At 42.1% G+C, this 60948-nt stretch overlaps 1 protein-coding gene across 1 annotated transcript; it reads left to right on the top strand.

Annotated features, from left to right (window-relative positions):
- The first annotated feature begins 1392 nt into the window (after positions 1 to 1392).
- PTAR1 (protein prenyltransferase alpha subunit repeat containing 1) lies at positions 1393 to 38024 on the top strand. The gene is made up of 7 exons (XM_056848676.1): positions 1393 to 1482; positions 10857 to 11026; positions 15824 to 15890; positions 22914 to 23018; positions 25121 to 25334; positions 35528 to 35844; positions 37669 to 38024. The coding sequence occupies exons 1-7, from the start codon at positions 1397 to 1399 to the stop codon at positions 38012 to 38014; spliced, it is 1305 nt and encodes a 434-aa protein (XP_056704654.1). The 5' UTR covers positions 1393 to 1396; the 3' UTR covers positions 38015 to 38024.
- Positions 38025 to 60948: the final 22924 nt, after the last annotated feature.

Genomic DNA, 60948 nt, shown 5'->3' with positions numbered 1-60948 from the left:
GGGGCTGGAATGACAGCCAGAGGGGTGGACCGACGGCTGTTGGGAGTAGTCAGTGCTCTTCCTCTTGAATCATAAACTGTAGAGTAGCATGAAATACTTTACATTTTAATACTTCAGGAAATTTTGTCGTTTTCACCAAAATGGCTCCACGATAATTAACTTGTCTATCAGATCCTCTGTTTTCTTGCACATTCATGAGGTTGATGTGAGCCACCTCTTCTGTCGTCAAGTATAAATCTTGTCCTTGTTCCCTTTCCAGTTCCCATTTTCCTATATTTCCTACAAATATAGGGGCTTTTCAGAGCAGCCTTTTTCTCTGTGTGTTTCTTTGTATTATTTCCCCTTGGTCTCCTGTGTGTCTGTTTCACCCAGTGGTCATAGTTGTTTTCTTTGCTGTGTGTTGTCCCCCTCGGGCTTCTTCTGTGTGTATATGTGTTTATATTCCACATCCCTATCCTCTTGGTGCGTATATGTACTTGGCTCCACCTCCTGTGGCAGCCATTTTGCAGTAGTGCCTGCCATCTTGCTTCAAAATTCCTAAGGTGCCTGCAGGCTCAAAAAATTTGGGAGCCCCTACATCAGACTATTCTGCTTGACACTCAGTGTCGCATTTCTACCCAAGCAACTAAGGCACTGGCAGCAGTACCGGGGCCAGCAACAAGCACGGTTTATGCCCACCATCTTGTCTTCTTCAAGACCTGCACAAGCACCAGCCAAGTCCAAAACATATCCCTCTCATGCCAGCAATGCCACTGGTGCCTGCTTCTTCCAAGCATGTCTGGACAAATACAGTCCTCCCTGCCCCCAACAGGGCAAATAACACTATTTCATGTCAGGAAAATGGCAGGGGGTGAGGTCTAAGCCCCCTCCTCTTGAATGCCATGGACCAGATCGAAATCGGCATGAGTAGGACACGTCTCTCACCTTGACCCAGGGACATCCCAGTTAAAACCGCAGTTAAGCCCTACCAGTTATGTCCCACTGAAGAATTCAGCCTGTTATGTGTGTGTGTGTGAAGTGCCGTCAAGTTGCTTCCGACTCATGGCGACCCTATGAATGAAAGTCCTCCAAAATGTCCTATCTTTGACAGCCCTGCTCAGATCTTGCAAATTGAAGGCTGTGGCTTCTTTTATTGAGTCAACCCATCAATCCATCAGCCAGCACGGCCAACCCTTCACGGCTGTTTCTCCCACCCCGCTCCGGCAGGGCCGCGCCAGATGAAACGAGGAGGCGGCGCCTTATTGGTAGACGAGCCGGTTTCCCCAAGACCCGCCCTACAGGGCCGCTGACCCGGATGCGCTTCGCTTTCCCCGGCCTCCTTCGGCGAGGTGACGGTGCCGCCGGCAGGAATCGCTGAGGCGGCGCCCGGCAGCAACGGAGGCGGTGGGGGCAGAAGATGGCCGAGTCCCCGGAGGAGGTGGCGGTGCTGGTGCAGCGGGTGGTGAAGGACATCAACAACGCCTTCAAGCGCAACCCCCACATGTGAGCGAAGCAGCGCGCGGCCAAGAGCGAGAGAAGCGGGTCTGGAGCGCCCGGCTCGGTCTTCGCCCGTCCTTGCGGGCCGGGGCCACCGAGGGCGGCCGGGAGGCGGGGTCTGGACCTTTTCCGGTCTGGCCGCCGCAGAGTTTCTGGGGCTGACAGCACCAGCCACCCTCTTTCCACAATCTCAACATGAGAGTAACTTTTTATGGGCGGGGGGGGGGATTGGGCAATGCTACTGAGTTGCAAAAGGAAAGTAAACCTGTAAATAAAGTTAATTCACAGTGGGTAGCCGTGTTAGTCTGTCTGCAGTAGTCTGTCTGCAGAAAAGGGCCAGAGTCCAGTAGCACCTTAAAGACTAACAAGAATATTTTCTGGCGGGGTAGGAGCTTTCGTGAGCCACAGCCGTGTTAGTCTGTCTGCAGTAGTAGAAAAGGACAAGAGTCCAGTAGCACCTGAAAGACCAACAAAAATATTTTCTGGTAGAAAAGGGCAAGAGTCCAGTAACACCTTAAAGACCAACAAAAATATTTTCTGGTAGAAAAGGGCAAGAGTCCAGTAACACCTTAAAGACTAACAAAAATATTTTCTGGTAGGGTATGAGCTTTCAAGAGCCACAGCGTGAGCTGTGGCTCACGAAAGCTCATACCCTACCAGAAAATATTTTTGCATTTAGAGAGCTGTGGCTCACGAAAGCTCACACCTTACCAGAAAATATTTTTGCATTTAGAGAGCTGTGGCTCATGAAAGCTCACACCCTACCAGAAAATATTTTTGCATTTAGAGAGCTGTGGCTCACGAAAGCTCATACCCTACCAGAAAATATTTTTGTTAGTCTTTAAGGTGCTACTGGACTCTTGCCCTTTTCTACTACTGTAAGTAAAGTGTAAGCATATTGATGTTTATTGAGAAGGGCAGCTTACTGTTCAGGGGAGGATTGCAGCCTTCATTTGTAACGATTTGATAAGATCACATACGACTTGCATCAACGTGCTGAAGAAGCCCAGACAGAATATACCACATTAGCTTATTGGATGTGCCCTTCAGACCCGCAAAGGCTTTTTTGAAACTGTGTCGGAAGGTTTTCCTTTCAAGCTTCAGTTTCCTATTGTTAGAGACAGAATAATTTTCCTATGTCGAATTGCTATATAGAAAGCCTTTCTTTGAGAGGGTTGCTTTTGCCAGGACAAGGAGTACAATAATGGGTATCTTAAAATTCTCCATGGAAGTTTCATGGAAATCTGTGAACAGCTCCTACAGCACCAGGGTCAACCATTAACTGCTGAATAATTACTTATCTGGATGTGATAGTAGGTTTTGGCCCAGTGCAAAATTGGAGAAGATAAACCTTAGAAGAAATTCTAGGTGGTTCATCTTGTTGTGGGCTGGGAATGATTTGCCTGGGGCTACACTGCAAATCATTAATAGAGCTGTGAATAGGTTTTCAACAGCAAACTTCTTGTTGTGGTGGAAAGTGCTGTGAAATCACAGCTGACTTATGGCGACCCCATAGGGTTTTCAAGGCAAGAGACTTTCAAAGGTGGTTTGCCATTGCCTACGTCCATGTGGGCTAAGAGTTCTTTTTCTTTCTTTCCCCCTGTTCTTAGACCGAGGTCTTAAACAATACAACCATAAAACTTAAATAAGACCTATCTCTAAAATAGATCGTCAGCCTCCAAAAAACAAACAACAAAAAAAGTACACTGAGGGTTAGAGGAGCTGAACCTTTTGCTCCAAAGTTGCTTGAGAAGATGTGGACCATTTGTTAAAACATGGTATAATCCATTTTAGCCTAAGTTGGTATAAGTAAGGACAATCCAAAAGGATATGTACCAATGAGTCTACTGACTGAAGAGGGCAGGGACACAGCCGGTTTGAAAAAGGGATCTTTAGCATATACCCCAGCAAAACCATTGAAAAAGGGCAATTAAATCTTGAATGCGTAATGATTCAACATAACTTCGGACTAACCAGAGAATACATATAGGAAAGAAGATTACCCTTAGATAACAGGCCCAGGGCAAGTGGAGAACATGTTCTCCGAGCATCAAAATGAGTGTAACTCTTATCTCCAGCATAGATCAATTTGGCCACATGTTTTTTATGTTTATCTACAGAAGAAGAGTAAAGGTCTTCCACCTTCAAATTTACAAGTGATAGCTTATGTTCAAAATGCTGGAGCCAGGGAGCCTTATAATAGTCCTTAACGGTTAAGCTTACCAACCTCTGAGGCCTAAAAAAATAGATGAAACCAATAATTAAAGGAGCATACCCAGGCCCAAGCTTCTATTGAGCTAAGACCAAACTCATAAGGAAGGGCTGCTGATGAAAAGCACCTGGAAAGCCCTCCAATTGCTTGAAGGAATGAGGACTGCACTCTATTTATGGAATTACCTACAGCAGAAATCCATATAGGGGCAGTTAAAGGCTCTAAAAACTAATGTGCCCCATTAGCGAGGGGGGGGGGAAATGCCTTCAGAGTAGCCATAGACTTCTGAGTTGCCAATTGTTTATGACATCTCCAGGACAAGGTAGAATGAAATAGGACACCCAAATACCTAAATGAGGAAATCTGGGAAATCTTCTGCCCATTAATTATCCATGTTTGCCTTTTGGTGGAAGAGCGAGGAGCAACCTTAATACCTTTAGTTTTAGTAAAATGTATAGATAATTCCTCATGCAAACAATAAGTATGGAACCTTTTCAGAGCCTGAAGAAGACCAACACGGGTTCGGGAGAATAAAGGCTAAGAGTTCTGAGAGAACTGTGACTGGCCCAAGGTCACCCAGCAGGCTTCATGTGGAGGAGTAGGGAATCAATCCCAGTTATCCAGATTAGAGTCTGTTGGCTCTTAACCACTACACCACACTATCGCTCAACAAACATCTTAGATGCTTACTTAAAAGAGTGAACAGTGGGTGGAGTAACTGCACAGGACTGCACTGTAAGTAGGGTGTTTTAAGGTAGAGTATATCCTTCAAAAATCAACTGTTTTACTTTCAGAGGTCAGAAAGGTTAATATTCAGTATGCCTTTATAATTAAAACAAAGGAAACAACCCTTTACTCTATTTGTGCTTTTATTTTGTTTTAATTTTAATTCTTTTTGTAGCTACCCAACTCCATTATATATATTACGGGTAATGTGAATTTGTTTCTTTCCTGGCTATTTTCATAGTGTTGGATATAATGTTTGTGGAATGGAGATGCATTTTTGAAAGTAGGAAGAGCAAACATATACTGTGACTCTTTAATTGATTGGCAGGCCGTTTAACAGACATCAACTGTTAATGGAGCTTGCTTGACTGCACAGAATATGGTAGACAAGCAGGAACTGTAATATGTGAATCAGTCCTGAGAGCTATGGTTTTGTTTTAATGTGCATGCTTCTCTTAGATATTAGGTAAAAGGTAAAGGTCTCCTGTGCAAGCACCGGGTCATTCCTGACCCATGGGGTGACATCACATCCCGACGTTTCCAAGGCAGACTTTGTTTTGCAGGGTGGTTTGCCAGTGCCTTCCCCAGTCATCTTCCTCCCTTTACCCCCAGCAAGCTGGGTACTCATTTCACCGACCTCGGAAGGATGGAAGGCTGAGTCAACCTTGAGCCGGCTACCTGAAACCGACTTCCATCGGGATCGAACTCAGGTCGTGAGTAGAGCGTTTGACTGCAGTACTGCAGCTTAACACTCTGCGCCACGGGGCTCTATTCTGTTAGATATTACCATAAGTTATAAGACTTTGATAACTTTTGCAGTTTGGCTTAACAGGAATTAATTTACCACATTGCTACCACGTGAGAACCAGGAAATTCCATTCTGAGTTTCTTGTAAATACATTGACATGATCACTTTCTGGAGTCTTCTTGAAGGTGGGGAATTCCTCTTGTGTGTTACTGGACTGGTGCTTGGGAAAGAATGTGGTAAGCATGGCAGAGAAGACCTTGACTACACTCTGATATTCTGCTACTATGCTTTTAATGACTTCTCAGGGAAGATTTTCATCAAACATGCTTGTGCATATCAAAAGCAATGATGAAGTAGTTCAAGCCTGAATAGCCTAGTTTGCCCTGAACTTGTCAGGGCTTGGGAGCTAAGAAGGTTTGACCATGCTCGGTACTTGGACAGGGGCCCACCAAGGAAGACTCGGATAGCTACACAGAGGAAGACAATGGCAAACCACCACTGTGCATTTCTTGCCTTGAACACCCCAGGGTTGTGGTGTCCATGAGTGTTGAGACTTGATGGCACATTCTTTTTATTCTTGCCATGCAATTATACAAGGAACACAGACTTAGATGAATTCTAGATTCTGTGCAAAAAAGTAAATACAATGAATATGCATCAAGTATTGCGTTTCCTTGACATAATATATAGTTATAATCTTCGGTGGGGTGTTTTAATATTATTGTATTGCAAGTACATTACTAGTAATTTGTGTTCTACAGTGTAATTTTTTATAAAACAGAAAAATACATCCCCCACTTTAATTCAAAGCATATATCTGTGATTGGTGAGAAAGTAATATAAATAGAATTAGTATCTGGTTGTGATGATGTGCAAATACTTTTAGAGGAAAAATTCCAGAAATATTCCCATTAGGAAGAGTGATAAAGGCTGTAGAAGTTATTTCCTGTGTTTACTCAGATGCAGAGTTTCCTGAACTCATGAGCTTTTCACTAATAGCAGAAACCAGTCTGAAAAAACACAGGGAAGTGATAGAAATTAGATTTACAGAGAAGTGTTTTGTGGATTTAGATCAAACATAGCCATGCTCTTTGTACATCATTGTCTTCTCGGTAACTGAGGGATGGCTTCACCATTACACAGAGACAGACACACATTTTATCACTGCATGTGTATGCCACAAGGATCCACAGCTAGTCTTAGGTTCCTGGCACATGTGATAAACAAAGTCAGCCACCTTAAGAAGGCAACATCTTTCAAGCAGTATTTTGACATTGAATGTCATTGTTTCTTTTACTGGATTTTCACCTTGCTTTCAAATACGAATTGAATCTCTTTAAGGGAAGATAACTTTTTTTATTCCTATTTCTGAAGCATTCATAAACATTAAGCTCATATTTATTACATGTTTTGCTCATTTGTGTTTTTCTGACTAAAGTAGGGCAAACTGCCTCAGCTCACTATGTTCTATTTTTGAATATCCACTTAATTTGTCGAATTCAATGTGCAAAATGTTCTAGCCCACCTTACCACAGATATGAGATTTTTTCCTAGTTACTTGTGTATGAATGTGGCTACTCATGTGTCTTTTTTATTAATGGGATGGTCACTCCAGAAGTCTTTCTAATCTGGAGGGGAATCAGTGACACCTGAGAACATGTATGCCCTTCCACAGTTTGATATATGCTCTCTAAGTTGCTCGGTGATGCTGCAGACCACTTTTGCAGCACAGTATTAGTTCTTGAATTAACAGATCTGAATAATCACCATTGGGGATGGAACTTTCTGTTGTCTTCCAACATTAGACCAGCTCTAAAGAAATATTCCTTCTGCTCCAACAGTGCAATCTTGGGGGGACGAATGGGCTTAAGAGGTGGCGTGGTGCCATGGCGCTGTTGAAATTTCCACTTGTGCCAGCACCAGGGAATGGCACAGCAGTGCATGGGTGCTGGCACAGTCGCTGCAGCAGTGCACCTCCAGTGCAGGGGCCCGCACCTGTGCCAAAGGGGTCGTTCCCATTAGTCAGCTCCCTGAGCCTTTTCACCCTGGAACGCCCCTGTGAAGAATTCAAGAATCCAGGAAGTTGTTCTGGCTTAGGAGCCAGTTGGTTGACAGTGGTCAATGAGTCAGTTCAGCACCGGAGTTCAGTATGGACAGAGCTCTAAGCAGCTAGTGAGTTCTGTGGGCTGTCTGAGGAGGATTTGTCCTTAGGAGTTAAAATCAAAGGAGCACTGTTTAAGTTGTTTGACCAAGACAGGGTCAGCAATTGGTTCTAGTATGTTAACTGAGTGTATAGAGTGTGTCTTGCTATTGAAATTGGGAGATAGCTCTGAGGGAAAGAGAGTTCTCAAAACCAGCGAGAGGGAAGTCAACTCAGGTGTATTGAGGGATCCTTAAAGGGTTGAGGAGAATTATTCTCTAGAATCCAGAGTGAACCCAGTCCAGTTTAAGGACTGGTGTTCTTAACTGTTGAAGTGATTCATGTAGTTCCTTACTCCAGAAAACTGAAGCAACCTTGTGTTTTAAGTAAACCTGAGTGAAATCTGAACAAATAACTGATAAACTAAAGCGAGCCTCTCAGTGAAAACAAGTATCCAGCATTTTGAAGTGCATTTAGTTTTACCATCTGAAAATAACCAGTCTTCTCTTGTACATATACTTAAGTGTGAAGTGCCTACTCTTTATTGATTTATGGCCTACCTATTACTGTTCTGAAACCAGGTTTGCCTGTTTAAATCCTCATCCTATGTGGTTATTATTAATAAAATCTGTTATTTTTAGCTTTTACCTCACCAAACCTTTCTGTGCCATTCTGACACATAATTTTGTTGAAAGATCGTTCTCCTCCTCGATCTGTGACAGCCCACTTTTGCCTTCTTGAACTTACACCAGCAAAAATGTTTGTGCAGCATGTGGAGCCGCATAGCGCAGTTTCCCGGGCATTTGGGGAATTTTCCTGTTCAGCTTGCTGACTGCTGTGCAGCAAACTGCTCAGGAAGCGGAGTGGTTGCAGTGTCCCTGGCCACACTGTAACTGCCCCCCTCCCCAGAATTGCTCTGTAAGTCTAGCAGAGAAAACTGCCCCTTGTCTCTGTTTGGGCAAGGATGTTTGGCAGAGGCACAGAGTAGACATCTTAATAATGTGACTGGTATAGGTTGTTACCTTTCCATGGAAAGATAATGAGTATGCCTCTGGCTGAGGCCATATTTTTGCTTTATGGTCCTAAACAAGACGTCGTCATCTTTAATTACTCAGCAGGTGCAGTTTCATTTTTCTCAACCTCTTTCACCCTGCAATCTGCTGTTCACAAAAGTCTTTTTTTACCATGAGTTTCAATCCCTATCCTTTAAGAATCAATGACTGTTTACTTTGTGGTACTCCAGAGCAACTGTTTCAGTAACAGTAAGTACTAGCATCTCTGCTTTGCAGTGTGGATTTAGATAAAAGAGCTCTCAATCTGTTCTGCTTTGGTTTTGTTCTCAAGTCATCCACTAGTTAAAAGCATGAAGAATGTTACATTCTTGGGTGCTAATTAAATTTAGAGCCTCCCAAGTGCTAGTACAAATGATCTGACTTCTACTTGGAGGCTGCTTGAAATAGCTATTCCCATGTGGTGAGCCATTTGTGCCTGTGTGGAGCTCCAAACTCTTCACAAATGTCACAAAACCATTTGTGGACAAGCACCACAACCGCATGTGGATAGAAGCGAGTCCTTTATTTTTAATGTATTTATACAGTGCCATCAGTTTGCAGAGTGCAATAAGACATCTAGAATTTGGCATAATGGAGATGGAGGAATAATAAACAGAAAAAGAATACACATTCATACTGGTTATACTTGTTTGGACTTAGTTGCAGCAGGAAGAAGACCCCTGAGGGGTTCACAGAAAACATCAGTGTTGAGGAAGGATTTGAAGGACAAGAGAAAGGTGGTTGAATTGCAGGGTCTTCTTGAAATGCTTTCCGTCTTTTATTCCAAATGGACTTGTTGGCTGTTTTATTGTTATGAGTTTTAGATTTGGTTCTGGATGGATGCTATGCCAAGGAGTCCTATGTTTATAAGAAAGCATTATGAAAATGTTCAAGTGATTTAGTGGCTAATAAAGCACTCTGAGGTTTAATATCCACCTGACATTATACCGTAATTGCAAAATGATTTTTTTACATTACTTTTAGCTACTGTTGCTACTCTGACATTTATTTATTGAAACCCCTTAACAGTTTCCCTTCAATTGCAGCCCAGTCTGGCCTAAGACTCTTGCCTTGTTCTTCTCCCTGGCAGCTCAAGCAAGAAGGGCGTTCCTTATCAGGTGGCTGCACCCTGCTGCTTTTTGGACACAATCACACACCCTTCTTATGCAGCAGCATCACTGTGTCATGCAACAAAAATATTGCTTGCAGTCTAAACTGAGTCTGCTTGCATCTGATTTTGCCATAGGCTTGGTCACAGTGCTGTTACAGTGTAATGTAGATCAGGCTAAATCAACATGGCCCAATTTCCAATACACCCTCCCCCCCAGCTCTACCCGTTTCTTTCCTGTCTGGCCAGTTGCGTGTTTTGGAGGGGATTGTTAGAATATTCTGCAGTAGAGAATTTTTGCATTCGCTAACAGTTTTGTGTGCTCAGGTCCTGGCATGTTTTGCCCTTTTTGAACAAGAGAGCAAATGAAATGTTTTCCTCTCTTTGATCTAACTAAATGACGAGTGTAAGATCTTTGTTGTATGTAAACTGGTATGTTTCTATAAACTAATGAAGCAGTGAGCTATAGCTGACAAGTATATATTGCACTTGGAGAAAATAAGATCCCTTAAACTGCAGTTCTAATTCTGAATAATTGACAGCCTAGCCCTACACACATTGCTTGCAATAAATCCTTTCAATTTACTGGGAAATATTTTTCGGGTAGTGAATCCCATTGAACTCAGAGTAATTTAACATCCAAGTAAATATAACGTGAGTTTGCAAAAGTGTCAAAAATATGCCACTGGTTCATTTCTAACACTTAAGTTAGACGCATTTTAAACAGAAACATTTTAAGGAACTTACTGGCAACATCAATTTACAGCCCAATCGTTTTGTGTTTAGTTTGTTTATTTCATTTGTAGTCGGCCTTTCCCACTGAGACTGAAGGTGGATTACACAGTTAAAGCCAGTGCAATCAGCAGTGTGTATATACAATTGACAATGCAATAAAATGGGACTACAAAATAAGAGTGGCATGTTAAAATCCTACATACAATAAAATAGTGTAATATATATAGTGAAACCAAACTGGTTTACAAAATAAGAACAATGCAACAGTATAGTGTACAGAATTAACAAAGCAATGAAAATGATCTAACATTTCAGACAGTATTTATTTATTTATTTATTACCCTGTTCCCTTTATAAACAGGCCCTCCTGAACAATCAGAGCAACAAAGTAAGTTGGAAGTAGGTCCCACTGCATTCAGTAGGGTTTACTCTCAAGTACCTATAGTGATGCAGCTTTAATTGCATAAGAGAAAGATACTCAGATTGGTTATTCCAACCCACAAAATCTATGAAGAACTAGATGAGGGAAAAGAATTAAGCAAATATAGAATGACAGGGTGGGTCAAGCGAGAAACAGTGGCACGTTTAACTGATGAGCAATATTGTGAACTCATGGAATAGTTTCTAGTTACATTGTTTGTTGCCTTTTTGTTTTAAAGTGATGAAATTGGATTAATTCCCTGCCCGGAAGCCAGATATAACCGAAGCCCTATAGTCCTGGTAGAAAACAAACTTGGGGTGGAAAGCTGGTGCGTCAAGTTTCTTTTGCCTTATGTTCATAACAAGCTTCTTCACTATAGACAACGAAAGCAATGGCTGAATAAAGAAGGTATGTTACCTCATGAAATGTTTTATACTTAGTTTTTAATTTTAATTGAAACGGTACAGTCTTTAAAACTGTTACTTTTATCACTAGAATTGCCTAGACAAGTGGAAACTATTGAACTAGTGTCATTCAAGTATGTGTCTGTATGTGTATGTGTGTATATTTAAAGATAGTGTTTGTGCTCTGTTGCTTTCAAGTGATGTAGAGATTGGTTGATTTTAGCTGACCATCATCAGGAAGGACATTAAGCCATGATCCAAAAATCCAAACCTTTCTCGATGACACCATCTACGCAGCCAGTCATTAATTTGTAGTAGTATTCTTTCCCTTCCTAAGCCATGACCTTCGACAGGAAGAACTGATGAAAATACATCCTGTGGCCCCATGTCCTTCACCTTCTTACCCAGAGCCGCATAGTCTCTTTTAATACATTCTGGGCTGTGTCGGGCGATATCATTTGTTTCCACATGAATGAGCAAGAAGGAGTAATAATCTGTGGGCCTGATGAGCCTTTCTACACTTTTTGTCACATCCTGAATGTGTGCACCTGGTAGACAGCATACCTCTCAAGATGACAAGTCTGGTCGGCACACTTTAGACTACCCCTCTTAGTAGGGAATTCCCAATTACCAAAACACGCCACTTCCTTAATTGGGGAGCAGAAACTCGAGTCCTCTCATGTGCAGAAGCCTGAGAAATTTCTTTCAAGCTTTGGGAGGGTAGCCCTGGTTCCAGTGGTCCAGAATCAATATCTATGGGGAGATCCTGGAACCGACTGCTGAGCAACAGAGGATCAGAATGACTCCTGATTTTCTGGCTCCTGTGGGTCACATTCTTCCATGCACCCTCCTCCTGTGTTGGTTGTACCTCCATTTGTTGAGAGACCTTTCTCTCCTCCTGACCATAGTGGTCTGGCAGGTTCATAATGATGTAGGTGATCCTTCAGGTATGTTTGTCCCAAAGCATATAGGGCTTTGAAGGTCAAGACCAGTACTTTAAGTTGTGCCTGGAAACAAATTGGGAGCCAATACAGATGAGCCTAGACTAGAGTGATATGATCCCTATAACCCACTCCAGTCAAAATCCTGCAGCATTCTGTACCAATTGAAGTTTCCAAATACTTTTCAAGGACAGCCCCTTGTAGAGTCCATTGCACTAATCTAGTCTAGATGTAACCAGGGCATGCACCCCAGTGGCCAGATCTTTTCTGTCCTGAAAAGGCTGCAGCTGGTTTACCAGTCTAAACTGGTAAAAGGCAATCCTGGCCACAGCTGCCACCTGCTTATCTAGAGTAGTCCTGGATCCAAGAGCATCCCTCAGACTATGGCCCTATGCCTTTAAAGGGCATGCAACCCTACCCTGAACGGGTGATAACCTTAAATCTCAGATCAGACCTCTGCTCACCATTAGCGCTTCCATCTTGTTGGGATTAAGTTTCAGTTTATTAGCCCACATCCACTCCAAAACTGTCCAGCTGTTCAGGGTTTCTACAGCCTCCCTGGGATCAGCTGGAAACATGAGATAAAGTTTAATGTCATCCGTATATTGATGACAGCCCAGCCCAAATCTCCAGGTAATCTCATCCAGAGTTTTATAGCTCTTCTGTTCATACTGATTGTAATTCTGGACCTATCCACCATGAGTAAGAACTACGACCTTGCTGTGTATACTTACCATGAAAATTTAGAATATCAAGTGAACAGCAGGATACCTAGAGGTACCCTTCTCTGAGAGGAATGACCATTTTTGTAGCAGAGAGACTCCTTCCAAGTATAGAAAAACAGGTTTGGATCTAATCTCTGGTCTCTGCAGTAGAGTTGGCAACAAAATTGCTGATTGTAATGCACTTTGTTGTATTGACTTGTGAAATTTAGAATGAAGGAGAAAAGAATGGATTCTTATAACAGGAAAAGTAGGAATTAAATAAACTTGAAACTTCGGGAAAGCATTGCATTTTCTATCTGGGTGCCATGAGGTTTAATTATAGAATGCCTTAGAATGCAGGAAGAACAGAGAGCACAATGGAATTGGCTTTGATCAGCCCACCACACAAATAAAATGTACATTATCATCATTAAAGGTATTCATAAATATACATTTGCAGAGGTGAGGAAGCAAACATACGTCTGAGTTCTTCAGTGTGTTGCATTGCATGGAAATGAATTATTTAGCAATTTGAGTCTATGGAAGAACAACTGCATGGCATAGTTTTCTCTTCTTGAGCTCTGGCTCATTCAGTAAATTAACTCAGCTTCCAAGCCATAATAATTTTGCTTTTTTCCCCAGGCTTTCACTCCAAGGGTCACTTGTGCATTTTTATTAACTGAAGAGGGCAGCATTGTTATAAACTGCTGCAAAGTGTTTTTGCAGTAAAATAAACTTTTTAATCATTTCTTGACTATTTCCTTCCACTGCTCCCACGCAACCCATAGCCTCTCTTTTCTCTCAGCACCACCACAGGATTCTCTTAAACTGTGCTTAGTGGACAGATTGGGATGTTAAAACAGCCCTGTAGCAAGATGACTACAAGGGGCCACTTGCCTTGGGTCCAGGCTGTGGTGATGACAACAAGGTGTGTAGGCTGGGTGACCCATTATTGCTGCAGTGGCCCCTTAGTGGCTTGGGTCTGAAGCAAATGGCTGCCGCCACCATAAGGGTCACTTGTCAGCTTGCTTCTGGATGCCAGTGGCCCCCCAGAGCAGAGAACCACGAGGAAAATGAATGGGGCTGCCCACCCCTGCTGTGCTCTGTATTAGCCATGCTTTTCTATTTCTACTTCATAGTATTTTCTCCCTCTCTCTCCATGCCTTCATCCCACTGTTGTTTCTTCATCCAAGGAGTTCTCTGCATCCCTATCTGTTAGCCCCCCCTTTGTCTTTCCCCACCCTATAAACCATTCTGTACCCATTTTCCAACCCTCTTTACTGCACTCGTCGTTCTTTCTGCCGCACCATATAAACCTCTTCATTACCTTTCTCTTTGTTTGCTAATCTTTCTCTCTGCACTACCAAACTCTCGGTTATTTCTGTTCCTTTTGGTGTTCTCTTAGTTTTGCTCTGTTGCTGTATTTCCTCCCCCACCCCCGCCTCGGTCTTCTTCTCTTCTCACTGAGTTTGACAGCTGTGCACATGGCTTTCACTCTCCTAGCAATTCAAATGGTGAAGAGTTCTTAGAAGCAGGTGGGGTATGCTGTGTGGCCAGCTGGCTGTCAAAGACTGGAAAACCAGCATGAATTCCCCACCCCTACCCCATGACTCTGATTCCAGGGAGCAAAGGAGCCAAGCAAACTTAGCAAGGTGACATTCTCCCACCTCCTATTTTTAATAGACTTTGGGCAGGTCTTCCAAGCAGCTTGAGAGCAGTGTCACTTATTCCAACATTGCAGGGGAAACACTGGAAAAACTTGAGCCTGGATGGGAAATGCGCATGCTGAGGTTTCTGACTGCTAGCATTCTTGTTCCAGGGAACAAGAGAACCCCTGGTGTGGTCAGTAACTGGAGCATGGTCTTCTCCCATGTGCTTTTGGGGCTTCTCATATTATCATGGCAGCTTCCACAGCACAATATAACAGTAGATGTTCCCACAAAGAGGTGATAGGCACAAACAATGGGAATATGGAATTTCCTGAGAGGACACAAGCACCTGGGTTTAAGGACATTGTTTGGGTTCAGGTCTGCAATAGAACTAAAAAATAATTGTCTGTTGCGATTTATTCTTATGACAATGTAGCCAAATTTTAATTGCTACCATCTGCTGGCCCATTCTAACAACCAAAGCCAGTTTTCAGTATTGCATTCCTCTCTTAAGAATATTGCAGTTGAGGCTTTTGGGAAGATGGAATGGATATAGGAGAGATCCTAGAATCCTGTGTACAACTCTTCTTTTTTTTAGGCTAGATATGTTATGTTTACATCTCATATCTGTTAAGCTCAGAATGGTGTGTTACTCTGGCAACAACCTCATGAGGTAGGTGATATTGACACACTTAGGCACCTTATATGCCTGAGACCCTGGAGAGCTGCTGCTGGTCTGAGTAGACAATACTGACTTTGATGGACCAAGGGTCTGATTCAGTATAAGGTAGCTTCATGTGATTAGCTGTTTATCTAATGTTGCCTGTACCAAAAAAGGAAAGGTCCCTTTTTAAAGAATAAATGTTCAATAAGCAGAAGTAAGACTTAAATGCAGATATTCTCCTGCCATTTGAAATAGTGAGCCATAAATAGTGACTTGCCTGGTGAGTTTAGTAGCTGAATGGATCCAGATTTCCTGTATCCAGACCCAACACCCTTGCTCCCCTAATTGCACTTCAGATCTGTGCTTCCTTTTTATGCTTTGGTATCAGTTCCATAGTACAATTGGTCTTCAGGACGCCATTTAGGAGGGAAGGACCTGTTGTCTAACAAGGCTGTTGAAGGATGTACTGCCATTTATTAATGTGGAAATGGTTGGTAGTTTTCTTTTCTATAACTCCCCAGGTTGCAAAATTAGCAGCAATAAGCTGAGACTGGATAGGACTCCCAAGCCACATTATATCCTAGGTGGATTTCTTAGAGGGATAATAAACAAATTAATACCTTTCTCCCACTCTTAGTGTTTTATTTACCTGTTGCAAGAGAAACTCCTAAGACCAAGAAGTTTGTGGCTGGAAAAGAGAATGTCATCAGTATCAGGAAAAATGTTCCTGGAGGGTTAGCTTGAAACAAAAAATGATAACAGCAAGTGTCCCAGGGAGAGGCATGAAGAGGTAAGAAATATTAACTTCTATAATGTTTGCATTTCTTTTTTTGTCCTTTTCAGAATTGATAGATATCACGTGTACACTGCTGCTGCTTAATCCAGACTTCACTACTGCTTGGAATGTCAGGTATGCTTGGTTCAGCAATGAGAAGTTACAGAGACTTCCAGGAACTGCCTTATGTCGGAATGAGCAATGTTTTAAGTGATATTTGACTCCATACTTGCTAACTTTTCAAATAAGGTTATTTGGAAAAAATTTAATGTGATTTCTCATTTTTTCATAGCATTATAATCCACCATGCTTCATGGTACTATTTTCAGAGGATGAGCTAAAGCTCAGTTTTCTGTGTGCCGAGATCACTGAAGAGCAGTCAGCATTGGCTTTTCATCCAGTGGTTTACAACTTCTTTATTACCAATGCTTATCCCGTGCGGCTCATGAATATGCAAAACATAGAATCGGTTAAGTTAACATGTTAAGTTGAAATCTAAAGGCATAGTGACAGGAACAGCAAAAGTGGGAGGATGAAAAAAATTGCATTACAATGGCTCATTAGTCAAAAGAGCCAAATATCAACAGTACAATGATTGAGATTTCTTTTGAGAGCCAAATTTCTTAAACTTATACTATATAGGTAGGTACACTGTTTATTAACTTAATAAACTTTAATTAAAGTTTTAAGTCTTAATTAAACTATAGGTACACTGAATAAAACTTGATATCATACTTAATAGTGATCTTATTTATTGATAAAAATTAAATTGTAAATTCCCCGTCCGGAGTCCTCGTCTGGAGGCCTGGTCTACTGCCATAAAAGCCTATTGGTAGACCTGGCCTCCGGCTGAGTCCCATTGGGAGGCCAGGTCTACCCATTGGCTTTCTTGGCAGTAGACCTGACCTCTGGAGGACCATAGATGCCAATTGGTGGACCTGGCCTCTGAAGGGGGACTTTTTCCCCTCCTCGGAGTCCAGGTCTACTGCTAAGAAAGCCAGTGGGTAGACATGGCCTCTGAGGAGGGGAAAAAGTAAGTAAGGTATCCATAAAATTAAATCATGACAATGACTGACAAACAGTGTGAACAATGTGAGCAAACTTCTAGATTCACAGACACAGTAAACACATGAGAACATAAGAAAGGCCGTGCTGGATCAGACCAAGGCCCTTCAAGTCCAGCAGTCTGTTCCCATAGTGGCCAACCAGGTGCCTCCAGGAAGCCCACCAGCAAGACCAGAGCAGCATCATTGTCCTGCCTGCGTTCCATAGCACCTGATATAATAGGCCTGGTCCTCTGATCCTGGAGAGAATAGGCATGCATCATGACTAGTATCCATTTTGATTAGTAGCCATGGATAGCCCTTTCCTCCATGAACAGGTCCACTCCCCTCTTAAAGTCCTCCAAGTTGGCAGCCATCACCACCTCCTGGGGCAGGGAATCCCACCATTTAACCACGCGTTGTGTGAAGAAATACTTCCTTTTATCAGTTTTGAATCTCCCAACCTCCAGCTTCAGCAGACCCCGAGTTGTAGCATTACATGTGTCCCGGGTCGGGGGGCCCACCCCGCGCCCCGGGGCTTTCCTGCCACCCTCCACTTACCAAACAAGCCCCTGCGCTGGCTCCAAAGTGTGCCTCTTCCCGGCTTACAGGGACCCGCAGGCCCAGAAGATGACAGGGGAACTGAGTCGGCGCTGCAGAAGACAGGGCGCCGCGGCCCAGCGCCGCTGCCGGGGACGCGCCGCCAAAGGAAGCCCGCCCTGCCCAACAGCTGATAGATGGGCGGGCCCAGGCCAGGAACCGCCCAGCCGCCCGCCCAGCAATCATGCGGCTAGAGGGAAGGGGAGGCTTTAGCCTCCCAACCATTGAGGGCAAGGGAAAGGGGGACCCGGCCATTCTCCACGGCAGGGGGGGGGGAGACAGCATGCCCGCTTGCCTGCTGTCTCGCGCTCGCTCGCTCTCTCCCTCTCAGGCGCGCCGGCTCTGCAGCCCGGCTGCAGGCGTGAGCAGGCGTGAGAGCAGGGGCTCCGAACCAAGTTCGGAGAGCCGCACTCAAGGGACCAAAGAGCTGCATGCGGCTCTCGAGCCGCAGTTTGCTGACCCCTGCTATAGATTGTAGTAGTAGTATTGTAATGTCTATATGTTAAACAAGCTCATTCAGTAGGCTGCCAGAGCTGGCACAAACATCCTTTAAATAATGATAGGCTGACTCTACATTGAGGTACCTTCAAGAGAAGCGGTAATATTTGAATATGTTCTTATTCTGCACTTCATCATGTTTGCAGTGGGGTAATTTGTTTGCCGTGACCAGTGAAGGAGATGATATAAAGGGGGGAAATACTGTTAGTGGTATCAAATCTGCTGACGCTGTGGTACCCCGAGACTTCCATAGCCTTGCCCTTATGATCTTGCTTACATATTGAGATAGCTGTTAGTGAGTCTTGCTCTTAGAAGTAAGGTAGACATAAAAGGGAAATAGGATCTTTTAGGTGGTATCTCAGTATCTTTGAACTGACCTTCCCAGGAATCAAATTCAAAGCCCCCTGTGATTGCTTTAAAGTAAGAAGAAAACATTGGAAGATCCAATTACAGATCTTCCATGTTGCTACAGCGGCACTTGAAACACAGCTTTTTTGCTTTGTTAGATGTAGCCATTGGGTTCCAGATGGTCTGTGTGCATCAAGCAGAACCTATGGTCCTCATCAGAGCATTCACCCTCTCTTAAGCCTTTCTGTGAGGACAGCATACTTGAGTATTAGATGGGTAGAAGCTGCCCTTGTGAATCTATGTTATAACTTGGATAATCTTTAAAGAACCCCTATCAGAAGATTAGGATCAAAAAAGCTTTGATTAGCATTGGTACTGATGGGGCCAGATTTAATAGGTGTGGTCATAGGACAGTTTCTCATCATCTCAGCCTACTGGTTGAAAGAAGAAAAAAAAAACCCTGCTAATCTTCCCAATATTTTTCTCCTGTTTCTGATGGGATATCCACTATGCTTTCTTTTGCTCTTTTAGTAACAACTCTCTTCCTTAGCTTTTTTTTTTGGGGGGGGGGGAATACATAGGGCAGTCGATAGATAAATGTTTTGCAAGAATTTGACTATATGTCAGATTAATGAAGGTAGTGTCCATGCGGGGGGGGGGGAATCCAGAAGAGCAATTACACCTGGGAAACTAGCTGGATGGAGCCTAAGGTGTAAACAAACCCAAAATGTCAAGACTATACATCTTTTTTGTCCACTTGGCAGTAAACGTGGCTGCATTATCTTACAGTAGTCATTATTTTAGAGCACGAATAAATTTGGAAATGCCTTATTCTACCCACCCCCTAACTTTCTATTTAGAATAATATTTTTGTTGCATTATTTGCTACATATTATTCTCTAAATGTAAAGTAGTTTTGTTCAGAAGCTTGGGGAGAACTCATATTCATATCCTTGCTTGCTCTCCCAGTTCTATAACCAATGAGTCCTTTCAGCTGTCATTCTGCATCCTTAGATCATGCCATGAAAGTGAAATATCTTTTTATCCAGTGCCGTTTTTGGCAACCCTTGTATCACTTGTCATGCCAATGAAGTGTTCTGGAGTTGAGCTGATGTGATTTTCTTTGTGTAGCCTTCACAGCTCTGTTGCTTAATGTCATAGAAGAACTGGCCTGAGTTTGTTTTGCAGAAAAATGTTTGCATGATACGTGGTAAAGAGTGCTTAACCAAGTGCTAGATAGGGAACTGTTCTTAGGAATGGCTTCTGTAAAGACTGTAATTTCAGTAATATACACGTGAAAAGGTTGGATTTGAGCTTGGATTCATGTCAAAGTGCTAGAGGTCTGACAATGTAATAATATTTGCTTGGAACCTTCCTAGAATTTCTGTGGGCACAAGGAGGGGAATGCGGATTCCCCCTCCCCCACGGCAGCATAAAGCGGCTCCTAAAATGTTGTTCTTGGGAGATGGGGATCCATAGTTTGAGGGGGCACTGGAGTTCTCCCAAGGAAGGGGGGAATAGGTGAAAAGGGCTCCAGCCCTGCACCAGTGGAAACTACACAGGATCCAACCCATTATGTTGTAATATATTCTTTTGCAGCATTTGCTAAGATGCCTGTTCTCCTTTAATAAATGCCCACATAAGTGGCAGCACATTTAAGCCCTCGGGATTAAGATCTGGAGCTGTTTGCTTATGAATTTGAGGGCTTTGGATCTCTGTTTTCTACTCCCAGAACTCAAATTCAATATGAGAGCAATATAGCCCTGTGCTTTCCCTTTCCCCTGGTGACTTTCAGCTGAGCAGGTTAGCAAGAAGTCAAAGTGTATATAAATATCAGAAATCCAAGAGCCATTGCCTGTTCATAATAATTCAAATTAGGTTCTCCCTTTTGAAGTTTAAGGTCATGATAAATTTGCTTACCTTACTACACTTTAATATTATAGAAATTAAACTAGAGAGTAAAATAATCTGCAGTCTGTTGTATGGGATAAGTGCCTTAACAGCCTGCAGCAGAGAATCTAAATTGTTCTTATCCTTTTTTTTCTGTACCTTGTTAAAAGCCTTCCATTTTTATTGAATCTTACTTCCATCTTCTAAAAAATGGCACTAACACAGATAGCTTCACTGAACCATTGAATATATTGCAAAAAATGAAAACCCCTTTTTGTTAAAGCTTAGCTTTTGGGTCTGTCTCTTGAATTTCTCTGTATTTAAATATTTTCTAAGCAGTGATTGATGCTCTGTGTATTGGGTATTAAGAAGAAAATAGGAGGCAGATTTTAATGTTGAGTGAAAAGGAGAGGTTTAAAGGACTGCTTCAAATAGTATGATTTTCCTACTTGGAAAGCACTTGTGGGAAAACAAGTACGACTCATGTGCAGCCAGGCATGTAGAACAATTGCACGTGGATATTTTTGCTCCAGGGAGGAGGGAAGAGCATCTACTATTCATGCAGAAGGTCCCAGGTTCATTCTTCGCATTTCCAATTAAAAGATCAAGTAGTGGGTGATGTGAAAGACACTGCCTGAGACCCTGGAAAGCCACCACCAGTCACTGAATAGACAGTAGCGACTTTGATAGACCAATGCTCTAATTCAGAATAACAGTGCATTCCTGAGCCGTACTGGCAGCTGCGCTGAAAGGCCATAGGAGGCCAACAAAGGCCTCTGCAGGCGCAGGGGCCCACAATGCTGGCGCCCGGAAGGCGCACGCTGGCGTGAGTGGCCCCAGCACCGGTGTGCAGGCCCGGCCGCTGGGGGAGGCTCCCTCCGGCCGCTGGCACAGGCCCCAGCAATGACCCAGGAGGCATGACGGTGTGCCGGCGTAGGTCAAGGGCTGGGCGGTGCCCGCAGTCCTCAGACGTGCGGGGGGGTATCTAGCCCCTTTCGGAGCAGGCAACAAAGATTCTGCTATCTCCCAAGGTCAGTATTCAGAGGCGTCGTCAAAACAGGCAGGAGTCAACGGCCGGAAAGATCAATCATAGCAGTAGCAAGAAGGCAGGGAAATTGCACAGTTGCTTCCGCAAAGTGAAAGCGTGCCTGCACTGCCTTTATCAGTCAGTGCACTTCCAAGCTAGGCTTCATCCTGCAACGACTCAGCACCAGTTCTCTGTCTGCTTAGGCTTTCCAGGCGAGCACTCCTTCGCCTACTCTGCAAAACTATACGCTGGCGAGTCCTGATATGCCTATCAGGTTCAGGTGAGCTTGGAGGGCTGCCATTCTCAGCTTCCACTGCAGGAGTTGGGGGACGAGTAGCTTCTGTCTGCCTTTGTTCCATCTCTCTGCCTAGCTGTGGTTCCTGCTGAGTTGTTTCAGGCTCCTGTACTACTGACTGCAATGGAGGTACTGAAGGCCCAGAGGCAACCTGTTCCTCCACTTCAGCTACAGAGTCCTCTGGGTCCTCAGCTCCGAAGGCAGGGCCCATGACAGACGGCGCCCCGGGAGGCATTCCTGGGGTGTTTTGGCGCTGGCAGGGAGGTGGGGCCTACATTAGTCGGCCTCCTGAGCCATTTCGGCTCAGGAACGCCCCTTTTTTATTGTCAAGATACGCCACCTTTTAGGTGGCGTAAGGTTGCATGTTTTTTTTGCGCCAGGTAGAGGTTTCGGCGGTGCCATTGCCTCCTAAGCCCGGCGCAGGCATTCCTCTGAGAAATGCGCTGTAAGGTAGCTTCATGGGTGGTATGCTGTAGCTTACCAGGGCTTTCCCATTTCTGTGTACAGCATCAAAGAGGTATGTGTGGTTGTCACCTGTTATGTGCACACAGCTTTCACTAATTACCATACTCAGAAGTGCTTTCAGTGTAGAGAAATCATAATATCTGAAGGAACCTAAATGGGAGAACTGGTATGAGGTGGACAGAAGGATGAGTGTAGTAGGCAGCCTGTTGGGGATTTAGTGGAAAAGGTAAGCTGCAATGAAGCTGACATGCACTGGCTTTCTCTACTTCATGTTTTTTTATGGAAATTAAAGTATTACATTCAGTAGGAGCAGAAATGATGGAACTCCATTGCTTAGATGCTGGAATGGGAAGGAGTTAGTCACTGTTAGTGTGTTAATGTAAGGAAATGAAATTATAATTTGTTCTGTTTTTTCCTTGACCATTTCCAGAAATCTCAAGTATGGCTTTTGGTCATTTAAAATTCCTTTTTCTCAAAAGACCATTCATACTAAATTACTTTTTCTGTTACAACGACACAAGGATTTAAGACTCCCCTTTAATTCCTGAAATTGCTGACAATAGTAGAACCAGCCAGCAGTTCATCTGTGTTCCACCACCTAAAAACACTTGCTGCAGCCCATTTTACACCTCTGCCCCTCTCATTTGGAATTGGCTAGGGTTATAGATTTGCACGGTGCAGGGTGGGAATTTGATCCACAGTGTTTGTTTAAATGTGCATTACATTTAATGAAATACAGGAAATGATCATTGGTTGCGTGGGAAAAGATGCTCATGTGGCACAAAGTATTTTGTATGCCAACAGTGCTTTCAGTGCTGCTTGGCACTTACTGCTTCATCAAGGCAGTGTATTGACTGCTCCAAACCAATTTAAAATGATACTTCACTCTGTGTGACTCAGTGAAATGATAACATGCTTTTGTCATTGTTTAAAATAATTACTGTGCCGGTCATTTTAAATTAATATTTGTCTTTCTTAATTTGTTTGTTCAGGAAAGAACTAATACTATCTGGCACTTTAAATCCAGTTAAAGATTTACATCTTGGGAAACTGGCGCTAACTAAGTTTCCGAAGAGTCCAGAAACATGGATTCACAGGTTTGTCTATGTCTCTTTTTTGTTTTCTTAGATAACATATTGAAATATGGATATTTTGTTTGTTTGTTGCTGAAGCATGTGTCATAAATGCCATCTGAGAAATTATCAGATTGTTTAATTGGAGGTTGTTTCTTTGATATTTTAAAGATTTATAAAGCACTTTTCTTAAATTCAAGACTGTTTAACAGAAAATTCAAACTATCAGTGGCAATACGCAAGTAAATTTCTTACAATACAGTATAGTTACAAAAATCATTACCCAAAAGCGATAATATCTCAGCAGGGTACATAAAACAGTTCAGTTAAAAGCTAATCTGTGGAATTTTCACAAGAATTAGCTCTTCTAATTTGCTCATGAAGAGAACACTTCAGAAAAAGCTCCTAAAGTACCCTTGGACTTGACTTGGCAGAGGGAGCGCTGTAAGAAGCCCTTTTTGGCAGGTGGGCCCAATAACCTCTACAGTGTAAAGAGTTTTTATTTTTAAATTAAAAGCTAATTTTGTTGTGCAGTATATATTTTTGCATTGACTCAGGCTTGGTCTTACACATGTGGCAAAATGAGGATGAAGGGCTAGAAGTTCTATGGTAGATACTACTGCAACCTACAAGTGAGTGTGTGTGTAGGGGAGTAATATTTGTGAATGTTCCCTATGTAAACCACTCTATGTAAATACAGTATTAATGCACCAGGAAGCATTCTGGGCTAGAATCTTCCTCTTGGGCATGATAGTTGTCTTTTTTAATATGCAGTACATTTAATATGGGGAAGGATACAGAGACCATATTCATGGGCTTACAATCTGAAGTGGGTGCCGACTACTTCATTGGGGTTCTGCCATCTCATTTTGTTCCATGTGTAGACGGAGCCTGACATTACCCGGATAGAAATATTGAGATCTTAATGAAAATGTTAACTCTGTAGTCTGCATCAGTATAAGAATGTTACAAACTATTAGGATGGTAGCTTTAACTAAAGCAGAAAACATTATAACATATAAACCTATTGCATGGCCTCTTTTAGAATACTGTGTACATTTCTGGTGACCCCATTTCAAGAAAGAATATCTAAATGTTTGAAAGACACAGAAAAAGCAACTATGGGGACAAACTAAAATGTTTGATCCTTTTTAGTTTAGAAAAAAAGACATTGGGAGGTTTACAAAATGATAGTTCAGTTTGAAGGTTCTTTGTGAACTATATTTTATGCTGAAGAGGAAATAGCTAATTGACTCTGAGTACATGAAAGGAAAGGAGGGAGGAGGGACAGCACAAACAAAAGACTTGTTAGAGAAGCACCAAACGATGAGTTTGGCATTACATCTGAACCAAGCCAAAATTATGAATGGTTTGGAGAGAGTGGATAAAGATCTGCATTGCAGAAAAATGGAATGAAGGTCATTCTATGAAGATGATTATCAGTGAGGAGCTCAGGTCACACTAAAGAAAGTATAAGCTTCGAGAGTCAAAACTCCCTTTATCAAATTCTTTGACTCAGACCATTTTGGGAGCTTTGACTCTCAAATGTTTATACCCCCAAAATCTTGTTGGTCTCTAAGGTGCTTAGGGTTGCCAGCTCTAGTTTGGGAAATACCTGGAGATTTTGGGGATGGAGCCTGAAAAGGATGGGGTTTGGGGAGGGGAGAGACTTCAGTGGGGTACAATGCCATAGAGTCCACCTTTCAAAGCGGCCATTTTCTCCAGGTGAACCCTGTTGCCTGAAGATAAGTTATAGTCCCAGGAGATCTCCAGCCACCACCTGGAGATTGGCAACCCTAAAGGTGCTGCTTGACTCAAATCTAGCTGTTCTATGGCAGACTAACATGGCTATCCTCTGAAGCAAAAAGAAGTACAATTTAAATGCCTTATTTAGAAGGATTCAATGTCAGACCATCGTGCCCACTGGATGAAATATTGACAAAGCATTTGGGTTCCACTAGGGAGATGTGAGAGTTTTGACTGTATTTCTTCTTTTCTTTTCTCCATTCTACCTTTGAATGTGTTCTTAATTAAGAACCAGTCTAATGAAAAAAAACACAAAATAAAATGTTTTCACTCTCTTAAATTGGCTTTTACGCTCTTAACTCTCTACACCATTTAACCAGACGATGGGTGCTGCAACAACTAATTCAGGAAAACTCCTTGCACACTCTGGTGACTAAAGGGAATTTGGAAATGGCACCAACAGAAAGGATACAACGATTAGTAAAAGAAGAAATGGATGTCTGTTGTGAAGCTGCTGGGAGATATCCAAGCAATTATAATGCCTGGTCCCATCGCATCTGGGTTTTACAACACTTGGCAAAGCTCAGTACAAAGGTAGGGTACCACAGTGAACAGAATGTCTGAATTCTAACCTTGTAAGAAGCATATGAGCTGGAATAATAATTTATCTTTGGAACTGAATGTCGTCCCCAAAGACTAATGAGATTTGTTTCAGCAAGCAAGAAAGTTAAAAATGATATGAACTGGATTGAGCTGAGTTTTATAAAGAAGATAGTAAACTAACAGCTGCATAGAGTACTAAACAATATTATTCAGTTATAATTCAAAATGACAAGTGGGGAGGCAAAGGAGTGTGGGAGCTGGGTAGAGCAGTGGAGACCAGGGATAAATTATATACAGGTACAAGCCATAAAGTCTCCCATTAGAATAAAATTAACACATATTTTAATACTATAATTTTGGTGCTTCTGCCTATATTCTCTAATGACAGTGACCATTGTTAAAATGCAAGTAGTTCATTGGTATAGGTTGAGAGAGAGATCAGACAATTTAGAAGCAACATGGTGGTGTTTACAAGTGCCTTTCAAATAACTGAGGACATCCTTCAGATCAGCTTATGCAGATTTAATGAATTAACGTGACATCAAGCAGCCAGAATATGGCTAACTGCTTGAAATGCCTTATCAGCATGAACAGAATTGTCTGTTTGAAAAGCACTTGGTTCCACCTCTTCAGGGCTGTTCTCAATGGGTGCTCTCTAAAATAGATTGTGCAAGCAAATTGAAAATTATTGGCACCTATCCTGTCTAAAATGGAAAAAAGGACAATATCCTAATGATTTTCCAGTTGCTATTTCTCATCAGTGAACGAGGCTTGGTGCCTCTTTATTATGCAAGCACTTTGACCTTCTACAGTAGTTGTGTTTGACTCTACATTCTTTAATCTCCATTGCTGTCTACTGCCCCGCCAGGCATTTTCAAGGGAAGTGTGCTGACTTTGCAAAAGCTGTAAGCTCCTTTCACCTCCTTGCAAGGAAGTCACTTTATATGCCCCAGCTTGTCACTTAAGAACCTTCCAGAATGATAAGGATATTTAATTATAACCTGAAAAGTATGTCACCTACCCCAAGAGAAAATTGGGCAGTCTAGCAGTCTCTTAATTTTCAAAAAGGGAGTGTAGAAAAAAAAATTAAAAGAACATGGACAGCTAGGGCACTTTCAGTTTGCTTTAAAATAAAAACAAGTTCCAGTAAAGTTAAAGCAGCCATTCTAACGTTTAATCCAGGAAAATTAAGGATTAGATCCAGACTAAATTAGCAATTTCTACCAATTCCCCCTTCACACTGCAGACTTCCTCCACATCATTCCTCAGGGTCCCCTGGCACCCCAGGAGCAGCATTTTGTGGAGATCAGAGGGCTGCAGTGAGAAGGAGGATCATGAAAGTTTGTTCTGCTGATTGAAAATTTAGTCTGAATCCATCCCAATGAATGCTGCAACTAAAGAGGCTTGTACATAATTTCCTAGCTTTGGAAGGCTCACTACAACTCTGGGGGCCTAGAAAGTTATAAAAATAGTCAAAACATTTGTTTTCAATATCCCGTTTCTAATTAATTCAAAATAGTGTTTAGGTCTGTTACTTACATTTAGTACAGTATAGTGTGAGTGCATGTTAAGGTCACTTCTGAGGGGAAAGGCCAGTCCTCAAAGGAAGGAGGCCATGCATAGGAATAATCTACTGATTCCATACCAGCATCTAGCTCCTACTTCCCTCCTGTCTTTCCAAAGGCTAGAAGCACAGTCCTAAAGGAAGGAGATTCTAGATCAGGATATGCTTCCTGGCCATTGTAGCTGCTTTCTGGAGCCTCTTTCTCTGCACTGTCTGTGATTGCAGTCCTCAGCTGCCTGTTTGTTCATAGCTATCTGTATCCAGAAGCACCATTTGAATCTCTGCACCCCTGTCTGCAACTTTGTTTTGTTCTCCTTCCCCACTGCTTTTCAGGCAAGGCACAGAATCGTACAGTAAACCTTTCCCCTTAAAAAACAAACACACACACACAGAAAAAAACATGGGGGGACTCAAAATTCAGCAACTAATAAAAAAGGGGGGAAAGTATATCGAGAGTAGAAACAAAAATATAACATTGGTGGCAGATCTACACATAAATGTCTGTAAAAGATTTCCAAATATCTAAAAATAAGTCCATGTGCAACTGTCATTTTTGGCATGCGTTCAAGTATTTGATAAGTGGAAAGGTCCTCAATCCACTGATTTACAGGAGGTGGGCATTTATCTCTCCAGTGTTGTCATTCAAGTCTTTTTGCTGTAGTAAGGGCACGGAGGGTACGTTGTCGTTGACCAGCTGATATCCTTCAAGAAACAGACAGATAGTTTAAAATCTATGAACATTCTAATACAGTATTGGTAAGAGTAATAACTTCTTCCCAGAAAAAACGATTGACTGGGCACACCCAAAGCATATGTTTAAGGGACTCATTCTGTGAGTTACAGTGCCAAAAATTGGACACTTTGCTCAATCCTTCATTTATTTATTTATGCCCTGCCCTCCCCAGCCAAAGGCTGGGGTCAGAGTGGCTTTACTAAGCAGTTGCTATGGTGTTTAATGTTTTTTAAACATATTGCTGAATAAGTCATAACTTAAGATCCACAGAGAGAGCAGATATAAACTTTAAGACCATTTCCCATTGTTTCGGCAAAATAGGGAGATCTAGCTCCTTATTCCATTCATTCCTGAGAATCTGCATATCATATTTATTAATCAACATTAGATATTTGTAAACAAACGTAGCTTTTGTTTTCTGCATCAATTTGCCCTGGAAACCCTAATTGAATCGATGTAGAAAACATTAAATGTCTCAGAGTCTCCTTTGCTCCTGGAAACTTTAAGAGGCGTTTGAGACGCTTAATACTGCAAGGACATGTTTTAATACCAACAGATGTTGCAATTGTAAATATTGCCTTTCAACAGAAGTTAACACGCCATATCTAGATCTCAGCTGAGAAAATGACAAAAACTCATCATCATAGTCTATGAATTGGTCCAGCGGGAAAATCCCCATATTGGTCCAAGCCTTCTGTAAAAAAGACCTAATCACAAGTTTTAGGTTTTGATTGGCCCTAATGTTAATGTAGCAAATGACAATGGATGAAATTGATATTATAATAACATTACGCATTAGAGTTCTCTAGCTGCAAAAACTGAAGGAGGGAATGGAATCCACTCTAGCATAACTTAATGCATTCCACTTAGAGAGGGGCACCAGACAAGACGTCTCCAAAAGATCCAAGATAGATAGTCCAACTGCAAGGAACGATCCCAGGACAATTAATTCAAGTTAACAAATATTCCTGATGATGTAAACCAAGACAAGGGAAACTAAATCCTCTGTCATTAAATGGGAGTTGCATCCTTTTTAAAGAAATCTGAGGCAGTAAGTAACCCTACATAAATTTCCAAACTAAAGTATTAATTTTATGAATAGATCTACAAGGTATAGGAATAGGAATTGCACATAAAATTTAAATAATCCTAGGTATAAATATTCATTTTGAGTGTATTTATTTTGCCCCATAAAGACAAGTTTAAGGTTACCTATCTGTCTTAAATCCAAAGATATATCAGCAATTAGTTCATTAAAATTTAGCATAATCATATGCATAATATTGCTAGGAATCAATATTCTAAGATAAGTAATGACATCAGGGCACCCCCGAAAATGTCCATGAACAGAAAATCTAAATCCTAGCCGCATAGTCATAGAGTGGGAGACCTACTCATCATTAGTGGTATTGAACTAATTGTAAATAAAGTATGGGTCTCTTCACTATTCTTTCTGCTGCAGGTTTAATTGTTTTTAATGTTTAACACATGACCTAAAATTACTAGTTGCTTCTCTCTCTGCCTTCTCCCAGGCAGGTATCCCATGCCACATACTAGTCTGTTTTAATCGTTAAGTAATTTCTCTATTTGGAGGCATCTCAGAATCCTTTGTTTCTGACGTGCTGAATCAGCAACTGTTACAGAGATGTGCGTACAAGAAAATAGAACTGAGATGCTGATGTTGTAGGAGCCAGCTTGGTATAGTGGTTAAGAGCAGCGGACTCTGGTGAACTGGGTTGGTTTCCCCACTCCTACACATGAAGCCTGCTGGATGACCTTGGGCTAATCACAGTTCTCTCAGAACTCTCTCAGCCCCACCTACCTCACAAGGTGTTTGTTGTGGGGAGAGGAAAATAAGGCAATTGTAAGCCAGTTTGAGTCTCCTTATAAAGGTAGAGAAAATCACGGTATAAAAACCAATTCTTCTTCTATTTGGCTCTTGAAAGCTAAATAATTATAAATGTGATTTAAGCAACAGATTGAAAATGCCAGGTGGGAAAATGTGGTCACACTTATGTAGTCAGTGAAAAGCCATAATTTTTAAAAAGTTATATGAGAGAACTTGCTCTCAGAAAGTACAGAAAAAGGCCAGAAAATTGCTATTTGTAAACTTTGTTCAGGGTAGGGAACTACGGCCCTCCGTTTGCAAGACCTGAGGAAGGCTGTTAATAGGACATTTTGGAGGTCATTAATTCATAAGGTCACCATAGGTCGGAAGTGACTTGACAGCACTTACCACACACATAGGTAGATAATGATCCTGTGGGCATTAGATCCCACGATCCTCAAAGTGTAACTTGTACAGGTCATAGGCTCTTAATTGAAAGGGGCAGAGTTTGAAAAAGCTCAGAAATTTTGTTTCTCTACTACAGATTCCAAAATTTGGGTACATCTGTATTAGGACGTGATGATAAAAGTAAAAAATGGCCTACCCTGATGAAAATACACAGATCGGTAACAAAATAGACAGGTTGCCAACCCCTGAATTTGACATTCAGTGATAAGAGCCAAAAGCAAATCTGATACAATAGTCTTTAAGTTTAACAGAGATTTACTTTTTAAAGACTATTGGCCCTTATTGCTGAATGTCACATTTCAAAATAAATAAATATATCCACAAACCCCAAACAAGGGTTCCGAACTGCTTAAAGTGTATATTTAAAGTGTATATATATATTCCCCTCAAAACTGCTTAAAGTGTATATTTCTCATTAGAAGGTACCCTTCATGGTGAAATGGCAAGGAAGCAGAGGGAATGTTTGACTTACAGCATTTGACATCACAGATCTTAGATTGAAAAACCTGTTTTTCAAATACAGCTGACATAATTTAACATATTTTCATCTTCGTGTCTTCTATGCAGTCCCACATGGGACTGCTCACGCGTGCAGTCCTGCCACGGAGAAGATTTTTTCCAGCTTTCAGCTTCTAGAAGGATTAGCTCTGTAAACTGCTCCCCTCCCCCTAGCCCAGTGCTGTAGTTTTGCCACCCAACAGTCACGTGACCAAGGGGGAGGGGCTGCTCTTCCCAGAATTATTTTTCTGTCGCTGCGGAGAGAGGACTACTTTGCTTCAGATCTAGTAATCTCAGTTTGGTTAGTCTGCCTTAGCTGCGGAGATATGGATACTGACGGTAACAAGAAAACTAAATCAAAAGGGGCCCTTTTGAAAAACTGTGTTGCCTGTACCACTAAAATGGCAAAAAGTGATGAACACAAGGAATGCCATGTGTTTGGGAATGGGACACATTCTGACCTCTTGCAGGTTGTGTGCCCTGCTTACTCCCAAGGCCTGACAGGAAAGGGAAACCGGACTTGAGGCGACATTCTGGAAGAAATCCTTGGAGCCCCAGCCTTCCACATCGGCTCTGACAGATTGTTCACCATCTTTCGTATCTGTCCCGGTGCCCTCTAATTATAGAATCGTGGAGTTGGAAGGGACCACCTGGGTCATCCAGTCCAACCCCCTGCACAATGCAGGAAATTCACAACTACCTCCCCCCACACCTCCAGTGACCCCTACTCCATGCCCAGAAGATGGCCAAGATGCCCCCCCTCATGATCTGCCTAAGGTCATTGCTGACAGATGGCCATCTAGCCTCTGATTAAAAACCTCCAGGGAAGGAGCACTCACCACCTCCCGAGGAAGCCTGTTCCACTGACGAACCACTCCAACTCTAAGTCCACTAACTCCTCTAAGGGTTCGACCTCGAGTATTTTCTCATTCCCGCTGCATAAAAAGTCAAAGAAATGCTCGGGGGATGTGTTGGCAGATAAATCTGGTAAGCAGACCAAGCCTTCGAAGCCGAAGTCCCCAGAAGTGGGGGATCACCATTGGGATTGATCGGTGCAAGGAACACCTCGCCATTGGGTTTCCCCTCAGCAGGATGATTAAGGTTAGCCTAATCCAAAGGTAGCCTTTCACTTCTGGGCTCCCTTTCGCCTCTGGACTCCCTCACAGGGAGCAGGCACAGTCTTTCGCTGTCGAAGCAGGTTGGAGGGCACATGCTCCCATGTACGAGCGGGGACCCATTATCACTGGTGCAAAGTATGGCGAATAGTATGGCTTCAGCTTGGCACTGTCGGTTGCTTCATCAACAGCCTTCACCTCAAATGCATCTCTCCCCTAGACAGAGCAGATTTCTGAGGCAATGTGATGCCTGTGAGTTTCCCTCGACATGAGGTCAAGAGGAGCATAGGATGGAGCATCATTCTCGGCACCAATCACCTTTATTCGACGTTCCTATGAGTCCGAGGACACCCTCCCCTTCATGGACAGCAGGGCATTATCCAGGCTAATTGGGCAAGGCCTGCTTCTGGACTGCTTCGGCATGTAAAGCCGAGTCACTGTATATGGTTATGCAGGATGGGTGTGAATTCCTGGCACACCACCAGGTCGCAAATACCATGATAGTGGAGGCCCTCCCAGGAAGGTTTAGATCTAGCACGCACTCCTCCCCACAACACAAGGAGGGTAGAAAGTTGGACCTTATGGGTTGTAAGTTATATACATCCATGGTCTTTTCATTGAAAATAAGTAACTTTTTGGAAGCAATGGGCCACTACCAATATTTTCGTTGGGATAAAATATCCCAATACATCGGTCTTTTGGAGTCTGATAAAAAGACCCTAGGTAAGGTTCTGCAAGCTAATGGACATCAGCAGCTTACGGTGTAGCAGATGCCTCTAGTAAAGCCATGGCAACATCAGTGGCTCTCAGGTGGCACTCTTGGTTGTGAGCATCAGTGCTGCCACAGGACACCAGGGTTAGGATCGAGGATCTTCCATTTGAGGGGTCTAATCTCTTCAGTGACCAAATGGATGTGCTCCTCAATAGATTAAGGGAAATAAAATCAAGCTCCAAGTCCCTGGGGATCACTCCTGCACAATCCTCCACTTATATGCCAAGGTATTTTCCAAGGCATGGGCAGACCTTCCAGAAGCCATACATAGGCAACCTCAGTCCCAATCCCAGTTCTGTCCTCCTTATGCCACTGCACAACATGATAGGAGATTCCAGTCTAAGCCTAGGGCTAAAATAGGAGGTCACACTTCCCCAACTAGGACCAAGGGCAAGTCAGCCTGACTAGAGCCCAAATTATGTTTTGGAGACAGATTATCATTCTTTTGGCCATGTTGGCAACACGTTTCATCTGAGTTATGGGTTTTGAAAATAATAAACTGGTTATTTCTTGGAGTTTGCCTCCATGTCTTCCTCCTAACACTTTGTCCTTACATGCACTACCTCTCCTTTTGCAAGAGGTGGAAGAGTTGCTGGCAAAAGGGGCCATCTTGGAAGTTCCTCAGAGTTGCACCCTCTGGGGGTTCTACTCCCGTTACTTTCTACTTGATAAGAAGGATGAGGGGGGAGGAAGACCAATTCAGGAATCTTAACAAATTTTTGAAAGTATGCAACTTTAGAATTATCTTTGTGGCGGAGGTGCTCCCACTGTTAGAAAAGGGCATGTAGTTCATGGTTCTTGATTTAAAAGATGCATATTTCCACATTGCTATCCACAGGGATTGTAGGAAATATCTCAGATTCATGTGTGGGGACAAGCATTACGAATTTATTGTCCTTCCCTTTGGTCTACTTGGGGTGTGTCCCACTTGTTGAAAATAACAACAGAGGGAACAGGGGAAACACATAAGAGAACATTCCACTCCATGTTAGCTGGAACACAACCCCCAGTGACCTGTCCCCTATGCCGGCTCTAGAACAAAACATGCTGCACGCTTCATTATCTTGTGTGGCAAATAGGTCTACTTGGGGTGTGCTCTACTTGTTGAAAATAAGGGCAAGATCATCACGAGTGGGCGGTCAACACCATGTATCTTGCCCTTATTTTCAACAAGTGGGGGACACCCCAAGTAGACCTATTTGCCACACAGGATAATGCAGCGTGCAGCATGTTTTGTTCCAGAGCCGGTATAGGGGACAGGTCACTGGGGGATGTGTTCCAGCTAACATGGAGTGGAATGTTCTCTTATGTGTTTCCCCTGTTCCCTCTGTTGAACAGAGTCATCACCAAAATAAAAATAGACAAAGCCAGTTGTATACTGATTGCCCCTTTTGGGGCGAGGCAACCTTGGTTCACAACTCTGTCGACCCTGGCCAAGGGGAATGTACTGGTTCTTCCTCCTTTCAAGGATCTGCTATTCAGTGGTCCTCTCAGACACCCCTGCATGGAATCCCTACATTTGGTGGCCTGAAGAATCCTCCTGTAACCCAATGGCCAGAACGGGTGACTGATATTTTGTAGTGTTCACACAAGCTCTGCACGAGAAAATCATACAATTCTAAGTGGTGTAGGTTTTCAGAATGGGCATCTACCGGGGTCTTGCCACCGAGACTTGTGAAATGCCTGCAGTATTTGAGTTCCTATTGTATTTGAAAGACCTTGGTTTGTCTAACTCTTCGATTAAAGTTTACTTGGCTGCAATTTCTGCCTTCCAAATCGGCATTGACTCAAGGTCACTTTTTTCTAATGCCTATTGTAAAAGATTCCTAAAGGGTCTCAACAATGTCTACCCACCATCGTCACTTCCAGTACCTCAGTGTAGTCTTTCCCTGGTGCTTACACAGTTAATGAGAGCCCGATTCGAGCCCATGGCATCTTGTGATCTTTCTTTTCTATAAGACTGCATTCCTAGTGGCAATAACATTGGATAGAAGGGTTAGCAACATCTCTGCTCTAAGGTTTGACAAGCCCTTAACTAAGTTTTACAAGGACAAGGTTGTGTTATGCCTTAGCCTGACTTCTACCTAAGATGGTGCTGTCCTTTCACATGACCCAGGACATTGTGCTCTCAGTGTTTTTTCCTCATCCAGAGTCTGCTGGAAAAAAAGCAATGCACACCTTGGACATTAGGAGAGCACTTTTAGTTAGGCAGGACTGCTGACTTTAAAGTACAAAATCTTTTTGTATGTTTTCAGGGGCCTGGTAAGGGTATTTCCTCCCAGTCTCTCTTTAGCTGGATCTCCTCAGCGATCGAGCGAGCCAAGGTGAGCTGTCTTCTACAGGTGAAGGCCCATTCCACGAGGACACAAGCTGCGTCTGCACTTTCCACTCCAGGGTCAGCCTGCAAGACATCATGTTGTGACATGGTCCACGCCATCAACATTTATCAAACATTATTCAGTGGACATGGACTCCAGAAGGGACGCAGCTGTGGGGAGAGCGATGTTACAGTCACTCTTTCGATGAAGGAGTCCCACACCCACCTCCTTGGTAAGCGAGCTTTCTACTCTCCCATGTGGAACTGCACAGAAGACACGAAGATGAAAAACAGAGTTGCACATACCTGTAACTGTTGTTCATTGAGTGGTCTTCTGTGCAGGCACACATCCCTCCCTCCTACCCCACTGCGGGACTGGTCATATGGTGTCTCAATTGTCTCCATGGTGGCAGGTGGGAGAACTGAGGGAAGAGCGCCCCCTCTCCCTTGGTCACATGACTGTTTGGGTGGGAAAACAACAGCAGTGGGCTAGGGGGAGGGGAGCGCTCTACAGAGCTAATCCTTCTAGAAAATGAAAGCTGGAAAAAAGCTGGCCTGAGTGTGTGCGCAGTCCCATGTGTGCCTGCACAGAAGACCACTCGAACAACAGTTACAGGTAAGTGCAACTCTGTTTTTATCCACTTTTAAGTTTCCTTGAATCGGAAGTCTGTATGAAGGTGCTAATCTGACCAGCAGCCATTTCTTCAAGTTGTTTATTTTCCTTTAGCTCCATTTGTTTTAGCTGTGTTGAAGATCATGGAAGAGTGTGCCTTAATAGCAGAGGACCTGAAAGTGTCACTTTAAGGGGAAATTGAAATATGAAAATAGAAAAGCTAGGCAATTTGTTATGGTGGTTGGTTTAATTTTACTGTTTGCTTTTGATTTTCAGATTCTGCTTGATGAACTTTCTTCCACTAAACACTGGGTTTCCATGCATGTTTCAGACCATAGTGGATTCCACTACCGCCAGTTTTTGTTAAAGTCCTTGACTGGCAGAACTGTGACTAACTATACCGTTCAGATGCATATTCAGCCAAACAATCAACAAGCCCCCAGTCTTCCAAAAGCTGAAGAAAATGATGACGCAGAAGCTGCCTGTGTGGAAGAACAGCAGCCAGATCATCCCTTTCTTCTTAAGGAAGAAGTAGAGCTCTGCACTGATCTAATTAATAGTTATCCTGGGCATGAAACGCTGTGGTGTCACAGGTAAGAAAATGTGTTCAAGCATATGGGTATGAAGAGGATGCTTGCAGCACAGATCAGACAACTTTCTCCAAATCTCTGCAAATGTTTTAAAAATAGAGGTGCTGGTGGACAGTAGAGAAAATTTCCAATCTGAATGTCAAAATGCACTCATGGTTCCTGAATCCAGTGTCTCAGGAAGCAGTTTAAAGTGTCTTTCTTGGAGCTGTGTGTATGGAATGTTACTTGCTGTGTAACAGACCACAATTTCCTATCGATTTATTTAATTCTAATTGAAGAGTAATGCACACCTGGAAAAAGCATGATACAACTTTTGTTTTAATATTTAATGACATAAATGTCACTTGGTCAAGCCAGGCCCGGTGTACCAAAGAATGTAATGCCAGTTACCGGAGATATAAACTTATAGAAGACTCAGGCAAAGTCAATTAATGATATTAGTTTTACTTAAAATACAAATGTGTTTTAAGTAAAAAATAAAGTTAAAAAATCATTAATTGGCTTTGCCCGTGTCTTCTATAAAGTTTGTATCTCCGGTACCAGTAATTAAATTCTATGATACACAGGACCTGGCTCGACCAAGTGACATTTATTTCATATCTGGCCCTCGCAACAAATGAGTTCGACACCCCTGCACTAGAGGGTGGTTTTAGCAAGATGGTAAAAGCAGCACTAAAAAAAGTTTTGAGAACCGCAGAGAAACTTAAATGTTTCAGTCTTCACTGCAGAAGATGCGAATCCAATCCCTTTGTATGCCACTCCACCCACTGCCATCAACAGACCCCAACCAAGCCTTTTCCAACTCTTCCATGGAGGTTGTAAAATAGATAAGTGAATGGGAGGAACAAAGAGTTCTCTATGCTGTCTGTCTCTTTCTACACCCCACCACCTTGAACGCTGTTTTGGCTGTGTCTGAAGTTCCCATGAACCTTACAGAAAGTACTCTCTTGTATGTAAGATATCGGATGTTCTCAGAACTATATTTCCCAAGGTTCCTAGCATCTCGATACTTCCAAATTGGAATTCAAGACACTAGTGGAACAGAATGATACAGTCCAGGATAGTGAGAGATTCTTTCTTCCACGTGCCTGCCTGCGTCTGTCAGCCACAGCCTCCACAGGAAAGTATGGCTAGGATAGTTGAAGGTGGGGGGTGGCGAAAGGAGAAGGGTTTTTTTTGTTGGATAACAGTCCAAGAAGGAGAGGAAGTTGGGGGCATTCAGTAATGTGCTTGCACCATCTAACCCTTTTGGATGTAAGTCATCCTATTTTGCACACTTATTTTTCCACCAGTTGTGAAGGGCAGCCTTGCACAGACAAATTTTAAAGCAATCCAACTTTGAGTAGAAGATATGAATTCATGTGGCAGATTCTGAAAACCTGGAGAAAAACAAACACAATTCTCCTCCAGATGAAGGGTATTTCTCCTCCAGATGAAGGGTATTTCTCATGTTGTCTCTTCTGGTAATGAATCACTTAAAATACCTAATAGTTAAAGAGAAATCATGAGCACAATTACATCCTAAATCCATTAAAGTCAGTGGGCGCTTAGAAGGGTGTAACTCAGTTTAGCACTGTTAGTTTCAGGTAGTATTAAATTAGATAGCTTTCAGTTACCAAGAAATGCAGAGATTTTAAGTGACAGAAATTCGGTATGAGCTACAAAAACCTAAGTTGGGAATAAACCTTTATTTTTCTAATGCTTAAGAGGGGAAGCAATCTACATTGAGGGCTGGAAGAAAGGGGCAGAAAATTTCTTTGATCAGTCATTCATGTTCTTAGACATGCTAAATGAAGTCTGACTTTTTTTCTTGACTTCTCTTTGAAGACGGCACGTGTTCTACCTTCAGCACCACTTAAAGAACAAACTTGTACTTCCAAGCACCTGGGCAGTGGCTGCAGACTGTAGCGATGGAACTTTAAGTAACACTCACCCTGGTGGTGCCCTTGGTCAAGTGACTCAGGCCATGGATGTTGATGGCTTGATTGAATCCAACAAGCAAGGCTACACTCAAGAAATCAAGCGCCTGAAACGTGCTTCTTTTCAGGACTCTGTCAGTCTGGAAGCAGAATACAGATTCATTGATCAGGTTCTATCAACATGCAGGGATGTAGATCAGGCAAGGTTTGCTGGTGCATATGGAAAATGGCTGGGTTCTTTTCTAGGTCAGTGAAGGAGGAGATTTAAAAAAAAAAACCTGCTGGGTCCCTTGTTTAGTGCAATATTCTCTCTTTGAAACACAGGTGCACATCATGGCTCTTGGCACTTTCCACCCTTTTGATGTTGTCAGTTTTGAACGTCATCTGCTAATGATAGCTTTAGTTTTATATATATATATATATATATATATATATATATATATATATATATATATATATATATATATATATATATTTCAATATCCTGGTGTTAATCATTGAAAGCTTCTTCTGTACTTACATTTTTATAGGGTAACTCCATATAACATCTGTCCTCCTAGTTTTAATATAAACTTAAAAACAAATGTCCCTTAAATTAAGATGGATAGAAAATTTTACGTAACTAACCCAAATAGCATGGTAAGAAAACAGATACGTGGATCTGCTGGCTAGTAGCACGTTTGCTTTCAAATCAACCTTCTATAACAAATGCACAAGGAGCATTCAGATGCATTGGCCATTGAAAACAAGCCGATAATGCTCAAGAACAGCTGTGTAGACTAAATTTTGGCCACATTGGTTGTGAATAAGATACTTTTTGTTGTATCATTGCGTTGCTCCATGACTCTTCTGTAAGAGTTCAGGCTATAGTCGATCTGTTTCCAGTGCACATTTGGATTGCTCTGAATACAATTTTTGCATTGTAGTGCCAGTGATACAAAATTGCGGGAGAGCTGTTGTAAGATTGCTCTTATCTCTGCCTTATATACACACAAAACCCCCCAGCTATCTGGTTATGTAAAACCTTTCATTACATATCGTATTTTTATTTATTTTCCTTTCCTCAAGTCAGTGTTAATGATATATACTTCCAGATGTATTGTGAACACTACAGATTTGTGCAACTCCTCATAAGTGTGACATGCCATAGACAAACCACTAAAGATATTTTCATTCATTTAAAATGACTGGCCTTTTTTAGTTTAAACAACAAAAAAATGGCCTTGTGGCCATTAGGAAGGACTGTTACTTTCACTCTCCTCCTAGCAGCTTTTTACCATTACTTTAAAATCTGTCAAACATAGACTGGGTGCTGTGACAATTGATTTTTCTTCCTTTAGTGCTTTCCTACATTAGAGATTTCAAAACTATCATAGTGCTACCACGCTACATTTTCACTGTTGATGGATAGGTTCCAGTTTGAAGCTCTGTTTCCTCCAGAACACATACAGGGTCGGATTCCTTGTTGACATCATTCATAGTAGCAGCATTGTGTGTTTAGTGGGGGTTTGACCTGGAGCACACAAAATATAAATGTTCTTTGTGTACAAGAAACATCTGGATTGAGCAGACCATATAGGGCTCCGCTTGTCATGAAGGAGCCAATGGTACTATGTATATGCGTGTGTACAGGTGCACACTTTCTCAAATCAAATACTGCTTGTTTAGAAATGTACCATTTTTCAATCTGTTTACTAAAAGAATAGTTTGCTCAAGTTTCTCACCCAGCCTGTCAACTGGGACAGCTCCAGATATTGGTGAAATCTTTCCATTCACAATCTTTGTGCCTATTCAGTGAAAAGCCACATACTGCTGCTTTTCTAGGTAAGAAATTAGTAAAAGCTGTACAGCAGCTTGAATCTGTTGTCCTAAAGGGTGTGTTTATTGGTCAGATTAAATCTCATGCAAGTATTGGAACAAATTAATTTGCCAAATGAAGAATAGTGATATTTCTTTAGTATCCCAAAACCTGAGTTTAATTGGAGAGGCTTTGAAATAAAAGGAATTGACCGCCTAGGAATATATTTTTTTTCAGCAGATAAATTCTTAGTTGTAGCTAATCCATTCCCAGAACGTTTCAGATTTGGGTTATGAATGTGCAGTTGAATATTACTAGAAAAAGCAGGGTAATATAATTACGTGTATAATTACATTTTATTTTTAAAACAACATCTTAGTGCATAGTCCACTAAGTGCTGGGGTTGGTACATCCCCCATTCATTTTGAAGGGGTCCTGTGGGATTTCCATGCAAGCCTCATTTAATTCAATAAATGATATGCTACACCATCTCATGGTGGATTTTAGTCTGTTTGGTATCCTTCAGTTTTGCCATTCCTGGAGTTTAGCCTTATAAATGTACAATAGAGGAAGAAGAGTATGTGAAGTGGGGATGTAAATAAGTAAGGTTGTTCATGATAAAAAGATTATTCCCTCTTTGCTTGAGCTGGATTGATTTTATGAGAGCTATCAAAGGTAATTGTGAAACGTGACTTGAACTCCATTGTTGCTTTCTGTTTGATTTTTAAACTGAAGTCCCAGCTAGATTCCCTGGAGCTATACATGAATAGAGATAGCTCTGCTTATTAAATTTGGCAGCACTTCCATTATCTTTGTGTAAGGTCAGACTCTGCCCTCTGATACGCTTTTGAACTTCTCAGTGAAGGCAGTAGGAATCACGCCAAAATGAAGACCAAATTCCAGGACTTCAATCAACTTCTAATAGTGATGCCTGGTTTTAGATTTGTTGTGGTAGCTTGCAAAATGTAGAAGAACTTAAAGGTTTTAAGAATCAGAATAGCTCGACAAAGTTTTTAAAAAAGATTTATGGAAATATTCTAGTAACTGTTTAAACAATTCCAGTGCAGACTAAACAGCAAAATAACTCCCCACCTTTTTGCAGGTGAGATCTTAAGGGACCTGAAAACAGATTCATCGACATGTCTCATAGCAAAAAAACGCAACATTTCTTTTAAAATCTAAAAAGCTGTCACAAGCAAATATTTTTTCCAATGGCATACTTTGAATATCTTATGTAAATACTATATGAGATCATTCCTTAGGAATATATTTTCAAGTGTGAAAGTTTGTGGCATCTTGTAACTGAGAATCTAAGAAGTGTAAGCACTTAATTTTAATTTAACTGTGGTTTTTGTGTGTGTGTTTTGAAGTCTTTGATTGGGAAAAGGCTATATAAGCAGCAGTTCCATTAAATTAGCTGTGACTTGAGGCTCTGGTGATTACCATACATTAAAAGCCACCAAGCACAGCTCTTCAGCACTAAGTAGTTCAGGACTGAGCGTTTAGTATGTCAGAGGTCAAGATAGTCAATAAATGAACCACAGCACTAGTGAGGAAACACCTGACTCCACCTGTTCAGTTCCAGTACTTGTTCATTCTTGCCAGTTCTTAATACACATATGGCACCAAACATTATTCAATACTACACCATGGATGTGTATTTAAAAATTCATGGAGTGTTATTTTTTCTCTTTCTTGCACTGTATGCTCTATAAGCAAATGCAGTCTTGCTGCCTTCCCCTCCCCCATGTGCTGGATCAGGTCTGGCTGTGGTATATTTCTGGTGAAAATATTCTAGTGGATATTTGCTGATGTGGTATGTTTGGAGCGGGCCCATCTCCCTGCCTCTAGCCCCAATGCCATGGCAGAGCTGGGCTGTGTGACCCCCACCCAGAGGAGAGATATGGCCAAGAAGACTGGAGGTTGGATCAGGGCCAGAGCCATCATCTAGATGAAGTAACCGTGTGCCCCTAGGGAATGGTGTGATGTCCTGGAAGCTGCAGGACACTGCTGAGCTGGTCACCATAGAGACGAGGTCCTCAAAACATCTTGATGAAGTCTCACAGTGCCAGGGATATATAGACAGGTCTTACAATGGCTGCTAAGAGCCATCTAAACTCTTGCAATCAGAGGCTGAGGAGAAAGCATTGCACTGACTCTCATCCAGGATGAGAGAGGGAAACCCGGAGGAGAACTAGGATGTGAAGGCAAAAACCCCTCTCTAGTCTGAGGACTGTGGAGGTTCAGCAAGCTAGGAAACATTTCCATTCGTGGGGGGTGGGGTGGTGGTGGCAGTTTTAGGTCATAGCTCTCCAAACCCCATATTATAATGATCCTTCAAAAATGGGAACCTCATTTAAGAGTATTGGACCATGAGGTCAACATAAGCAAACAACCATTAAATACTTACTGCAGATAAAATTAATGTGTGCATTGTCCTGTGCTGAATTAGCAATTGACTCTTTGCTTTATGTCTCATATTTAAATATAGTATGTATCAGTTAACTATTTTGGCATATGGTTATAAAATGTTTGAATCTGCCATAGCCTTTTACATCGCGTTTGTAATATTTAGAGCAAAGATTTGTCGTCCTATGGTGGTATTGCAAAATACAGAAACTTTTAAATTCTGTATTTTAAAGCAATGGAAAAATGAATACTACTACTTGGGGGGAGGGGTAAATACATTTGTCTTTTTGGAGAGAAACATGGGTAGAGAAAATATGATATAAGTTTTTCTTTTTCCCTGTGCACAAAGATGTCTTGAAAAGTAATACTGCCAAAGGACCAGAATAGTTATATCTAGCATTGTTCACAATGCAATGGTGATATAATTAAGATAGAAACTTAATACAGGAGTGGATTGAGCTATAGTGATTTCAAAGTGGTCTGTGCATATGAAGCCAATACCAGTAGAAACCATTTGTTTGTTCTGTGGTTTGTAACATTTGCTTATCTGCCTTTCCTCTGCTGGTTACCACCATTGCTGAGTGCTTACACTTTACTTCTAAACACAGTTTGTTTTAATATACAAGTGTTAAATAATGCTTGAATAAGCCGTACAATTTATTAGTTTCACGGTTACTTTTATGTAGGAGACATGTCAAAGAAGAAAACATAATGATGCTGTGGTAATGTTAGTTTCACCAAAAACCTGTAATCTGCTTTAAACTTTACATTTCTCTTGTGTGGATGATATTCTGTAATTAGAATGTACCCTTCATAAAAAGATTGACTTTTCCTTGGACTACTCCTTCTGAAATTATGCAGTTTGTAACATTTCTTATTGAATAATGATGGCCAGTATCAGGAAACAGCTGGGGGTTACCTATACCGCCAAATTCAGCAAGTAGTTTTTAAAAAGTGCTCTGTAGCTTCCATCCAAGCTATCGTATTTTTCAGTTTAAAATTGGTGCTTTACTCACATTCTAAAACTATTGTTTCTTTTAGAGTACAGCTGAGTTTTATTATCTTGTGCGTTTCTGAAAATCACTGTCAGTTTATATTTGCTCTAGCTCAAGATCAACTGAGTGAAAGATAAGCACCTTAGACATGTTCCTCTCCACTGACAGCACTACTGAACAAATCTAAGACACTTTTGATACGAAATATCATGGGGAGGGGAAAAGCCCACCACTCTGGAATGCTTTAAAAGCAGGCTAAGGCAGAAAGCAAAACTGGTGTATGTTGATAGAATTTTTCTTCTTGCATTTACTGTGTGGTGTTCTCAAGGGGTTTTTCTGTAAAGAATGTAGTATAGCAGTGGAGGGAGTGGTCCTTTCCAGATAACTGATTATCTCCCAAGAACTGAGCTAGGACCTACCTATTTCTACAACCTCAATCTTTGGGGTTTAAAAAAGCAAGAACTGTGCCAGCAAAGCCCATCTAATTTCTTTTCGTGAGGCGTTTAAAACAAACATCTGAAGAAAACAAATGCTTCCATTTCATTTTGAAATCAGAAAGCTTTCCGCTGCCTGAACTCCATGCTGCCATTTCCACAAGCAAGTGCTGTACTATTGTCAAATGAAGGAAATGGGCAAGTGTGGTCAGTTTACACTTTCGTTGTAGCTCAAGGTCAGTGATGGGATTTCTGACTCTTCCTTATGACTTCAAGTTTATATTGCTGTTTTACTCAGGGCGTAGAATATCTAATGAGTTAGGGTACTTTTTTATCTTTATGTAGTCTGTATGATTTATAAATATTTTTAAATGAAGTGCATAACAATGGTCTTTTAACAGTTTAGCCATTTATCTAATGCTGTAACTGGTTAACAGCTTTTAAAAATCTGCCTTTTGCACCTAATCTGCATACATGCAGTCTATTTTGTATCTTGAATTGAAACAGGTAACTGGCTGCAATCTTAAACTACAGAGTAAGCCCCAATGAGTTAACGAGGCTTACTTCTGAGTACACATGCTTAGAGCCAGCAAGGTGTAGTGGTTAAGAGCGGTGGTTTGGAGCAGTGGACTCTAATCTGGAGAACTGGGTTTGATTCCCCACTCCTCCACATGAGCAGCGGATGCTACTCTGGTGAACCAGGTTGGTTTCCCCACTCCTACACATGAAGCCAGCTGGGTGACCTTGGGCTAGTCACAGCTTTCTTAGAGCTCTCTCAGCCTCACCTACCTCATAGGGTGTCTGTTGTGGGGAGGGGAAGGGAAGGTGATTGTAAGCCGGTTTGATTCTTCCTTAAGTGGTGGAGAAAGTCGGCATATAAAAACCAACTCTTCTTCTTAGGATTGCACAATCCTGTAGGTTTCTAAATATTTGTTTACCTCTTTGCACCAGAGTGTTCCTGAAAAGAAGACAGCTTAATGTCCTGTGTAACAGCACGAATTATTAATTTATTCTTCTGCTCTAGTTTAATACATTATAAGTATCTACACTGCAGGGGAACTGCAGACACCAAGATCATACATATATCCAGTCTTACAGGGCAAATTGTCATGTTTCTCTGCTAGGCAGATGGGATTTTTGTGTTTATAGCACAAACAATGCTGTCTGGAACATACATGCTTATTAATATTGGGTGTGACCCAATCAGTGTTAAGCAGTTTTCATCTGGGCTGTGTGCATGCTTAATCAGATGCAAGTGCCCCTGAATTCCATGTACTTACTTCCACATAAATATGTAAGGGATTGTAGCTTAAATCCCATTGATTTCAGGTAGATGAGTAGCTCACTCTAACAATAAGACTTCAAAAATTCTTAAATTTTATTCCATTGTACCCAAGACAACCAACGGAGGAATACTCTAGTGAAAAAGCTGGTGTTTAAAATTGGCTATGTTGAATATTTTGATGTGAGCAGCAATGTACAACCGAGGCTTTAGGAGACTACACACATATATGTGACCAAGTGCCCTGTATGCACTTGATAAATTCATGGACAGATTTGTGCGGAAAACGCATGGATTTTTCCATTGTGTAAAACTGTAAACTGAATGTAAATCACATGATATAAAACACCACAAAATTAAATGCTTTCCTCACATTTCTTCAAAGCCCAAATTTTCCTATATAACTTTTTTATATTCCAGCTTTGTTTTGTGATTTCCTTTACCAAAAAGCCCTTGCTTTCCTGTATTAGTGTCATTACATTGTAATGTTTCAATCAAATTGTTTTACTGTTTGCATATGCTACCTTTACAGAGTAATCTAATGGGTGCAATTCACTCTTCTGCTGTTGCTGTACAACCTCCATTAATTTCAGTACACGCGCTTTTTGTCTGTCAGGTGGCACTGAGAGCTAGAATAAAGCAAGTCTCTGTCAACTTCAGTATTGGTGTGTAAACATATTTTGTCTTCTCCATCTAAATAATAGTCTTTATACATTGCAAAATGGTATCCAACTATTATACTCCTGTGGTTAATTTATTGTGCAATAAAAATGTCATGTGTACCATCAAAAATCAATTCCAAACAAATTGTCACTATTCCATGACTCAGGATGCTAAGAAAGAAGTTGTCCTTCAGTATTTGCAATTTGTTGCAATATGCAATGATCAATGGAAAATTAATGACCTGCCACAAATTACTAAAAAGGATTTCAATTTAGTAAAAAGCTAATTCTCTGAACATACTTGCCATTCATACATAAACAATTCAAAATCTTACAACTATAGTGAAATAAAGAGTTCAGTTCTCCCGAAGTGAAATCGATCTGGCAATTTGTGAATATTAACTAGCACTCCCAAAGAACAGGCATACGTATATTTCTGATTAAAAACAGGCTTTCGGAGGTGTCTGAAAGTCAATGTTTCAAAAACCTTGAGCAGTGTGGAAACAAGAATTGGTTTTCTTCACTGCCTTGAGTGGACAAAACACATGGTGAGCAAATTATTCAGTGGTTGTATTTTATCACATACCAGGGTCGGTTGACCATACAATAAAGTGATGATTAGTAAATAAATTATATGAAGCTTTATCATGAGCAAAAATTGCAATTTTGCTTACTGCTACAAGCTTTCAAATGTGACCTGGCTACTGAAAATTTTGCTGTTTTTGCTCTTTGGTCAACAACTATACCAATGGATCAAAAACCATGATCCTAGTGCAATTCCGGCAGGGAAAAAATGGTTAAGCACGTATAAGCAGATCTTTTAATTGACCCCATCTCTGCTAACTAGTTGACAACCTCTTCTTGGGTGTTTTCTCTCTGGCAGATGGTACTTGATTTTGGAGCATTTTATTCCTTTATTCTGTTTCATATGCTCGCAGACCAACAGGTCATGAATAAAACAAATCAATAAATTTAGTAATACAGAAGTAACCAAATATACAGAAATACAAAGACACAGAATCTAATGTATACAGTTAGTAAAAGTATTGTTAAAGCCAAATTTTGCCACAGCAAGGGTTACATTTGGATCAGTGTCAGACAATAGCTTTGCAACTATGTCTTCCTTCAGGGTAAGTCCCCACTTCTGGATGTATACTGTGATCCAATTATCTCTGGCAAACTTTTTACAATCAATTAAAAAAATGCCGAACACTGTCCAAGTTCCCTGATTTACAGTCACAAAATTGTTCAGAAAAAGGGATCCCTGAAAATCTCCTGCTAACACCCCCAATGGTAGTGCATTTAATCTGGCCTTAGAAAAAAGTATTCTATATTTAGGGACAGTTAAAAATATACAATAAAAGGTAGGATCCTTGGGATGGGGAGGCCCAGATAATACATGCTGTACAGACAGTGCCCCATTTGTCAAAGTGCATTACTCTAGATCTAATCAATTTACATGCAGAGGGATATTCTATTTGCTTTAAAGCAGGGGTGTCGAACTCATATGTTATATGCCAATAACTACTTTTTCCAATCAGGTGGCCGATGTCCTGGTAGCAGCCAGAAAGGCATCTACTAGACGAGCGTACAATCTTAAATGGAGGAGGTTTACTTCTGGGCTTGAGAGTAAGTGTGTCAGCCTGTTTACCTGCCCCTTGGCTGAGACATTTGAAAGATTGTGGCCTCGCCAATAAAACTGAAAGGCAACAAGGCCGCCAATTAAAACTCACTTGGCAGCCTTGTCTGCCTTTCATTATGGGGTGGATTCTACTTCTATTTTTTCAGCCCCCTTCAAAAAAGTTCCTTAAGGGTCTTAATTTATTTCCCCCGGTTAAAACTACCATTTCACAATAGAGTCTCTCATTGGTACTAGGGTACTTAATGGGTAAACTGTTTGAGTTGCAAGCAACTTGTGATTTGTCCCTACTTTCATATAAAGTAGCATTTCTGGTGGCCATTACTTCGGCCAGGAGGGTCAGTGATCTGCGAGCCCTAAGGCATGACCCTCCTCTTCTGAAGTTCCACCCCGACAAGGTGGTTCATCAAACTAGCTTACAGCATCTTCCAAAGGTTGTGTCTAAGTTTCATACATCTCTGGAAGTTGCTTTACCCACATTTTTCCCAATCCAATTTCATACAAAGAAAAGAGCCTTCATACATTGGATATTAAGAGAGCTCTTTTATTTTATCTCAATAGGACCCTTCCTTTTCAAAAGGATCCAAACTTGTCTATTTGCTTCAAAGGGCATAATAAGGGCAAATCAGTCTCTGCTCAAACACTTTTGCATTAGATAGTTAAAGCAATTAAAGCAGTTATGTAGCCAAACGAGAGTGTCCCCTGAATATCCGAACACATTCCACCAGGGCACAGGCTTCATCGGCTGCTTTTGCAGCATCTGTTGAAATCAAGGATATTTGTACGGCTGCTGCTTAGTCTTCCCCAGTGGTGTTCATTAAGCATTATGCAATTGATGCTGATTCCAACTCTGATACAGTGGTTGGGAGAGCAGTCTTACATTCTGTACTTAAATAAAGGTTATTGCAGGGCCACTTCCGCCTCCTGAGTGTTAACTTGCTGAATTCCCATGTGGGACTGCACAGAAACCACAAAGATGTTGCACTTATCTGTAGCTGTTCATCACGTGGTTCTCTGTGCAGGCATACATCCCTCTTCCTTTCCCCTCTGTGGACTGCTACAGTTTCTTCTGCATGGTTCCATGGCGGCAAAGGGAGAACCGAGGGATAGATGATGCCCTCCCTGTCATGTGACGGTTTCAGTGGGAAAAGCAGTTGGTCGAGGTGGGAAATGGGTGGCAGGATGGGGAACCATCCCTTCCAGAAGCTTTCCATACTAAAAAACATATCTGTGGCTGGCATGCACATGCGCAGACCCCATGTGTGCCTGCACAGAGGACCACTCGATGAACAACAGTTACAGGTTGTTTTACTCTAGTCTAAGCCCATTGAAATGAATGGGCTTAGACTGAAGTAACTCTCCTTATGAATGCACTGTAAATGAGTCTATAGACTGATAAAACAGCTTCAGTATTTGACTGCACAGTGATCAAGGGAATAGCTGAGGAAACTAGGAAAGTGCGGAAAGTACAAGAGCTATATGCAAAGCCATCACAGTCCAAGTATGTTTGCCTCATTTGGGCAAGCCTTCCAGTTTTTGAAGGAAGCCTTTTTTTCCTCTAATTGCTTCCTTCACCTTACCCGTTAGCCATGGTGGTGACCTCTTGGACTTAATACCACATTTCCTGACCTGCGGTATACAATCTAGCTGAGCCTCTAGTATTGTGGATTTGAGTAACCCCCAAGCCTTTTCCAGAGATTTAACCCTCCTAACTGTTCTTTTCAACTTCATTTTTACCGAGTTTCTCATTTTAGAGAAGTTCCCTCTTTTACAATCAAATATAATTGTGTGAGACTTCCCAGACACTTTCCCACATACATATAAATTAAATTTGATGCCATTGTGGTCACTGTTGCCAATTGGTTTAAGTCACTGGTAGCTCCACAGAGAATTAAGTCCAGGATCACCTTCCCTCTGGTTGGGTCCATGACCAACTGTTCGAGGGCACAGTCATTGAGGATGTCTAGAAATTTAGTCTCCCATTATTACTACTTCATCACCTTTGCATGCTTCCCTGATTTCATTATCCAATTCTATAACACCCTGAGCCGTTTGGTCAGGGGGTGATAGAACGTCCCCAGTACCTTTGGGGACCAGAATCATCACCCACAAGGATTCTGCGGATGAGTCTGCCCTTTTTATTTGAGACTAGTTGCCCTAGTTTATTTGAGACTATGCCTTCCTTGATGTACATAGCAACACCTGCTCCAATACACTCTTCCCTGTCATTTCTGTAGTTTGTATTCAAGGATTACCATATCCCACTGGTTCTCTCCCTTCCACCAGGTTTCTGTAATGCTCACTATCTATGTTTTCCCTTAAAACCATGCACTCTAACTCCCTCATTTTCACTTGGAGGATTCTAGCATTAGCACAGAAACACCTCCACACTGTCTCTTTCGACTTGCCTGGCATGTGCCCTTGTGCATCCTTAAGTGGCTATCCCACTTTACCATCCCTTTTCATGTCTACCTCATCCCCTTGCTCTTCGGCTCGTGCCAAAGGCCTCCGGCGAGGAGAAGCGTTTGAATTTACATGCTCACAGTCCCCACCTCTCACACAAAGCTCCACCCAGCACCAATCAAAAACCCCTCTTTAGCAGGCTACAAGTGCCTAAAAGGTAAAGGTCCCCTGACCCATGGGGTGACGTCACATCCTGATGTTTACTAGGCAGACTTTGTTTGCGGGGTGGTTTGCCAGTGCCTTCCCCAGTCATCTTTCCTTTACCCCCAGCAAGCTGGGTACTCATTTTACCAACCTCAGAAGGATGGAAGGCTGAGTCAACCTTGAGCCGGCTACCTGAAACCAACTTCCATCAGGATCGAACTCAGGTCATGAGCAGAGCTTGGACTGCAGTACTGCAGCTTACCACTCTGTGCCATGGGGCTACTCACCTTCAAACACAGTCCTCTCACAGCAACCTCAGTTAATGCTCCCCAGCAGTTATAGGAAAGGCAAAACCAGCACTCACTTTGCCAGTAGCTCTGCCTCTGTCCACTTGTACCCTTGTCTTTTCTAGTGACTTAAATCTTGTACAGAGTAGACTAATAAGCACTTGATGTTCATTATAAGAAAATCTCTGACACACAGCTTCTTTCCTCAGCCACTAAAGGAAATTACTATTCAACCATTACTTTATTTTAAAAAAACATTGCTGGGGAAGAATGAAGTGTGCAGTTATCATCCAATCTCTGACTGCCTTTTCTTGGCAAGGTAATTGGTAGAGCAACTCTAGGTCTCCTTGGTATTTCAGTCTTTTAGATGGCGTAAGCATTCATTTCTATCTTTGGCAGTTCTTGAGCTTTCTGTTAAAAAAACTCTTGCCTCTTCAGAGAAGTGTGCGTGCTCTCTATACATATATAGTATAGGCCCACACCTGGATCTCAGACCACAGCAATTCATTTCCCAGAGGTTTGCTTAGTATAGCTGCTGTGATAAAACACTTGTCATCTGTGAAAGGTCTTTAAAATGTTATGCTGGTAAGCTTTGGAACAAGCAATAAACCTGGGTTAATTGCTCAAATTATGCATAATTTATCAAATAGGGTATCTAGCAAGATTTTACTCCTGCCACCGTCTCTATATGAAAATGGCAAAAACATCTTAACACTGATGATGACTGAAAGTATCCAATTATCTTCTTATCACTAGTCCAGATTAAAAAATAATTTACTGTATCTGTATGTACTTGTAAACTGTTTCCAATGCATAGATTTGAGAATAGGGGAGAATTGTATTCCATTATGGGTGGCACCTGGTTAGTTTCTGTTGTGCTATCCTAGGTTAATTTTGAAAATGGTTCTGACCATTATTTTAATTATCTTTTGGATAAGCTATCACTTGTAAAAATTGGTGAATTCATGTACCTTACTTGCAACAACAATTTCTTGATCATTCAGTATTTACATCTATTGTGTCTTGGAGGAAAAGAGCAGCTTTACGAAATGAGGAAATTGCCTTACAGCAGACAGGCAAGAATTCAACAAGCAGTGGCGCTATAGTCTCCCTAGCACGCAGGTGCTTTGCTAGAAAAAAAATACGGGGCAGCCTGAGCTTTACCAATTGCTAAACAAAGTGCCTTTTCCTTTTGTTCCGAGACTCCCTTTTCCTTCATAGTTATCTGAGATGTATTAAGGGCGGAGACCTAGAGGTGGGAAAACCGTGGTTGGACTAAACCTTAACCTGCAGATAATTCCCAGTGGGTCGCCGTGTTTAGTCTGTCAGCAGTAGCAGAAAAGGGCCAGAGTCCAGTCGCACCTTAAAGACCAACAAAAATATTTTCTGGTAGGGTGTGAGCTTTCCTGAGCCACAGCTCACTTCTTCAGATACAGCTAGAATTATCCCTTAATCTGCAGGCAAAGCAGTTCCCCTTTCAAGGTATGCGGGCAGGTTTTCTGAATACGCGGAAAGGATAGGTGGCCTGCGTAGGCTGCTGCTGCTGCTGCTGCTGCTGCTATCAGCGGCATTGGCTCTCTCCCTGGGATGTTCGTGTCCGCGGCGGGCCTTATCCTTGCAGCGACTGCATCCGCCGGCCTTGCCTAGGAGACAATGGCGCAGAGACTGTAATAGGCAGCGAGAGGCGGACGCCTGCAGCGGCTGTGCCTTGTGGCTTAAGGCAAGCCCTTAGCCGGGGGCCACCGCCAAGACCTACCCAGGCCCTGTCGTTTCCTCTTCTCTTCGCAGGCGCGCGGCTGAAGGGGGAGAGAGAGAGGGGCAGCTCGTCCGTCCGTCCCCACTGAAGTCACGCGGAGGGCTTTGGAGGCGGGTTGGGGGAGGAGTGCGAGGCGGGGGCAGGAAGAGGCGCTGCCGCGGGTGGCTGCGGAGCAGAGCCCGGGTGGAGCGAGGGGGGGAGGAGGAGGAGGAAGATGGTGGAGCTGGAGGCCGGGCTAGCGGCTGAAGCGAAAGCGCCTTCCCAGGTCTCCTGCCCACCACCGCGCAGCTGCTCCCGTCCGCGTTCGTGTCAGACCTGCTGCTGCGCGCAGTGAGTGGGGCTGGGCGCACGAGCCCCACGCAAAAGGTAATGCTGGGGCGGCTCCTCTCTCGCTGGGGTTGAGGGGGAGGGGATGGGCTGGTAGCTCATCAAGGGAGGAATGAGGGCGTGGGGGGGGGAAGGTTGGGGGCAGTGGACACGGATGGATGGCGCAAAGGCTTGCCGGAGCCATGCGGGGCTCGCTCGGCACAAGGGCCTGGGGGAGATGCGCGGGTGCGTTGCAGGCGGCTTCGTGCGCGGCAGGGCGTGTGCAGTGCAACCTGTGGGATCAATGTACAGCGGGGTCTTCACGCAATTATCCCTTCTCCTCGGTGCACCGGTAGGCTCTCTCCCCACCCACCCCCCATCCAATTAGATGCTGCCACCAGGAGGGTCAAACGTCGCGGGAGCCACCGGACTCCCAATTTAATGGGCTGTGGCAGGAACGTGTGATGCCTGCGTCGCTGGAGGTCTGTTTTTGCCAGGAGGCGGGGTGCGCTGGAAAAAAAGGGGCGAGGAAGGGAGGCAGATGGATGGGTCGTAGTGCTGCGATGGAAGGCAAGGCACAGGCGCACAAGGGATGCTCGAAGGTCTCGCTGCATGCAGAGACTGAGGCGAAGGCTGCTCATGACGTGCGTGTTTATCGGAAAGGACTATTGCTATGGGACCAGGCAGAGGGGTCAGGGTTGCTGCTGGAGCTCATAATGCAGGTTTCAGCATGGGTTGCACGGCGCGGAGGTGGGGAGCGGCAAATCGCAACAGGGCATACACATGGTCAATGGAGTGTGTGTGTGTGTGGGGGGGGGAACAAATCGCGTCCTGAAGGGGGCGCTGCTGGTTCCCCTTCCTGACCGCATGCCTGTAGTGAAAGACCGCCCCTTGCGTGCTACTACAGCCTCGGGTTTGTGTGTGCTAAAGCCGGGAGGAGGGGACCTGCTGCTATGACAGATACCAGTTCTGGGGGGCTGAGGTGTCCTGCTTTGTTGTTTAAAGCTTGTATCGGCATCCAACTTAAACTCCATCCGGTTGGCCTATATGGTCATCTGTTAACTCTAGAGGTAGTTATGCTTGAAACATTGTTTCGCTGAAGTATTGTGGCTGTGAGAGATTGATTCCCATCACCTTGGTGGTTTACTGGGGAGAATGCGCTGAGTTATCTTTAATGTGTGACATTTAAGATTTCTAAGAATGTTTATGGAGCATCTCCTCTTAAACAGTGGACATTACAAAGAATTAAGAAAAAGGTTCCACCCTCTTGCTAATTAGGCGCAAACAAATTCAGGGTTGGGCACCGGACCAGTCCATGTGGCAGTCATTTCTAACCTTGAGGTTTGCAGCTTATTTCCACCCTAGAGGTATGCCTCAAGGTATGGATGTGCACAGCCAGCCCACCATATGTAGCCATCCCTTTGGTTACATATTTCAGAGATCCATCTGACAATTATCTGGACAGTATCTGAGTCACCGCCTTGTGTTTACTGCATTGCTGTCAGAATTAGAAGCCTTTTCCAGTGCATGCAGGCTATACCTGTCATTCCTTCTGAAGCACATACAACATACTGCCATTGTCATTAGAGGCTGTGAAATACAGATGAGTATGAGGTCATTTCACCTTTGTCTTAAACCTGAAAGTCATTTCAGAATCTTCAGGTATCAAGTATACCTATGATGACATTGTTTTGTTCCTTTTAGTACAGGGTTGGATTCACATCACATCCATTCCTAAACATATTGAGGGTCCAGTCCTGTACACACTTACCAGTGAACACAGTGGGGTTTACTTTGAAGCAAATCATGTGTTGGATTGGACTGCATGTGGAAGGAAGTATAGCTGGATCCAAGGGATCCAGTTGTTCTGGCTGAGTAACCTCAACTATTTGATTGCCCTTTAATTCCCACAGTATGCTTTTGTATGTTGTTCTAGAAGAGCAATAATTCAAGAGCTGTTCATCACTACGAAAAGGACTTCTGTCAGCATGTTTTAAAGCACAGCTATGAGTTAACAGTATAGCTGTTAACTATACTGAATGAAAATGAATGCAGTATAGGCATATCACATTTTTGCGTTTTCCATATACACCTGTACCACATTTATTCCATCTGCTCTTTTATGTATTTCAAGAGCATTTCTGCTTATGCATTAAAAATGTCAATTGCTAGCAGACAGTATAGTAGCAAACTTTTTTAAATGGATTGTGCCTTAAGCAGAATGAACAAACAGAAATTTGGCCAGAAAAGCTATTCCTGGTGTAGGGGTGAAGGGATGAGAAAAGTTTATTCTGTATTTTTGCCACTCAGTTTAAAAGTTGTGCCTTGTGCCTTAAGCAGAATGAACAAACAGAAATTTGGCCAGAGAAGCTATACCTGGCGTAGGGGTGAAGGGATGAGAAAAGTTTATTCTGTATTTTTGTCACTCAGTTTAAAAGACTCAGGTATCCTAGCAGGGAGTTGCTCAAAGACTGGTTTGAGCTAACTGCTCTTGCTTTCTGTCACTCTCAGGCTGCCCTTGTTCACTTGATGATTGTGAGGAGGTTATAAATTGTGACAAAGAGTAAAGTTGAAAGAATTCTGTTGTATGTGCTGTACAAAATGGCTGAATATAGATTCCAGTGATTCTGAACTAATTTTCTAAGTAACAGTAGTTGTTTGTGGTACCTATGAATTCTGTAATTCACAGAATTATTGAACCTCTTTTGTAACTACCCTGGCTTGCAGCTATGTTCTTGTTGTGCACTAATGCATTTGGTTTGATTTAAAATAGCAGTAATGCATTTTGACTGTTGCTTTGTCTTCTACCAGATGTAATGCCTAGCATTTTAGGAAGCTAGAAAAATATAGATATATTAATAGTTTGACCTGTTGGAGAAACTAAAAGATTGCTAGTAAAGTGGATTCTAAGGAAGACAGTACATCTTGTGAAAAGTAGAAATGTGTTTTCTCAGATTACAATGATTTATTTCTTCTATGTTCATAATCCTATAGGGCAAAATGAATTTTGCAATTTAAAAAATGAATGTTACTAGGGCTGAGATCCTAAGCATACTTCCTTAAATAGGATTCTTTGAAACCAAATAGATGCATTTAAGGATGTATTATAAATTTGACTAATGCACAGCTTTATATTTTGCCTCTTTTTCCTAATTAAATGTTAAAATATATGTGTCTACTTAAAAATGTGTATTATACTTATGCCCTCCTTGTACAGAAATCATCCATTTGATTACTGATGACGTTTGCATCCACTTAAGTTCAGCAGTTCCTGGACTGTGTGTTGGGCACAACCTTGTTTATCATATTTTAGTCTTTATTTTCAAGTCATTCTAAATAAATAATTGTACACAGTGGTATATTTATTTTTTAACTTATATGATGCTCGAGTTGTGACAATGGTTCACAACTGAAAATGCTGACATCACTACAACCAATAAAATCCATTGGTGGTAGCTCATGGGGGGCAGAGAAAGGGGGAGAGGAACACGGTACCCTCTACTGCCCAGGAAGTGGCAGTAGAGCTTCTATAGTCATGGCTGCAACACCATGCAGGCACATAGCTACAGAGTGACCAGTGGAACCTGGTGTGAGTGACAAGTGATGGTGTCACTTGCTGGTACCAGGTTACCACAGCTCAGTAGCTGTGTCCCTGAGCAGCAAATTTTCTGCTTCCTGTTGCCTTCTGTTCTCCTTCAGTGGCACACAATGGTGGAGGCTAAAATATTCCCAGCATTTTACCACGTGAGCTGTTGCAGAAGTCCACTACTATGCTATTGACATAACTATCTCAAGGATTTAAATAGCAGTTCCCCAAGTGATGTTCTTTGGAGTGTTGAAGTGGTTCCAGACAGAACAACCTTTGCAGATTTAATTCAACTGTTGTGTTAGCCGAAATGTGCTTTGATTGAGGAATTAGTGTGCATACGGTAACTATAATATTTTTATAGCGGGATACAACCAATATATACCAGAGCCGGAATCTGTGACCTTAGAATAATGATAGAGGCAAGAGATTCCAAATTAAGAGAGTTTATGTAATTCGAGCATTAAATGTGGCAATACAAACAAACAAAGAGTCTAGGAGCAAAAGGTGGTAGGAAGACACTTTTACCAATGTGGCAGGCTTACGATGATGAGAAATACTTCACCTGTCTTGGAGTGGAGTTGTCCTGAGTTCCATAGGCTAAGAGGAATAAAAAGGGGGCAGGGGGGTCCCCTGCGTGTTCGAGCATGGCTGCCCACTCTGACAGAGTGACAGTCAGGATGAAAGGGGAAGACCTAAGGTAAGGTATGGATTTCAGGAGACCTCAGTTATACCTTCCTCCTGGGGGTGGGAGTGATTGGATTACCCCTTCATGGTTCCCATGTAAAACAAAAGGTGACAAAAAGACTAATGGTCGGCTGCTGGGGTGAGGCAAGGGGGCAATTGAGAAAACTATCCTATTTCCTATTGATCTGTGCAATTCCGGGAGGGTCAGGAGTCGTCTGCAGATGAGGTTAACGAGCTAGAACAAAGACGCGTATGGCTGGATCCAGGGCGCGTCGCTCTGCATAGCCGGAGGAGCGATCCTTCGTTACTGCTATCTTGATTCCTGTTGATGGGCCATCAATCATGCTGATGAAGGAGGCGAGGGGGGGGGGGAAATGGAAATGGAACAGTGGTAGCCCGCATCTGTTTGGGTTGCCATGGCCAGTCCAGGAGATTGGCAGCCCGTTTCCTTACAGTTGATCTTGCTTGAGCTGCATCAGCTGGCTATCTGCTTTTTGATTTCTTTTAAAAGATATAAATCAAGAGATGTTGCCTGTTTGCCTGACCTTCAAGAGAACGCATTTGTTCTAACTAACGTTTGACTGGAAGCAGGCCTGCCTTTCATAATAAATATTGATGGTGGTGTCCTGGGGCTTCAAAGTGGTCAAGGGTCCATACAATGTTGTTCTTATGTATAATGAGAATGTCAGCTTTTTGACTGTTGTAATGGCGTGCTGTCCAAACTTAATATTATAGATGTATTTGCTGCTCATCCTCCCATCTTCCATATTGAGCACTTGGCTATGCAAAAGGAAATTTGGAGATCTTTAATGTTTCGTCAAGATATATAGGGTTTCTTCCTCCTTAAAAAAAAAAAAAGTCAAAACGATTGTGTAGGAAGAGTGGATTGAGTGCATCTTTCCCCTCTAGTCATTTTTAGCTCAAAATCAGCCCCCCTGCCCAAACTGTAGAGGGAAAAGATAAAGTCCTGTATCTTCCCACTGAGAATGAAAAAGCACATGGGAGAGGGTGACTTTTATCTCAAAAATAATCAGAGGAGAAAGCAACCTATATCTGTCCTGCCCTACCTCTGCCTCAGGGCTGATCTTGGCTTTTTTTTAGAAAAGTGGGTAATCACAGAACTCCTATGTAATATGTAGTTTGAGCCAGTGTCTTTCACCAGTGCTTATGTATATAGTAACTTTACTTTCATAGGAAGAAGTATCCTAGCCTGCTGTATGGTGTACCACCCACAGTTATTAGCTGTCTTTGTCTAGTATGGCTACTTTCATTCCCTTATTCTATTTGCGATGGAACTAGCTTGTGATTCTGAGAGGCCATGAATCAGCTGGAAGAAGGGGTGGGAAATTCTCTTTGTCGTTGGGCACCACATTTTTAATAGTTGTTACACTTCATGTGTAACTTTAATGGATAAGAACAAAAATATTTTATTAGGACGGTGACCCGATTCCGATGTTATAGAGGTGTGAAATAGAATAACTCACTTGTGTGATGTTGCACATACTGGATGTCATCTTTAAACCAATTCCTTATCCAATATGCATGCTGTAGAAGAATGCCAATGCAGTGCAGGCCTCCACTATAGGTTGCTGATGTCTTGTAGCAGTTCATGTGCAGGAAAGACAACCTAGCTGCAATGAAATACAAGGTGTGTGAAATATGGGTGTGTTCTTTTGCATCCAGTGTCATGTTACAATCGGGCTTGGGCCAGTGAAATATAGAGAGTTAACATGGACTTTAAAATTTTCCTCTTCACAAGCTATAAGAGAAAACTGGTACAAGATGTTTTATAGATGGTACCCTTCACTGAAAGATCTTCAAAAGACATACAGGACTAATCAGGAAATTGCTGGAAATGTTCTGAAATGGAACTTTTTATCATCAATGGTGGATGTGCAAAAAAAGTCAACAGTTTTGGCGGACAATACACAGAGAATGACGTGAGAGCAGAATTATGTTTGCTAGAGCCTTACAGTCCCGTTCCCGCTCTATCGCAGTTACAGGCACATGCTCTACGGCTGCCCACTGAGCCTCCCGCTTGAGATAATGTTCCAGTCTCACCGACCATGTAGCATAGTTGTCTGAGGTCAGCTTTTCCACGGGTAGCTGAGATTGAGCCATAACTCCACTCAACCTCCCACTGCTTCCTTAGCTGCTATGGCTTCTGGAATCCTGGATGCTGCTGTTCTACTCCCACTAGTCCCGTGAGGCGTAGCAGACTGGGTCCGTAGCCCTGACACGAGAGCTAGCGGATTGTGCCAACATCCAGGAATGACCACCAGAACCACTAGAGCTTATAGAAATGCAGTTGTTTATTTACAGTGCTATATACACACTCTCTCCACCTTAACTCCCGACACAGACTCACAGAGTCTTACACTTATATACAATGCCACCTTCAGGCATCAATTAGCAGTACATGCTTAGTCACTTTCCAGGTGCAACACCACACCTCAGCCTCTGGCCTCAACTGGATCTGGCCAGTATAATCAGGCCTCCTAGGGGCTTTCCAGGCCATTCCATCAGCCTATGGTTGACAGTTAGATCCCTTCCATCTAAGTCTGCCTGTCACAGCTAATATGACAGCCTTGAATATTCCTACAGAGAAATGCAGGATATGTTGCATACAAATTTTGAGTCAAACCCTAAATTCATGTTGTTGGGTATAATACCTTCTCAAATAAACTCTATGCACAGAAAACTCAGTACGCAACAACTGCTGCCAGAATTCTATACACAATGCATTGGAAAGCAACTACAATTCAAGAAACAGCTGAATGGATCAGTAAACTATTTGATTTTGCTTTAATGTAAAAATTAACATACTTGGTGAAAAGGAACCCAATAGATGAATTTAAGTTGAAGTGGCAACCGCTCTATGATAAATACACATGTGCCTAAAATGTCAGTGTTTTATATTATGTAGTGAGATAAAGTGTAGAATCAATAACTAATATCTGAAGTTGGTAGTTTTAGTTTAATTAGCATAGAAGATATTTGAATCACTTATGATATGAACCTTACTATAATAGTATCACATAATTAGTAATCAAACAATGGCTTTCAATCTTTATTATATTACATTAAATGTGTATCTTGGAAATAGAATATGTTATTGATAAAGGTTGGATATTATTAATCAAAGTCTAAAGTTGGTGATGGGGATAAAAATGTACTATGATATGGTGGCTTGGGCACAGATGTGGATATGTGGATATTCTTGTTTTTCCCATCATACCTTTTGTCCCCGTTTTCTTTTTTCTGTATCCCTTTATATATATATATATATATAGATATAGATATAGATAGATAGATAGATAGAAAACCAAGTAGAATGGATGATTCCTAGATATTAGTTCTCTCACTATCTGCTCACTTTATTCCCCGATGATAAAGCTCCACTATTAGCAGATACAAGTATTACCAATTAGACTAAAATATATCTTTCCTCAACACCTAAGCCACCAGAAACAGATTTAACCAAAGAACAATATTTAAAGATTTGCTCCAAGGACTGAATTTTTGGCTTCCCATACACTTTAATAGATCAGACTATGAGTAAAATTTATGAGACGCTTGACCCATTACTCCAATTTTTTTGTAAACAGCCCGTTACCTCAGACTTTGTAATTCTAAAACAGGTGAGAATTGCATCCTATAAACCATTTACGGCATCAACCTCCTCATTTATTTTTTAAAAAACAACCCAGATTATCACATGCCCCTCAATTCTCCACTTCATTGATTTTAGTAACAGAAGTTATAGTCATTGATATTTATAGATTTCAGGGACAATGGATAGACAGGTCTTCTACATGGAAGGCAAAGGGGCATTTATCTTACTTTCTAGGACTCTCAATCTCAAGTTTGTCAAAAGGGTGCATGGCCCAATTCATCATGACCATATTTTATTACATTTTAATACCTCGTAGATTCCTTCTTTGACACTGCAAAAATGTCAATTTCTGTAGCATTTTGGGATTTTCCCCTTTAGATATTTAAAAACGGAAAAGTCAAACCTCTGATTACATCAAAGAGGTTACCAGTTTATATGAATGAAGGAGCTGCTAAAGAAAGTACTAGTTATTCTAAACCCAAAGAAACACTCCTAGCAGAAACCTTTATTGAGAGGAGAGAGAGGAGGAAGAAGAGTTGGATTTTATATGCCGACTTTCTCTACCACTTAAGGGAAAATCAAACTGGCTTACAGTCCCCTTCCTTTCCCCTCCCCATAACAGACACCCTGTGAGGTAGGTGGGGCTGAGACAGCTTTAAGAGAGCTGTGACTAGCCCAAGGTCTCCCAGCTGGCTTCATATGTAGGAGTGGGAAAACCAACCCAGTTCACCATATTAGCATCCACTGCTCATGTGGAGGAGTAGGGAATCAAATCCGGATCTCCAGATTAAAGCCCACCACTCCAAACCACCGCTCTTAACCACTACACCACTCTGGCTAATTGATTTGTATCCAACGGTAAACCCTTGTGTAGTTGCAAAGATCTCTAAAAAGATTGAGAAAATCCCAATAGCCACCAAGCATCCCAAAGAGTTATCACCTCCAGAAGCGGGGAGGATCAGGTGTTGAGCAATGTGGAGACAGACCTTTTCTCTTTCTTTTCAGCACTTCCAGAAATAAGCAAAATAAATTAATTGATAGGTTCCAGTTCCTCCAACAACATTGCTATCCAACAAAAGGCTAGAACTCAAGATGGTACAACTGAGGATGTGCTCTATACTCCT

Source organism: Euleptes europaea, chromosome 4, assembly GCF_029931775.1.
Source record: "Euleptes europaea isolate rEulEur1 chromosome 4, rEulEur1.hap1, whole genome shotgun sequence".
In the NCBI taxonomy this organism is placed as follows: Eukaryota; Metazoa; Chordata; class Lepidosauria; order Squamata; family Sphaerodactylidae; genus Euleptes; species Euleptes europaea.
The sequence above is the reverse complement of the archived record's forward strand: the minus strand, read 5'-3'. Positions and strand labels throughout refer to the sequence as shown.

Coding starts and splice junctions, on each gene's coding strand:
- PTAR1 (XM_056848676.1), top strand. CDS start 1,397: ATGGCCGAGTCCCCGGAGGAGGTGGCGGTGCTGGTGCAGCGGGTGGTG. Junction 1,483..10,856: donor TTCAAGCGCAACCCCCACAT/GTGAGCGAAGCA, acceptor TTTGTTTTAAAG/TGATGAAATTGGATTAATTC. Junction 23,019..25,120: donor CCAGAAACATGGATTCACAG/GTTTGTCTATGT, acceptor CCATTTAACCAG/ACGATGGGTGCTGCAACAAC.